Source organism: Arvicola amphibius, chromosome 5 (genome assembly GCF_903992535.2).
Source record: "Arvicola amphibius chromosome 5, mArvAmp1.2, whole genome shotgun sequence".
NCBI classification, from domain to species: domain Eukaryota; kingdom Metazoa; phylum Chordata; class Mammalia; order Rodentia; family Cricetidae; genus Arvicola; species Arvicola amphibius.
Genome location: NC_052051.1, coordinates 105343784 through 105415872, shown reverse-complemented (window position 1 = coordinate 105415872; position 72089 = coordinate 105343784).

Genomic DNA, 72089 nt, shown 5'->3' with positions numbered 1-72089 from the left:
TCTTTAAACAGACCTCTGTAATAAAATCCCCAAACAAATGTAAATATTTTGATTTGGACATAGTTACTTATGAGTTTAGGCCATGGGCACATTCATTTCAAGAAACAGATTATAAAACATTTGGTTTGATTTTTGTGGGACAGAACAATTTAGAGGTTTATCCATAAATTTAAATGCAATTCAATTCAATTTCTAAAAAGGGTTCAATTCCATAAGACAGCATTGAAACTTGAGAAAGGAAATAATATTTTTTCCAACTGGAAAAAAAAAGCCAGAGAAAGGTTGATAATGCATAACCATATCCTGTTTTTGACAGTTAAAGAAAGCTCTGATAGCCAAGAGGTCCATTAAAACGTATGATATGTAGCCTTTTGTTATTTGAATTCATATCACTGCCATATTATCCATTCACTGAATGCCCATTTTCTCAGCTACTGTTTCTCATACATTTTGGTAGATGCTTTATCATGTTCCATTTATATTACTTAAGCTGGCCATGATGATATATTACAGTCAGCTAAAGTGTAGAACATTCTTAGATTTATTTTGACACCTAAAGCAACTTTTCATTAGGCTGGTAACAAGCCATTTAGATGGCAGTGTCTTCAAAAAGACATCATTAGGATGTCGAAAAAGTGCTGACATAAATGTGGACATTTTCAACACTGTGTTTAAGAAGCCCATGGGTTGGAAGCTCTTAATTTTCCCAGGTAACAGGAGGAGCGACATCTATATGCAAATGGCAAAACAATAGTGCCCATTTTTCCTTACTGGAAAACTTCTCATTATACATGACTAAGAGCTCCTCCCTTCCTGACTGTTTATGAAATTACAGAACACACTAAGGCATTGTTTGAGCAATATCATGTACCTCCACCAGCTGCTGTGTTGGACTCAGACTAGTGAGAAAATTTCACAGGACAAATAAAAGTCCAAAGATGAGACAAAGGAATTCACTGAAATGCATTTTTAAGGTAATGAAACAAAGAAAGAAGACAAGGCCATACAATGTATGCAAACTCGTGTGCACTTTTTTTTCATAATTTGGGGGAAAAGAAAAAAAAGGTAGGTATAATCCTCTCTGGAACACAACTCTCTGTCACCTGTGGAGCACCTGAATACAAATCTACCATTTCTAGGAGAATTTTTTGAGATTTGAACCAGAAAGGATTTCTAGTCTACCAAAAGTACTTCTTTAACAAAATGTGCTTTTCTTATGAATCAAGTTTGATTAGTATAGATACATAAGTAAAAATCTGCCAAAGTAATAAGGTAAATGAAAGTAAGACACATCATGCCTCTTTATTTTTTTCTATGCCAATATTGCAGGTATGGACAGTATCATATCCCAAAACAGCACATCTGCATCCAGCTTGTAACAGATATCAATTCTCCTTATTCTCAAGGAATTTGGACTTTCTTCAATATTACTATTTTTCATATTTTGACAATTTTAGATCACTTTCCTTTCCATAATTTCTGAGATTTTTATAAAAGATAGACTCAACAGTTTGATAAATCTATTTTTTCGAAAGTTCAATATATTTTGCGGTGTAATACACCATTTTACTAGAAGTATTCTTCAAATTTCTGTTCAGTTGTGTGCTAAATGTTGTATAGATTATTTAATGGAAAAAGCTGAACTCTTTCTCTAGCTGACATTTGAAAAATGCTGACTCACACCTGTCATGAATATCAGTCATGGCAGTCAGCTTGCAGTGTTAGTGCTTGTGAAACACTCCGAGTCTTTCTAAAAGTATTATTCATACATGTAAAAAGCAGAGTGCTATCTGCCAACCACTGACTTCCAGCATTTAAACACCAAGATTTTTGCTGTCAGGATGACAGGCCTGATTAATTATATCATCTATGAAACTATATCATAACTGCATAACTTGATACAATTGACTCCAATAACTTTAAATTCCTTGTGAAATTGCATTTGTGAAGTTGATTTAATGTACTGTATGAACATTCATTCATTCATCCCTTTCTTCTTTCATTCCAGGTAATTTATCAGAGAATTAAGAGAAGTGCTTAGCGCCACAGACCAAGTTAAGCAGGAGTGGGTTCTGAGGAGCCTTACTCACAAGGAATAAGAAAGATGGGAATGACATTGGAAAGGCCCTCTTTATGCAGCTTTCTTTCCAACATCTGGAATATATCTCTGAATTTAAGATCATGTGAGTATCCTTCCTCCTATTTGCATCTGGATTTTATTGTGAATATTTGCTCTACTTGAAATTACAATCATCTCTGTGTATATTTTACTCTATTATAAATTCCAAAGGTAACAGAAGACTCATACAGAGTTTTGAAAAGTTTATTAAATGTTAAAAATTCATTTCACAATTTAACAAACCTCCTGTATCTCTAATATATAGATTTGATGTAGCTGATTTTATAGGGAATTGGTATTTCAAAAAAGTACACAAATATTCTACTTAAAGAAGATACTGACTGTAGACCAAATGACTCTCTTGGAAATTGTAGGTCACTATCACACCTCCATCTTTAATTCATCATTTAAAGGACTTGGGAGATCAAGTTTAATGCCCCAGAATTTCAGCACAATGAATCAAACTTCAGCACAATGAATATAGCTCTGTAATATGGAAGACATAACTCTCTTCTTTTAAAAAATGTACTCGTTTATAATTTTCTATACACTGATCAGATCTCTTTCATCCTCCCTTCTCCTCATACCATCCCACCCACTTCTTTTCAGTTGTGCCCTTCCTTCCCTCCCATGTATTAATTTTAGTTCCTAAGTAGTTTGTATCAAACTATTATAAGAAGTTGAAGTCTGCTTCTAACTGACTCTTTTCTTAACTTGTTACTTCAAAATTAGATTATTTTCAGAGGACTGGTTTACTTATTCATATGCCTTCTTTTTTCAAAATGACAAAATATACTAACACTAATTTCAATGAAAATATCAGTGTTAACAAATGGACATATGTCTCTCTTATGATTTTTTTAAAAAATTGTATCATCTCTAAATACTTTTTAATTTGTAATCATGTTTATTTTCTTTTCCCAAAATTAAATGATTTTTTTAAAAATCTTATTTTTATAAAGGCCAGTTTAGACAATGGTGTGATTTTGGATAACAAAACCTAAGAACCATTTGAAAACAGACAAAAATACACTTTACAAATATAAATATAAATATCATTTTCAGGTATTATGAAGCTAAACCCTCAATGGATAAATGTGAACCTGTCTATTAGAAGAGAGGCCTCTAATGCTTATATTCTGTTAATCATAATTATTTTCACCAAGGTTACTTTATAACTCCTGGGCCAACTCTGTCTCACTCAGGTCTTTTAAGATTCTCTCTCAGTCTTACTTAATATGCTTGTATAACTGTGAACATCTGTGAATTTCTCCTTCCTGGAAATGTCTGAGTTTCTTGAATGTATATGTAAATATTTTTCTGAAAATATTATTTAACTTTTATCTATCTAGAGTCTCCTTTCTCCTTCTCTCTCATTCTAGGTTCCACGTAATAAATTATGCTGATATATTTCATCATTTCTCAGGAATCATGAACTCAGATATCTGATAATTACTCTTTTCTCACTTTGTATTTCTCATGCTGAGTCATTTCAGTTGATTCTCTTCATGCTCATAGATTCTTATGCCATATAAAATCTGGTAGTCAATCTTCTGCTGAGATGTTTATTTCAGTTATTCTAGTATTCACCATAAGAATTTTTATTTAGTTTTATTTAATAGTTTCTAAAACTCAATGTTCTCTGTCAATTTTGCTGTACGCGTCTTATCTTACTCTTTATTACTGATCGCCAGGCAAAAATTGGGAACTTGAGGGTGGGGCGAGACGTGGCCAAGGGAAGATGCGGAGAGAAAAGCGTGAAGGGGAGAATGGGGGGAGCTCGGAGGAATGGGATGCTTGGGATACAGGAAGGGTGGATATGGGAGCAGGGAAGCATATATCTTAATTTAGGGAGCCATCTGAGGGTTGTCAAGAGACTTGACCCTGGAGCGGTTCCCAGGTTTCTAGGGAGACGCCACCAGTTACTTCCTTGGGCAGCTGAGGAGAGGGAGCCTGAAAAGGCCAGTTCCTATAGCCATACTGTTGAATTTCTTGCATATCACCATAGAACCTACACCTGACGATAGATGAAGAAAATGACAGTGCCCCACATTGGAGCACCGGACTGAGCTCCCAAGGTCCTGATAAGGAGCAGAAGGAGAGAGAACATGAGAAAGAAAGTCAGGACCGTGAGGGGTGCGTTCACTCATGGAGATGGTGGGACAGAACTAATGGGAGATCACCAACTCCAGTTGGAATGGGACTGATGGATCATGCGACCAAACCCGTCTCTCTGAATGTGGCCCACAGTGAAGGCTGACTGAGAAGCAAAGGACAATGGCGCTGGGCTCTGATTCTTCTGCATGGATGGGCTCTGTGGGAGCCTTCTCAGCTTGGCCGATCACCTTCCTGGACCTGGGGGGAGTTGGGAGGACCTGGGTCTTAACATAGAGTAGGGAACCCTGATGGCTCCTTGGCCTGGAGAAGGAGGGAGGGGAGGTATGGGTGGAGGGGAGGGGAGGGAAAGGGGAGGAGGAGGGGAGGGAAGGGGGAGGAGGAGGGGAGGAGATGGAAATTTTTAAATATAAAAAAATAAACCATGAAAAAAATGTTTTCCTTAATTCTCAACACATAGTTTGTAATAAATTCTGAGCAATGTTTACAATAAGGAATTTAAAATGTTTATCGGTGAAGTCCAACATCTAGACCTCCTCAGGGGTGTTTTTTTAACCTGTATTTATTTTTCTACATACAGCTCATATTTTCTTGTTTCTTTATATGTTTCGAAAATTTCTGTTGAAAATCAGATGTGTAATAACAATGTAACAAACCAATACAATAAAATAGGGCCTCTTTAGAAACATATTCTCCTCTGATTTCAGGTCTGATGATGTTCCTTATGAAGACAAAGAACCTTATTATGGATTGTAACCTCTGGAACCATCATGATGAACTCTGGACAGCACACACTATTTCCCAGGAAGCACCACTGACGTCAATCGGTTTATTTAGATACCATCGACTTTTTGACTATAAATAGGTGCATCCAATAATTTTCTCAGTCCTTGCTGAGTGTTTTGTTCACAGTTTAAAACTAGCTTAGCATTTGTTCCTCCTTGAGTACAGGCTCGTGTCCCTGAGAGGTGAAAACTTGGAATTTGTTAAGGGTCATGAGCTCATGCCTGTGCACAGGTAATAATATTGAGCTATGCACATGTTGGTTGTCTAAAATCCTAGTGACAGCTTGGTCCTTTAGAAGGACACTCTGTACTTTACATATTTCAGGTTTTTCTGTGAACTCTTGTGTTTTCTAAAGCTAATCTACCCCTCAGATAACTGTGTTGTCCAATTTTTTTCTCCTAATTATTTTTGTTTACATTCTTTGGGAAAGTCATTTCGACTAGCTGCAGCCAGTCTTGAAGGGGAGACACAGATAATGAGTGAATTTTCCCATAAAAGCACGATGGAGCATATAAAATTAACATTTGAGGACTGGGCTTTTGTGGGTCTCCAAGTCCTATTAAGTGCCTGCTTAAGCAGGAACTTTGTAAATAGCTCTAGGAATAAACAAGAGATGTGAATGAAGCAAATTTAGATAGTACAGAGTGAACTTATTACCAGGATCCACAGTTCTCATAGTAAGTTATATGAGGCCTTTGTAGAGCCTCAACTAATTTTTAGAGTTCTGAGTAGATTTGTTTGAAGGTGCTTTTCCAGGGTTACTTTTATCTCATTAGCTTATTTTGAGGAACAGCCATTTTTGAAGCTGGTAGTCATAAAGGGTCTTCATTGTCCAAAGTAATGAACATTATTCCTACTGATGAAATATTAGGTTTTCTTTTCATCAGTAACCAATTCAAGGCTTAGTATTGCTGCAAATATTTGACATTATTATTGGAAGTTGTATTTTATTCATAACAAAATTATAGCAATATAGATGGATATATATGCTGATAGAAAGGAGCAGGGGAGTGGGAGTGGAAGAGGGAGGGAGGAGGAAAAGAGAGAGGGAGAGAGAATCAATGAGAAAACAAGAGAAGAGGATAGGATCTTCATCAAAATCACCATGAATGCTAAGTTAGAAAATTCTGAGTCATTGCTGTCTGCATGCAATGGCATAGCAACTGTGGATGACTTTGAAATGTGGAGCACACTTGACTTCTACAGAAGAACAGTAGTTATTCCTCCTCCTCCCCATCCCACAAGCTATCAAGCTTTGATGATCTGGAGATTTTTGAAAGGCACGTCATGTTTTAGTTTATTTTTTCCTTTACTTTAAACAGTAGTGAAAAGATTCTACAAAATATTTATTGCCCCTCCAAAAGTTACTCTTTCTTCAGTACTTTTGTAATCTCATTTACTCGTGTTTTGAGTGAGTTAAACACCTTTGCATTCACAAAATTCAAATTTATTTTCATCTATTAAATTTACACATAAATAATTCTATGTAAATAATTCACAGTTTAAATACAAATACTTTCTTGAAAATATATGTGGTAGGTAAATGTTTTCCCATGTGCAGCTTGCATTTTCACTTTATTGAAGCTGTCACTTATTAAAGAGAAGTTCTAAACTTTAATATACTCCATTAATCATTTGTCCACATATTAAAAAGTTACTTCATGTCCTATGGTAGCATCTCTTCATAAATCAGGTGTGAATATAAACCTGAACTCTATCCTGATCAATTGGCTTAATCTCTGACTCTAAGCTTATATTAGGCCATCTTCGGTAATTATAGCAGCCTTTTAACAAGCCATTATCTTGTAGTTATAATCACTTCACTTCAGATTCCATTTTACTAAATCTTGATTCCTTAAAAAAAAAACAATCTTTCACCACACAATTTTAAAATTTTGTATTGTGGCCGCTTATTACATTGGATTTATATATTAATTAAGAGAAACAACTTTCTGAAACAATGGACTTGCCTAGCTCACTCGTATAATATTTATATTTTCTAAGTTGTTTATGAAACTCATTAGATTTCTTTATTGGTGTTGTATATATGTTCTTAAAATATTTTACACTTTTCTGATAGTGTCATTTGGAGAAAGAACTTTCCAGATCATTGATTTAGGCATCATTTTCCCTTAAGTGGAAAATGAAATATTTTTAGTGAGATAGTTCAACAGATAAAAGAACATAACCTTCCCGGGCCCGGGCTTGAGCAAGAGAAGTCAGAGTGGTACCCTGAAGTTCAGGCTGGAACTGAGAAGGAATGTGAGCAGGATTTTGTTGGAATGCTGGAGAATTTTAGCAACCGATGGAGCAACAAGTGGGCTCTGCTGCAGGCAGCTGCAGCTGCCTTTGGATCAGGAACAACTGTGCAGCCAGGACTTCTGGCCTTAGGCAGGACCCAGTAGGGTGTACCACAGACACAGGCGACTTCTGTGTCTTCACCCAGCATGTTGCATTGGAGGAGCCATCGATGCCGACAGAACGCAAGCCCCAGCTGGACCGCTGCCCTCCTTCGAGAAACTCAGAGAAGAAAAGTCAGAGAGAATGGTTGCGTTACATCTGTTGGTAAATGTGACCGTGGCTCCTGGCACATCAATAATCCCTGTTATCAGAATCTTTTAAAAAATCTTTGAGGAGCAGTTCAGTGTGGTGGTGGCTGCTCTGGCAGGACCACAGATTGGCTCAACAGTGTGTTCTTGGTCCCCTCCACTTGAGCCAAAGGACCCAGCCCACACCATGGAGCCATTACTGCTACAGAACTGTCTGCAGGCCACAGACGTAAACATCAAACTGAATGAGCCAGCAGGATGACTTTCGCTAAGGGCAGCGATATGCACAGTCTCCTAGAACTCTAGTGCTTCTTGTCCCTAGATGCCCTAGATGTCCCTAGATAACCCCAACTCTGGGCAACAACAGGATATGGGGAACAAGTCTCAGGAATAGTCCAGTGTTTCTGGTGCGTCGGAAACCCAAGACCTTGAACCAGACCACTGATTCCGTTGCAATAAGTATTCGTATTCGCATATAAAGCTGCTTAGACAAATACACACACACACACACACATATGTATATATATATATACATATATGTATATATATATATACATACATACATACGATGTGGCACACTGCAGTTGCAATGACACTTAGCTGAACAAAGGTGCGATGAAAAGGTAGGAAGAAGGGTGGAACTGAGCAGCGGAGAGAGACCAAACACATAAGCAGTGACAGGTGAAGGAGGGCAGTTGGGATGCACAGGGGAGCATGTCATTGAGAAATATGGGCAGAGAGTGGAGAGCAGAAGCCTGGAGTTCGCATAGGTTCTGCCCGCATTGGGGCGGCCCCATGATCGCCACACTAAACATGAAAGCTCACGAAACATATTCCGTTCAAAGAACTCTCAGTGGCAAAGTTATACAGTTTCTTATACTTACTTGGGTAAGAAACCTGACAGCGTATGTGTGCAGTTGTTGTGCAATATTTGTAATCATAGGAGACAAATCCTTCCAGTTCGTTGGAGGCTGAACTGAAGGAGGGGAAAAGTGTTTCCAGGTAAGCAGATATGCCCACTCTTCTCTCCCCACTGTAACTGGAGCATGAAACACCAAGTCTTAGACTCACTATTAGGAAATAATGAAAAGGGACTCTTGTGTGCTAGTTTGAACAGTTATGCTCCCATTAGACTCATTTATTTGAATGCTTGGCTCATAAAGTATGGCACTATTAGTAAGTATGGCCTTGTCGGTGTGGGTGTTGTTGGAAGAAGTGTTTCATTGTGGAAGTGGGCTTTGCCATATCATATAGGCTCAAGCCATATCCAGTGTACCAGTTTATTTCTTGCTGCCTGTAAATCAAGATGTAGAACTCTCAGAAACCTTTACATAACCATGCCTGCTTGCGTGGTGCCTTGCTTCCCACTGTGCTGATAATGGACTAAACCTCTGAAACTGTAAGCCAGTTCCAACTACATGTTGTCCTTGATAAGAACTGCCCGTCATGATTTCTCTTCACAGCGATAGAAACTCAAAATAAGATACCTTGCCTTGTTAGTAATCTCTACTGCACTCAAAAACATTACCAAGAAAAAAATAACACCCAAAGAGGGATATTAATAGTTACTTCCACACCCACCAGATTATTGAGTAAATGAATTTGTCAATGTTAATTCCCAAATGAAAAAATTAAAAGAAGCTCATATTTTCAGTTAGTATATTTTAAAAAAATACTAGTTTTTAATTGAAAGAATCTATCACCCCAAAATACCAGCTATCACACTTACCCAGAGTTATGAATTAATCTCACAAAATCAAACAAAAAATGTGAGATAACTCTCAACTTCATGGCAAAACAGTGTTCCAATAAGATTATTTGAGTCTCAATAGTATAAATGGAGACAAAAACAGATTTTCATATATAAATCAATATGTTCCTCTCATATATAAATCAATATGTTCCTCTAATGTAAGTTAGTTAACTCAATGGACAACTAGTGCCAGCTCCACTTGCTTTCTTCATAATAGATTTAATGTTATAAATTATGATATACAAATGTATTCCTTTCTGTCTGTGTGTCACTCTGTCTCTGTCTCGCTCTGTATATGTGTGAATAATGGAGATACAGAGATCAAGAAGAATACAGAGAAAGCCAATGAGAGAAAAGAGGATGAGAGACATTAAATGTATAAAAAGAGACAGAGACGAAGCAAGACAAAGAAACAGAGAAAGAGAGAAGAGCTAAAAAACATAAAGAGAAAAAGAGTGAGAGGGAAGGGGAGACAGAAAAAAAATAGAAGCAGAGAGATAAACTGAGTTTATGTGTGGGATTCTTAGAGATGTTTTCCCAAAAAGTACATTATGTCAAAGAACTTCTATAAGACAGATTCAACAAATCACTTTTAGAAGTTTGGCCAGTAAAATAATGTTGTGGTTTTTAAATCTAACAATATTATGATATTTGAAGTATGATAATATGAATTACATATTCAGATTTAGAGGTCATATTGTCTACTGTGTTTTCCATTGGCATAAGAAAAAAATAATAAAATTTAGGATTTAGAGACACTAAGGTATGACCATTAACCTCTCTACATGCATATTCATAAACACATCAATGTTCATTCATACAACATATAAACATGGTTGTTGCATTTTCTTTTACTCTAGCCCCATGTTAGACACCAAATATATACAGAGGCTTTTTTGTCCCACATGGTCCTGCAGTTGCTTTTAAATTAATCACTCAGAGGCTTAATATTAATTCCAAACTGTTTGGCCTATTGCTCAGGCTTATTACTAACTAGCTCTTGCAACTTAAATTAACCCATTTCTATTTATCTATATTTTGCTCTGTGGCTTCGTGGCATTGCCTGTTCTCTAGAATGTCCTGCTCATCCAGTGACTGGCTGGTGTTTTCTCCCTGTATTCTGTATGTCTTTCTTATCTAGCTACAGTCCACCTCTCTATAGGTCAAAGCAGCTTTTATTATCGAACAATAAGAGCAACATATATCATGGTTTTCAGAAGGGTTATTCCACAACACATGGTACACATTTTATATGTTAATAAAATTCTTTCTTTGATAAATTGTCTTGCTTACTATTTCTTTTATTTTTGAGATTATAGTATAACGACATCATTTCCATCATCTGCTTCCTCCTTCCAAACCTTTTGATATTCTTCTCCTTGACCACTTTCAAATTCTGGGTCTCATTTTTCTTTAATTGTTGTTACATATATACATGAATATATATATATATATATACACACACACACACATATATATATGTATATATATATATATATATATATATATATATATATTCCTAGTCAGTCTGTATGTTACTTGCTTCTATATATGTTTTCAGGACTAACCATTTAGTATTGCATAACCAACTAATGTGTTCCTATTTAGAGAAGACAATTTCTACTAGTTTTAGCATGCTCTAGTTGACTGTAGTTCTTCCTGTTGGATTGAGGCCTCCTCCAATTTAAAGTATCCATTGTTATTCTGATTCAACTCATATTTAGCCAGTGGTATTAATGAGACTATGAAATTTTCCTTTCTTTGAACCATATTCAAATGTGAAAATATTAAGAGATAAATATTAAGCTTATAATGGTCTACTAGCACTTATAGAATAGAACATTTTCCTTTAATTTTCAAGGAATGAACTTGATTAAATCACCTTGTAGAGACCATGTCAAAGTTTAAAATAACTCAGGGGCAGTTGGAGGTACTCCTGAGATGAAGACAGGTCATGTTCTCAGAGGTTCAAGGCTGAGCAGCCACTGGATCTTTCCATGTGCAGAACTAGTGACTTCACTCTGAGCTGTGGTCTTAGAGTCCTGTTCTTGTTCTCTGTCTCCTTCCTCATTGAATATGTTCCTTCCACCCAATTGCACGCATCTGTTACCAATTATTTTTTCTTTCCTATGCTTAAAATGTAAATGCTAGACTCATCTTTCTCCATGTAATTGACTCCTAAGGGATCAAAACTGCTGCATTCACAAAAGAATCCCTTTCTGGCTGCACATGTAGGTTTAGTCTTCAAGATACTGTCAAGAGTTTTAAGCATGTACTAAAATATCAGCATACAATATTCTATCCATCTGTCTATAATTTATCTATCTATAAGTCTGTTTGTCTATCTACTTAATATTTATCATCTGTCTACCATCTATATAATTTCTGTGTATGCAAATTATATTAGTGTGTGCCACATTTATAAGTTGTGTGTGCTCATGAATATGTATGTAGCTGCCAATGATCATTGTTTTGTATCTCTCTAAATTCTTGACTTCATCTTCCTTATATTTTGAGACAGTCTCTCACTAATGACACCTCTTATTGATAAGCTATACTTTTTGGTATGAGCCAAGGACCTCTGCTTATCTTCAGTCTCCCAAAAACTCTGAGGTTACAAATAAATGTTACCACCTCTGCCTTTTTGACTTTGGTACTGGGGATCAGAACTCAGGCCCTTAATGTGTTACACCAGAAACTTTCTTCACTGGTCCATTTCCATTCCTTCCCTCCAATTTTAACTAACTTTTTAAAACTGAATTTTATTGAGCTCTACACCTTTCTCTGCTCCCTTCCCTGCCTCCTTCCTCCCCTTCAACCCTCTCCCAAGGTCCCCATGTTCCCAAGTTACTCAGGATATCTTGTCTTTTTTTTTTCTCATTTTTTTATTCAAGATTTCCATCTCCTCCCCCTTCCCTCCCCTCCCCTCTATCCATACCCCCACTCCACCCCTCTCCAAAGACAAAGAGCCATCAGGGTTCCCTTCACTATGTTAAGTCCAAGGTCCTCCCAGCTCCCCCTAAGTCCAGGAAGGTGAGAAACCAAACTGACAAGGCTCACAGTGAGCCCGTCCATGCTGTAGGGTTCATGTTCATTGCCATTGTCCTTGGTTTCTCAGTCCTCCTCCACCATCAGCCACATTCAGAGAGTCCAGTTTGGTCCCCTGTTCCATCAGTCCCATTCCGACTGGACTTGGTGGTCTCCCGTTAGATCTGTTCCACCGTCTCAATGGGTAAAAGCACTCCTCGCGGTCCTGGCTTCCTTGCTCATGATCTCCCTCCTTTTGCTCCTCATCAGGACCTTGAGAGCTCAGTCTGGTGCTCCTATGTGGGGCTCTGTCATTTTCTCCATCTAATGCCAGGTGAAGGTTCTATGGTGATATGCAAGATATTCATGAGTATGACAATAGGATCTGCACATTTCTGGCACCCTCTCCTCAGCTGCCCTAGGAACTAACTGCGGTCGTCTTCCTGGACACCTGGGAACCCCTCTAGAGTCAAGTCTCTGCCAACCCTAGAATGGCTCCCTTAACTAAGATATATAGTTCCTTATTCCCGTATCCACCCTTCCTATACGCCAACCATCCTATTCCCCCAAGCTCTTCCCATCCTCCACTTCACCCTTTTCTCTCCCCATCCCCCATCCCACCCCACCCCCATGTTCCCATTTTTTGTCCGGCAATCTTGTCTACTTCCAATAACCAGGAGGATAACTATATGTTTTTCTTTGGGTTCACCTTCTTATATAGGTTTCTAGCCATAAATAAAGGACATCGAGCCTATAATTCTTGTCTTTTTTTTTACTACCCATATAGATAAGATCTATGTATGTCTCTCTTAGAATTCTCATGATGTCTAGGTTCTCTGGGATTGTGATTTGTCAGCTAGTTTTCTTTGCTTTATGTTTAAAAAGCACTTATGAGTGAGTACATGTGATAATTGTCTTTCTGGGTCTGGGTTACCTCACTCAAAATGATGTTTTTTAGCTTCATCCATTTGTCCATAAAATTCAAGATGTTGTTATTTTTTCTGCTGTGTAAAACTCCATTGCGTAATTGTACTACATTTTCCGTAACCACTCCTTGGTCGATGGGCATTTATGTTGTTTTCTTAAATCGTATCTTAATAAATGTCTACAAATGCAAAAGTGTTTTACTTCTGATGATCCCATAAAATAGGTTATTTAAATGCTGCTTATTGTTGCCTCTTTATTTTTTTTATTTTGAATTATCCAGTATTACTTATTTATTCATTTAGATAGACATTCATTTGCATTTCTTCTTTGTTTCTGAGATAGTCTTACTCTATAGACCTGCCTGGCCTCGAATGTACAACATAGACCAGGCTGGAGGCTGCTTTGTTGCAATTCTTCTGCATCTCTCTCTTGACTGCTGGATTCTAGGCAGATGCGACACACCTATTTGAGCTTCAACTTCTGTTTTGCTGTGTTAAATGATTAACATTTCCATGTGTCCCCTGCCACCTCCTCTGAGTTATAACAGACAGTTGATATCCAGTGGCCATGAATTCCCTTGAGGAAGAAATCCTAGATTGCATCCTCGAACACATTGGCCCCTCTGTGATGACTCTCAGACACTGAAATTCCTCAATGGCAAAAGCAAACTCGTTCTTGCCACTAGATTCTTTTCCTCTTCCCGAACCAGGCAGACTCAGGTTCGAAGAGGTTTCAGCTGTTGAGTGGAAATGAAAATGATGGCTACTTTCTCACCACTATCAAAATTAATATCCTTTGCCACCGAAATAGTTAGCTATTTTAACTAAACTTTGAGGATAATTTCAAAGTTCAGGAGAGTCTGAGATATTCAAGACTCAACTTATTTGGCATTTTGCCAAGGCTTCAAAATCACTGCATTTGAATTAAACATCAGCTTGCCTGGCTTAGGACTCTGGGGAAGCCTGCAAATTCCACAGAACTTAAATGTATCACATTGGAAGAAAGAATGAAAAATGGCTGCATTAATATTACTATCTTAAATTACTTGAAGTAATACTATGCTTTTAGTCAACTGCCTAATCCTTTTCTGAGTCATTTTCTTACTATTATTCTGCATTTTTCTAGATCTGTGAAGCCATTCTGGTTTGTGTTCTTGGTTCTCAACTTTGGACCATGTCTTTCAGTGTTTTGAGATTCCATTTGCACACTTAATAATAATCTTTTCTTTGACACTGATCTTTGGTGTCTACTGAACAAATTTTTCAAGTTTATTATCTCCCATCTTTGAAAAACTCTGCTGATGAGATTTTCATACTAGTCCAATATGTAAATAAAAAGTTATATTTTACAAATATTTTTTTGTAATGATATATTTAAGTAATAAAAGACATCTCCCCTGAATTATCGTTACATCTACTTTTAGTTCTTGGTTGGCCAAGTGGCATAAACATTACTGCATCTGATAAATGCAGAACTAATTTCTCAGTTGAATCAAAGTTCTCTCACCTATGAACATTTCAGTTCACCTATCTAATTATAAGCATTGTTTCTACAACGTGGCAGAAGTTCTCGGGATAAATGACCAACCTTGCTTACATGAATGCATAAAAGGGAAGGAATAAACTTATGCTATGTAAACAGAATTCAGTTGAATATTTTAAAATTCTAAACCAAAATGCATGTGAGGAAGAAGAAACTCATAGTAATCAAATGTGAAAATGTAATTTCAAAAATTTATACTTCAACAAATCCATCTTCATTGGCATGGCTAATCTTGGTCAAGTTGATGAGCCTGGGAAGAGAGTATCTCAACTGAGGAATTGCCTCCACCAGATTAGATTGTGGACATATCTGTGAGGCATGTTCTTAATTTCTAAATGAGTAATGATAGCTAACCCACAGTGGGTGGTATCAGCCCTAGGGAGGTGTGCCTGAGTTGTATAAAAGAACTAGCTAAATATGAGCCTAGGAAAAGCCACTAAACAGCAGCTTTCCATGGTAATTTTTAAGCCAAATAAACCCTTTCCTCCCCAAGCTACTTTCAGCCTTATTGTTTATTATAGAAACAGAAAGTAAAATAGAAAATTACATTTTGTTGAAATAAAAGGAGTGGATGGCTGAGTTGTGAAAGCGTCTCCAACTCAGAGCCAAGAGTCCATATGTAAAGCTTGCTAGGCAGAAGTGACACGTGACAAGAAGGAAGAGAGGACGCATTCGGGATCTGCAAATCCCACCATGGGTTTGCTGTGGGGTACACACGGTGAGTTACTCTTAAAAAAACGTTATAGTTGTTAAAAGCATGCAAAGTTGGAACTCGCAAGAAAATGTTTGGGAAAACTAGGGAGAAATGTCTCAATGGGTCAGACACTTGACATGTATGCTTAAGGATTCAGGTTCAAGTTCACAGCTTCTGTTTAAATGGCAAGTGGGTACAATGGCCCACGTGTAATCACAGCATTTGGGAGACAGAGTCAGGATCTCCAGAACAAGTTGGCTAGCCAGACTAACCAACTTCGTGAGCTCTGTGTCAAACTGAGAGACCTTGTTTCAAGTAAAAACTTGGAGACCAATAGGAGCAGATACGTATGTCTCCACAGGTACATGTATATGTGGATACATGCAGCTCCACACACATGCATTTACGTACATCAAAAGACATATAAACATATGTGCACCACACACACGCACACCATTTTTCTCTTAGTGAAATAAAGAAAAAAGAGAAGAAAGAAATGTTAACACACAAGTTCCAGGCAGCTTCATACGTGATCCTTCAAACCAGTTGCAGTAAAATGTATGCCTTTCCCAGCCTGAGACTATTCTTTTCAAGACAAGCCTATTCTCTCACAGTTCCCCGGCCGATCTCTTCGGCTGATAAAGTCCGGGTTGGCTTTCCATTGAAGGAGATTCAAGCAGAGGACCTTGTAAAATTAACGTTCCTCTGTTGCTCTGAAGATAAGTGCTTCGCTGACCCCAGAAGCGCTGCGCCAACTGTAAAGTTCACCTTCTTTCCATATCCCAGTGTTGAAAAAGGCAGTGATAGTGAATAATTCATCCTGCGGAGATAGTCTATGGCCTTGTTGCTAGGCTTTGTGCTGCTATCAGTATCTGTTATCGGCACAGGAGCACATCAAGGGGTTTCACTCCCTGTCTTTTCCATTTAGGAAGTAAATAAAAACTAGCAGAGTTCAATGAAGGCGATCGATGGAGGTTGCTTTTAAATTTCTGATATTATTTCTCTTGCGCTATTGATTTTATAATGCTCCTTTTATGATTTGATTTTTCAAACAAGTCTATTTGTTCCTTTGCCTTGACTATTTTGTACACACTGTGCAGTATTATTTAGCCTTTTACTTACAGCAATCCTTCTGCCTCAGCCTCCCTGGTGCTGGGATGATAAGCATGAGGTACTAGGTCCACTCATACCAAAGTGTTTTCATAGAATGAAGAGGAACACATTCTAGGAAACTGATAGATTGCACCTTCTCTCCAGATGAATGAGGCAGATGTCTACAGGGACAACAACTTGTAAGAGTTACTGGTCCAGAGGAAGGCCAGCCATGGGAACAATCAGCAGAAAATAGTCTTAACCTGCCTTCCAATCTTTTACCAGATGTCTTGCTTTGTTCACAGACATGTGAATGCAGGTGCTGTCTTTGGAGACCACTCTCCCTTTGTTCTGCAAAAATGCCAACTCTAGCTAGTATGCCTTACCTATGGGCTCTCTGGAAATCTCATGCAGGTATTGCTGTGAGGTACACGATGTTTATCTTTGAGCCCAGGACAAAATCTTATAGGCATAAAAAGAATGCCAAGTTGAGACTCACAGGGAAATGTTGTGGACAGCCATGGAATTATGATTAAGTTTAAGGAGGGACAGTTTGAACTTTTGAAGACTATAATAACTGCCAATAACCTTTTCCTTCTTTGTGTTCCTCTGGAACCTCATCTGCACTCCGCTTAGTAAACACATTTCTGAGTATTTTTAAGAAGCCTTAAATTACAACTGTAGCTAGCTTAGCACTCTCTGTCTAGTACAGGTTGTCCTCAAAGGAGATCCTCCTGCCTCAGCCTCTTGAATGTTGAGGCTGCAGGTGTCAGCTACCTCGCATGACATAACTTTACATTTTGCAAAGTTTGGAAAGTCTTGCAATAGATTTAACAAAGCACCATGGCTGAGCCTTTCTGGTTCCTCTTGTGAACTCCCCTTGCCTTCTCCCTAACTTACAAATCCAACTCTCTCCTAGCTAGAGAGAAGTCATCTTCAAACAGTCATTACATAATTATGAGGTAAGTTTGAACTTTTTTTTTCAACTCTGTCCTCTTACCTTCTACGAATTCCTGCCACAGCTATTTGTTTCTCTTCCAGATAGGCTCAGATAGTTTTAAAGCCAAAAGGAGCAATGCTAAACTTTTCTAAGAATGCTTAGAAACATCCCAGTAACTATGATGACTAAATTTAATACTTTATAAAACTATTAGTATTTCAGTCTGACTAGAAGACCATTTAGTAAACCAAGTTTTAGGGGAAAATTTCAACTGGACTCACACATCTAAGAGGTTTTACCCTCTCACATAAAAGCCCAGCAGGCATGAGGCTTGCTAAAGAGCATGTTTGACGTGCCCACTCATAAATGTAGGAGTCTGCTTCCTAATCCCTTCTTTACTGACATGTATGTTAACACTGGAGGAAAGCCTATTGCACTGTTAGACTTCCTGTCTCCATTCTAAATTATGTGACTGAGAAACTGTGGTCCTGAACAGAGTTGAGCTGTTAGTCAGAGATGTAGATCTTTGCTTGGCCTGAGAGCTTGATTCTAGGGAGCTTTGTCTCCTAGTGGAGTCAGAGGTGTCCAGGTTGATCACAGCTTCTGTCTTTAGGTGATTCGTGATGGAGAGATAATGGTAATTATCTCCTGTTCCCAGCTATGTTTTCACTGGAAGGTCAGCTGGCCTCGTTGCAGTAATAGAATGAGGCCCGCTCTCCACTGACAGCACTTCTGTTGTCAGGTGCTAGACGTTTGTGATTGGCAGCATCATTAGCCACACTCACCTGCAGCATGGGATGAGACTGTTGCCTTCTGTTCCGCAGAGGGAGCCACCTGGAAGCACAGTAAGAAGAAATATCTGTGGAGCAGTCTCCTGACACTGGGACAATGAGGACCAATGCGCCAACAAGTAAACCTGAGGGCAGGTATTCTTGTTTAAACCATAATATAGATGCAATGCAAATTCATCTCCATACCTTTTCTCACCCATGGTAATTCATTATATAGTACCTACATGAGACTTTGCAGCAACACACACACTGCACAATTCTTCTTCTATGTTAGCTTTTGATTCATTGATCTAGGATTAATTGAAGTGTTTTAAATAAATGGAAATCAAGTAATATAATAAATTTTGAAATCCAGAAAACAGATCTGCCTACCTTTAAGACTAGTTAATCTTTTACATTCTCATACAAAATTTAGAACTAGCTTGTTGATTTACACATGAATAACCTGATAAGATGGCCATCCTCTAGCAACAACATACTTTAGTAGGTATTTTTACATATTATCTCTTGGAATGCAATATATCCCTGATATAGGTGTGTCTTCTATCTATCTGATGATTTCATTGGTTAATTAATAAAGAAACTGCTTGGCCTGATAGGTCAAAACATAGGTGGGTGGAGTAGACAGAACAGGATGCTGGGAGTGAGGTAGACGCCTCGGGCAGTCGCCATGACTCTCCTCTCTGAGACAGTCGCCATGAAGCCAGCCACCAGGTCAGACATGCTGAATCCTTTCTGGTAAGACACCATCTCATGGCGCTACGCAGATTACTAAATATGGGTTAAAGCAAGATGTGAGAATTGGCTAATAAGAGGCTGACACAGTGTTTCAATGAATAGAGTTTGTGTATTATTATTTCAGGGCATACGCTAGCTAGGCGGCTGGGATCCGGGCGGGAACGCAGCCCACAGCCCCTTACTACATATCCCTCCTTTTATTGGAGTGTTATTCTATTTCCTTAATAAGAATTTACATCCTGTTTTAACTTTCTGAGAATTTAATGATTTGGGTCTGCTAAAAGTGTGATTGCTATAAATATATTTTCCTAATAGGTTGGGTACCCAGTTTAATCTCATAGTTTAAAAGTTCAAATCTCTGGACCCCTTGGAACTGCTCTAGAGTCAAGTCTTTTGCCAACCCTAAAATGGCTCCCTTAATTAAGATATATACTTCCCTGGTCCCATATCCACTCTTCTTTTATTCTAACCATCCCATTCCCACAAGTTCTCCCCATCCTCCCCTTCACACTTTTCTCTCCCCATCTCCCCTTATCCCCATTCCACCCCACCCCCAAGTTCCCAATTTTTGCCCGGCAATCTTGTCTACTTCCAATATCCAGGAGGATAACTGTATGTTTTTCTTTGGGTTCATCTTCTTATTTAGCTTCTCTAGGATCACAAATTATAGGCTCAATGTCCTTTCTTTATGGCTAGAAACCAATTATGAGTGAGTACATCCCATGTTCATCTTTTTCGGTCTGAGTTACCTCACTCAGGCTAGTTGTTTTTTATTTCCATCCATTTGCATGCAAAATTCAAGATGTCATTGTATTTTACCACTGAGTAGTACTCTAATATGTATATGTTCCATACTTTCTTCATCCATTCTTCCATTGAAGAGCATCTAGGTTGTTTCCAGGTTCTGGCTATTACAAATAATGCTGCTATGAATGGCCTGATCCTATAGCTATACTGATGAATATCTTGAATATCACCATAGAATCTTCATCTGGCGATGGATGGGAATAGAGACAGAGCCCCACATTGGAGCACCAGACTGAGCTCCCAAGGTCCAAAGGAGGAGCAGAAGGAGGGAGAACATGAACAAGGAAGCCAGGACTGCAAGGGGAGCACCCACCCACTGAGATAGTGGGGCTGATCTAATGGGAGCTCACCAAGGCCAGCTGGACTGGGGCTGAAAAAACATGGGATAAAACCGGACTCCCTGAACATGGCAGACAATGAGGACTGCTGAGACGTCAAGGATAATGGCACGGGGTTTTGATGCTACTGCATATACTGGCTTTGGGGGTGCCTAGCCTGTGTGGATACTCACCTTCCTAGACCTGGATGGAAGGGGGAGGACCTTGGACTTCACACAGGGCAGGGAACCCTTACTGCTCTTTGGACTGGAGAACGAGGGGGAGAAGCATGGGCGGAAGGGGATGGAAATGGGAGGCGGGGAGGAGAAGGAAATATTTAATAAAAAAAGTTTAAATCTCTCTCCCCGTGTGTGTGTGTGTGTGTGTGTGTGTGTGTGTGTGTGTGTGTGTGTGTGTGTGATCTGCTTCTTGTGGCAGAGGTATGATAGAAATCTGCCTGTGTATTATGTATCTACTCTCCTTAAAGCTGTAGAACTTTCCTATGTTAATATTTTCACTTCTATTTATGCTTTCACTTAGGATGAGAATACGGAAAAGAATATCACTACTCTCATAATAATGGGAAAAACATTAACTGCATCATCACAAGGCTTGGGAATTTTCATATTATCATTATTTTTATTCTTTTATTGTTATAACTGTTATATATTGAAATGTGGTTTTGGTATGTGTATCAGGCTTGTGTAGAACTTACTTTGTAGCCCTGTCTGGCCTCAGATATGAGATCTTCCTGTCCAAGGTTCCTGAGTCCTTGGATTACATGCATAAATGACTACCTGGCTATCATGCTGAGTTTTCTTAAATCTTTTTGATTCCTGTCACCCAAGAACAAAAAACCAAAAATTCTAACAAGAATCTCTTCACACAGAGACTGGATCTTGTATTCTATGTCACAATGGTTAAGTACAGAGGAAAATTCTCTCCATGGGCTGCCTACAGGTACCTAAGACTCTAGAGTATTAGAGTTAGTGAGTGGCTGCTAGGAAGATACACACCCATCTGCAGGATACTTTACAGTTGTTTCCATCAGTGGCCCGGGAACAAATCTGAGTTAGGGGATGAGAGTTAGTTATCTCTGTGGCACAGGTGAGCATGACTAGCTTATACTTTTCTCCAATGCACAAGACATTTCGTCATTTCCTCAGAAAGTAGAGACATAACACTGTATCTCTCTAGAATGCATTATGTTTCCAGGCCGAATGTATGAATGAGCATCTTCCTTGGACTGACTCTACTCTTTCCACAGCTATTCATACTGGGAGATTAGAAGGGGTATGTCAGGGCATAACTTACAAAACCCACTGTGCTCAACATAGTTTCTTTGCTACAGAGGGATTTCAAGTGTGTTATCAGATTTCTATTGCATAAGTGATGCCCTGGGCCTTTCTCAGGCTAAGACATTGGTAAAGAGGTGGGGAAGGTCCATAGCCTGTCAGGGCTAACAGGTAGCAGTAGTGGATAACAATCAAACGTATTACACATTTGTTTAAGTAGAGATGGAAAGAATTTTCATCAAGATTCCTCTATGGGTAGTCAGACATTAAGATTTCAAGTAGGTAAATAGTTGAAAGTCATTTCATTTCCTTCTTCTATTTCTCCTCCTCTTCCTCCTACCAATGTTTCTTTTTACCCTTTTCTTCTTTCTTTTCTGTCCAGAAAATCCTGGCTATTAAGTCCTTGTTCTAAACTCCTCTACTTTGTCTAAGCCTTGTCATGTTTTAGCATTGTGGCACATGGACCTGTCTCACAACTCCGTCTTTTCTGATACTCAAAGACAGAAGTTTCACCCATTCATCTCTGAAGATCTTTCCATTGTAAGTGGCACATGTGGGTGTTATCTGTCATTCACTTATCAGCCTGGGAATGAATGAACAAATGCAGACTTAGGTACTTAGAGAAAAGTTAAAAAAACCTAGTTATAATTTTCAATGAATAATAAAACTCTCTTTTAAATGTCTGGATATTAATAGATCCCCTATTCTGGTAAGACTTTCCTTGATGTGTCTGCAGTCCTGGTTTCATATCTTTGGGTTTTTCCAAGTATATTTACTTCCCTTGTGTACGCCTAGAGGTCCTGATATGGTTCATGTGCCAATGTGAGTTTCCTACACTGTTGGTGTATGTTCTATGTTCCACATAGAAGTATGCTTCCTGTTTCCAGTCAGTGGTAAGTGGTATTGGATGATCAAAAGAAAAAAATTGAATGTTTAGAGATGGAGAAGGCAAAAGAGAATGAGAGTGAGGAATAAGAAGAGGTAATGAGATTATGAGTCACAGAGATGCAGGAATGAGATAAAGCAAAACACAGGAAAAGAGATCAGAGAGAGATGGGAGAGGTAGAGCTACTGAAAGATAAAAGCAAGAGAGTGTGCATCCTATGAGACAACTGAGTGAGAGACACATATGTGATTAGACATTCAGCTCCTTTAGATTCTGAAGTAAACACAGTGCAAGGTCTTCTCTTTATGTTGAACATTCCTATGGACACTCAGACCCATTTTCCTCTCTCAGTGAGGACTGTAGAAGTTACTGATTTCAGACTAGTAAATGGAGGATGCCAAAGGAAAGAATGAGGAGAGGAGCTTGTCTGGGAGCTTCAGGTCTACTGAGAGTTATATATTTCCATTAGGCTAGAGGAAGGACTTCTGCCCACATCAGTAGGTCCTTCAAAAGCAGCTCCAGCTCTCTGCCACTTTGATCCTCAGGCCACTTTGACACAGGTAATCATAGTATTCCCTCATATACAGCCAGGTGCACATGGTCTTTCACAGGGGAAGGGAGGACCCACTATCTCATTTTACCACAAGTAGTGGGTTTAAGTATCACGTTGACTATGCAAATGTCCAAGTTCCTCTAGCAAATTGTACCTGCACCTTATTTATAAGGTCTACACAGAGAAACAGTGTCTTGAAAAACTATGAAGAAAAAGAAAGACCATAAATGATTAAGAAATGTGGTACCTGTACATGGAAACAAAAAGGGGTTGAACATAATGCATTATTTTCAAATAGAATAACCCATTTCACAGAGGAGAGGTGACTAGAATGTTCTATGCCACTGATGGATATGTTAGGTTGATAACACCTTAAAGAAGATGAGGGATTCTAAAGTTGATGGAAAAACAAGCTAGAATATACTAGTCACTAATGCACTTTCTCACTCACTCACTCACCTCCTTAGGCAAGCCATTTATTTGGTCTTATAACTTATACCATGTGAGAAGTTATAGTAAAACACATGTTACTAGGTTCTGGTGGTTGTTTTTGTCAATTTGATTCATATCTTGGAAGAGAGAACCCTAACTGAACTGTCACCTCCATCTGATTTTCCTGGTAAATAACTTCACAGGGAACTTATTTTATTTATTTATTTATTATTAATGTTGGGTATCTGTGATGGTTTGAATGAGAATGACCCCCATAGCCTCAAAAAATTGATTACATAGTCATCAGCGAATGGAAGTATTTGCAGACTAGAAGGTATGGCCTTGTTAGCATAGGAGTGGCCTTCTTAGAGGAAAAGCAACTGGGGATGAACTTTGTGGTTCCAGAATCCCACATCAAGCCCAGTCTTTGACTCCTGCCTTAGGATCAGGATGGAAAGGTCTTTGCTAATTCTCCAGTTCCATGCCTGTCTGCTTTGCACCATGAAGATCATAGACTAACCCTCTAAAATTATAATTGATTGCCCAATTAAATGCTTTATTTTAGAAGAGTTTCTTGGTTATGGTATTTCCTCACAGCAATAAAACAGTAACTCACACAGGAGTCTAGTCCACTGTAGACAGCGCCATTCCTGAACAGGTGGTTCTTGGATGTATAAGAAAGTGGCTGTGTAAGGCATGGAGGGAAAGCCAGTAATTACCATTCTTCCATTGCTTCTGCTTCAATTCCTGACTCCAGATTCTTGCCTTGAGTTCATCCTCTGATTTTCCACAATGAATTGTGGCTGTGGATATGTAAGCTAAATAAGCCCTTTACGCCTCAGGTTTCTTTCAGTCACGGTGTTTTATCACAATAGAAAACAAACTATAGCATGAATTATATGAGAATTACAAGTACTTTAGAAAGAATGAAGAAGTTTAAAAATTAGAAGGAAGAGAAAGAGAAAAACACACCGGAGAAAGTGACCATTGATGCTCTTATTTTTTGACAAGCTTCTGTGTATAGGAGGCCCCTTGTTGGTTCCCAGCTGCCCAGAACCAAAATAACAGCACAGAAACTGTATTCACTAAATCACTGCTTAGCCTATTAGCTCTAGCTTCTTACTGGCTAGCTCTTACATCTAGAATTTAACCCATTTCTATTAATTTGTGTATCACCACATGGCTGTTACTGGCTAGCTCTTACATCTAGAATTTAACCCATTTCTATTAATTTGTGTATCACAACATGGCTGTGGCTTACAGGCAAGGTTTCAGCTGGCTGCTTGCATCTTTCCCCTCTGGCAGCTCCATGGCGTCTCACTGACTCCACCTTCTTTCTTCCAGCATTCAGTTTATTTTTTTCCCTGCCTAGCTCTATTCTGCTAAGCCACTGGCCAAAACAGGTTTTTTTTTATTCATTAATCAATAAAAGCAACACATATACATAAGGACTCCCCACATCAAGCTTCTTTTGTCTGATGGTTCATTGTGCTTCAAAGCTCTTAGCTCATTTATTCATGATAAGTATGTTTGTTTCTATGCAATGGAAGGTGAAGGATGAGAAGATGCTGTAAATTATGGACCAGAATGTGCTGGATTCCTCTACAGTTGATACACTGAGTCTCAGCTTTCCTCTTTGGCTTACTCATGTTAGACAAGGAAAGGGAAGGATACACTTTCTCCTCAATCAAAACATAGTTCTTCACATGTATTTTACAACCTGCCTTTGCAGGATACAGCAAGGCAGTTGACATGTATGAGCTGTAGTGGGAGGGGCTAAGGGGCTACAGCAAACAACATTGGGTGTCAAAAATAAGGCATGTCAGTGCACCAACTGGGGTCAAAGTCAGTTATCCCATACTCTCTTTTAACTTGTTTGCCTCCATTATGGCAGAACTCAACCTTGAGCTATTGTTGGTAAGTTATCATTAATCTCTCACTCATGTTCTCAACACACTTCCTGGATGTTTAATGGGTGCTAGCAGTCATGTGTATTTAGTTCCCTTGGTGGGCTTTTTAAGCAAAGTAAATGCAGGCTAAGACCAAGCATGAAGACTGCAAGGCCAGGATTTATATAGTAGCCCCCAGAGACATGGGAATGAAGGTAGGAACTCAGAAGGCCTTGTTTCCCAATATACCTTAGGTTACTGTCCGTGTGGTAAGAATGATGGCTCAAAGCTAGAATAAGACAGTCTCGTGGAAAATCCTTTGTCATTGTCATCATGAATGCTTTCTCCAAGAAAGGAAAGAAAAGGTTTATACCCCTATTTTCACTGAAGGAACCAATCTAGGCTCAGGTTTAATTAGCTGAGGAGAAAGCAGGCCAGAGAAAGAAAGTAAGTGAGAAAAGTGGACACCACAGTATGTGCTGTGGGGGCAGGCAGGATCCTTCTGCTCTTATATCTACCAAACCCACAGTGTTCTCTCCTCAGCTCTCCTCTCCAGGTTTTCCACTTAGCAGGCATCACTTTCTTTCCTTACCTTTCTTTTATACTATTCATATTTATCCTTTAGAAACTGAATTGTACAGCAAGAGAAAGTATCTTGCGATGACAGTTTTCTTAAGTAGAGCATGCACCCAGGCATAGAACATGCGTGCGTGTGCAAATACAGTCAGCATTCAAAGAATGGTATGAGGGTGCAGAAATGAGACCAGGGCCCGATAGCAAGTCTCCTCCCAATAAATTGATTTACCGCTTTCCTTTCCAATATCCCTCCTGAACATGCCTGATTGTTTGGTACTGACCTCCTACATCATGAAAATGCTTGCTAGCCTCCAAACTGTAGTTTATAAATTATTTGACACTGTTTGGAAGCATTTGCTGAATGAATAATATTACTCTTTCTGATGATCTCGTATTTCCCCTTTCTCTAGGTTGAATATTCCACAGTTTACAGAGTAACTTGTGGATGTAGGTAAAGAAGGTAAAGTCTGATACTAGTACAGCAGGAACATCTGGTACTCATTAGCCACACAAGTGAGTTCACCTGGCTGCACCATCTTCCCTTGGTTAATAATGGCTGCTCTTTCTTCTATTCCCGAATCAGGATGACTTGAGCATGAGCATCTGCCAATTAGAAAAGACACTGGACGTGCACAGAAGCTATGGGTGTCTCTTGAGAATAATCTTCAGAACTAGGTGACAGGTGAGGTTGAGGCAGGAATACAAGAGACAGAATGATCAGAATGAGACTCCAAAGAATAAAAGAGGGAGAGTGACTCTGGGAACCTCTTAGACTGTCCCACGGAGAACAGAAGCCATCTCTTGTTTCTAAGCATATTTGGACACAAATCACACAGAAACCAATCAGTGAAATGAGTTCAATTTTGTTTCTTCGATGATGGATTTAGTTGGTGTCTTCGTTCTATTTTATATTCAGTTTTATTTAGGCAGGAAGCCCACTGAACCGAGACAGGTGTCACCCAACTACCACACCGAGCTGAGTGTACTGTCACCTGTATAAATCGACTCCTTCGTCAGGATAATAACAATATAGATCATTCGTGTCTTCTGGGTGGCAGATCTCATGCCCATTTATAACATTCTGGACATCTAATTCAGTTCGCATGTTCATATTTAAACCCTTTTGCTTTTATAATTGTGGGGATAATAAACTAAGATGCTAGGCATAATTCATATATGAGTCATGGGCACAGAACCCCTAGTAGGGACTTTGTTTATGATTTCTTCACTGCTCATTGAATCTACTATTTGTAGGGGTTTCTGAGTGGTTGTTTCTTATCTTAACCAACTGGTATTCTTATTTATCTCGTCGAAGGGAAAAGGTCTAATTAAATTCTCAAATTCACAGTTTCTTGTGTCGTGTCTATGGGTGTGTTAATGTGACAACAGAGGAATTTCTTAAGTCTAAAAATATCTTATGTCTTTGAAGCCTCACTCGTACCCTTAGGTGGTCTAATCACTTGGATTACCTTGGAAATCACCAAGGAGCATGGCGCTTTTATGTCCCTGTGTATAAAATTGTTGTTATGTAGAATAGTTGGTATTGTTATTTGCTTTTCTTAGTAAAACATAATCCTTTTGTGAACTACTGCAATAAGTTTGAGTCAGCAAATATTCAGTGCATACATCTGTGTGTTTATGAAATCACAACAGTCTATTGAAGAAGCCTTGTGATTGATGCTTAAATATCAAACAAGCATAAAAAAAACCACTCCCTCTGTTTTACTGAACTAAAGTGTTGGTTTCTGCAATACCTAGTGCTGGCATGTTGTCATACTGAAGGTCTTACCTGACACTCTCTTGATGGCATATGTTCTAAATTTCCAGGACATTTTGTAAAAGGTCAAACTAAGAGAGGAGGATGTTGGAAGTGCTAGAGATCTCTGCATACATCAGGATATATATGTATGTATACACCGAAGGTTTTAGGAAGAAATTGCCACATTCTTACTATAATTGTCTATGTCACATATGTGAGAAGTTGATATGATTGTTTGTTGATAGCAAATTTTGGGTATGTTTAATTTTTTCTGAATGATTCTGCCCTTCCCCCATTCCTAATATTAACAAACAATGTAAATCTGGAGAACTTAAGCAGTTTTTTCATTCTTTCATCTTGAGAACTAAACCAAATATGTATTTTTCTTTCTTCGGTCAGTAAAGATAAAATTACTGGAGGCCTATCGAAGAAATTACAGTGAAGAGATATGATATGTAGGTTTCTGAGTCCGGACTAAGTGTCAGAAATTTTCATTACAATTTCCACCAGAGGGAAACAACTTTTTTCTCTTCTCCTCTGAAAAAGGCAAGTTCTGTTATATACAAAGTCATGGGCAGAGCAGCACATTACATGGCCAGGACCACCTTTCTGCACAATGCTGACAATTTATAAAGTTTCCTTTGTCATATCCTCACCAAGGACAGTAAAAAGAATGGAATCCATATTGTCTCCAGTGTTTTCCTTTTTATTGTTATTTTAAACCTTTCTGTGGGAGTACAGCAGTGTAACCACACATTGATCCAATCTGAAGTTTAGCATTCAACTGATTTTCATATTGTGAGCAATCAGAGGAAGGACACCTGTCACCATATGACACAAAGTAAGCCATACTGACTAGACGCCTGGCTCTATTTTGCAACTGACAGTGTGTGGCTATGGGAAGAAACTTTTTATACCTTGAAAATTAGAGGAAGTAAACACTAAAACACCATCTATTTATCTTTTATCTGTTAGGTTTCTATATATCATGTCTATATCTATCTATCCATTATCTACTTACCATCTTTTCCTCATCTATCACCCACCTTCTATTCTTCATCTATCACCCAATATCTACTTATATATCACCTACCTGCCTATCTATTGCCTGTCATCTATCTATCATCTATCTATCTATCTATCTATCTATCTATCTATCTATCTATCTATCTATCCATCCATCCATCCATCCATCTATCTATCTATCCATCCATCCATCCATCCATCCATCCATCCATTTGCCTACCTATCATCTATCAATGCATTTGTCCATTACTGTTATCATCTCCCAGAGTTATCTACATTTTATCTATCTATTTATCTATCTATTCATCTACCTGTACATAATGGAGGAACAAGTTAAGTGCTTTAGAAGTTGGCATGTAGGTTTATTTCTGAAGTATTGAAGGAGACAGTACCATCTTTACTTTGTGTAATCATGGTGCCTGAATTGTCTAGGAACTTAGTAGATTTTGATGGAGTAGTGTAGATTTTGCTGGTTTGTTGTTGCTGCCTGTGTGCAGTCCCCATTTCCCAATCAGGGGGAGGGGGAGAGGACGAGAAGATGTGAAGTCAATGGCACAGACTCCGGGAGATTCCAATACAGAAGTCTTTTTTTGTAAAAAGGTTGCTGGTTTTTATGGGGTTAGGGAAATTAAGCTGATACAGGAACATTTCTGGTTGTTCCTTTTGAAACTGGCAGTCACTGCTGGTGTGTTGTGATCAGCTAGGAGTGTGTGTCATTAGTTACCATGCTTTTGGTTCACTGACAGGTTGCCTTGGCCAATTTTGCTTACTCAGTGTGTATTTACATGTGCTTCATTGTGCTTGCGCTACTGCCCTGTCTCAGAGTAGTCTATTGTGAAAACATCTAGGCATTGGTTCACCTTGGTTTTCTGCTTTGCTGCCTAGAAAGGCAGAGTGACTGGATAATCTATCAGAGTATTCATTGTTATTCAATAGCCCAACAAGATATGGGAAGATTTTTCTATATTAGAAGCTGTTCTTCCTTTCCTGACTCCTAGCAGATTTTAATGTTGACTCCATATACTTTTGAAACTATTTAGTGTTATTTTTGAAAACGGTTGCCATAGAATAAACATGTATGTTGTCAGTCATTACAACTCATTATTTATTAAATACTCTAGAAACTGAGATGTGGCTCAGATACCTGGATAACTTTGGTTCTAGAAGGATGGCAGAGATATTTATCTCATGTTTCATTCTACGTACAAGAAAATGTAATGATGCATTATACTTTCAACTGATTTGCACACAACTGAGGTATATGTATTAATTCGCACAAAATAATTTGTGTACATGTTAGTTTGTATGTATTAATTTGTAAATGAAGATGTGTGTAATTATTTTATTTATGTGTATATTATAGGAACAGGTTTAGCCTTTAAGGTTCCTTGAGGACAGGAATCATAATTCATACCGTATAAGGCACTGAAAACAGACAAGAAAACTGGGCTTGGGTTGGAAATGATTTACATACAATTAATTGTCTAAGATTAAATTCTTTAACCATTTTTGGCAATGGGTAGACACCTGGTCAACATACAGAGAATAAGCTACTGTAAAATCTCAGTCTTAAATAGGTCATTTATATGATATTCCTACACCTAAGGCTAAGGAAACTTTTAGAAAGATGAGGCAGAATAATTGCAAGAGCTCAGTGCTGACATCAGGGAATCCAGACTGTCATGGTGGTGCAGGCCTTTAATCCCAGCACTGTGAAAGCAGAGACAAGGGATTTCTGTGAGTTTGAGGCCGATCTACCTGTAAGCAGAGCTACAAGGTGGGACCCTGTCTTAGAAAACAAAACAGACAAATAAAAACAGATAAAGAAAACAATAAGAGCTAAATCAAAATATCAAGGATTTTCTCCATATAGAGGCAATAGCACATGCAAACTCCCAGAGATTGTAACAGCCAGCACAGAACCTTCACAAATTCCACCATGACAAAAATTACAGTTTAGATGAAAGAAGGTGGATGTGAAATCCCACCCTAGTGGAGGTGAGGGCAGTAAGGTCTTTCTTTAATTGTTTCTTTCTGTGGAAAGTTGGCTAGATGCCAGAGAAGGCCCCCATCTCAAGACTAGCTGAACAACACCAAGGAGAATCAAAGGAAAATTTAAAAAGTGTAACACAAAAAGAATCAGAAAAAAATATCAAAGCTGGTTGTAAAGTTATACTAGGGTAGAGGGAGTGGTTATGGGGTGGGTTGAGGAAGAATATATTCAAAATACATTGTGTGAAATTCTCAAAAAAATAAAATATTGCTTAAAATCAAATTCTAGCTTGTTTTGTTTTTCTCCAGGTTGTCTGTTCTCATAATCATTAGGGTATATTTAGATAAAACGTGAAATAACTTAGCTTTCTAGGGCTCACTACAGTATCCAATCTCCTCAATAAAGACTTCCTAAATAGAATAATCAGTGATATCAGTAAAGTGCAGACCTGGGATGATTAGAAATCAATTAACAGTAAGTATACAGATAAGATACTCAAAGGGAAGGCCCAATCAGTAAAGTGATTGCCTTGGAAGAATGAGGACCTAAGATTGGTCCTCAGCACCCACATGAAGCCTCAGCCTATGCGGTATGCACTCAGATACTTAGGGCTGTGAAGACAGAGACGGGAGGATTCCTGTATCTTGATGACCACCCAGTCTAGCAAAATTCTTAAACTCCATGGCTCAATAACATTGATGTCTAAAAAGACACAATGTTGGATGACTCCCACAGCAATCAATACTCCAAAGTCTGCATAGTCCTCCCAACATATATGCATATATACACATATACATGTACACATAGGTGCACTCACGCCGATACACATCCACACATCTAGACTAAAATCATAAAATAATACACAAATGATAAACTCTGAAACAGTGTTTCTTAAATATTTGGGTATGACCAGGCAGTAAGAACAAGAGAGAGAGGTTGTCACTTCCAGGCATCCTTAGTTCTGGATCCTCTAGGTTTTGCTGTGGTATTGATCTCAAATCTCTGCTTTCTTGTTCTAGTCTAGGTAGCTAGTGAAGGAAGCCACAAGCCTAGAGGCTACAAACTTGGTTATGTATTGGACTGTGTCAGTTCCTTTGACAACTGAGCTTGGGAATGAATGGCCACAAGTCTATCCACAAGGAATCCATAGGGAATCTTCAGCCTATCTCCCCCATCAGAAGTTACAGGTTGTTTTGATCGTAACCTCTGCTGTCCTGAATGGTCACTCCTTAGGTTCTTCCCACTTCATATCCAGGAATGACACTTGGCCTCTGTGATTTGCTGCTCTTAACCTGAGTCACTCTGTAGATTAAACAAACAAACCCAAAAGCTTTCCACAAAAGCCGCGTACAGCGGTCAGTCAAACTTGTTACAACAAAGTTATCTTTCTGTTTCAACTGGCAGCCACCATCTACTCTTTCATTGTGAGTTTCTGCCTGACAATTTCCACTGAGAAGCCTGATGCATTCTTTCTAACCCCATTCCTTTCCCTTGTTCTGAGAATATGCTAAAGGGTCCTGTTCATCCAAGCCCAACTTCCAAATGAAAGAGTATCTTGGGACACAGAAATTATCAAAACATCTGGAGCTCAGAAATTTTAGGTTTTAGAACTATTACTGCTAAATATGTTAATTGTTTATATTTAAAAAACCATAACAAATTGCTATTAGTATTTTGTAATATTAAAATAATTTAGCCTGAGAAAATGAGTTTCAACTGTTGAGCACATACATGCTGGTTTTCTTTGTGGGCAGTTATTCCTGCTATCACGGGTGCCCTGATGAGGAAGAGACTTAGTCAGTCATCCTCATAAACTTAGACCATGAAACCCAATATGGACAAGTTCAAAAGAACCACTATATATGGGTTGTCAATGCATGCTTCAGCATTGACAGTGCATACATTTCATTTTACCTTCAGGTGCCCCGAGAGTCCTCTGCTCTTAACCTCATGGAAGCTTCATGACTCTTCATCAGTCTGTAGAGTTTCCTTGATCATCCCATGTGATCTTAACTCAGCAGATTGCTTCCTTTGTAGGCCATGCTATAAGACAAACCCTGCTTCACTCATCTGGTGTTTTTTTCTTCATTCCCCACCCCCACTCAAATGAAAGGCTCTATTCACCTTCAGAAGGGCCACAATGAAGTGACTGAAGACAATAATCTCTCTGACTAACAACAGCCATTCTGCTGATTACTCAACAGCAAGAAAGCTGAATGTTAGATCATGAATAGTGAAACAGGAACCACCCTGAAGTTGGGAGCTCTCCCCTCTGAAGGAAATAACTTCATAAAAATAGTTCCACTCCCTGACACACTACCTGCATTTGTGAGACAGGTAAGGCATCATCTATAACTAAGCTCACTGAGGTCCCCTAGAAGTGGGCTGTGTGTTCGATATCTGCTTCCCTCCAAATAAAAAAAGACTCCAAAGCATCTTGAGCTCAGTATGACCAGTATACAACAGCTCTAAACTCACCTCCACAACCATGCTTCCAGTAGGTTCCTTCTCTTTGTGTATATCTGTGGCCAATGCACATTTATTTCTTGACATTAGTTAGTGTGTTTCCTGACAAGTCAGCTACAGCACCAACCTGCTGCCTCCTGACATTTGAACTGATGGGCAGGCTTTCATGGCGTTCACAGAGAGCTCTGGGTCTCTGTGAAGATCGCACAGTGTGGAGCGGATAACAATGAAGCAGTCAGAGGTCAAGACAAGGATCTAAACTTTCAGAGACCCAGAGTATGCCAGAGCAGGTTTGAAGTTTCAGTCATGGAGATATTGGTATTTCATTAATGATGAAATACAGTAGAAAATCCAATGCTCGCTGGAGCCTGTTTTCCTAAACCTGGCTAATTAGACATAGGAAAATCACACCAAAGTTTCATTTCCTGTGCTAGAATTACTACCCTGAGCTTTATTACATATCAGGGAGGAAAACATCACAGGGAATTTGAAATCTTTATGATCAACACTGACAAGGTTTGTTGTTTATACCTGATTTAGTGTTGTTCTTTTTTTTCTTTTTGTATGGCGTTTAGAAATACACTTAATTAACATGGTCTCTTCCTTGTTCTTTGTAGAAATTTTATATGTGGAAGGAGACACCCTTCAGCTTGTTATTTTGTGCTACTTTGGGCACAGTAGAGAGAAAAGACACTTGGGCAATGACATCATTGAAGTTCCACCCATCCCTTTGGGGTGGGGTCTGTGTCTTATTAATATTTCAAAGCCTAAAGGAACATGGCTTAGCTTTCTTCATCTTTGTCACCCAGCCTACAGCATACAAGGGGTGCTTGAACAAATTGCTGAACAGAGTGTAAAGAGAGTTGTTCTTATAGGTGGAAGTAAACATATTTGCTACTCTGGACAAAACACTCCTGCTCAATGGTGGGATGTTTCACATACCTAGACTCTTGAAGCATGGCCCAGGCCATGAAGAATTCTGTGTGCTTCCCTTACCCAGCAATCAGCCTTCCTACAGGTTTGTAACAGCCTTTAGGGGTTTCTTTCATCAAAGTTATTCACTTGTCTCCTCGGGGCCTCCATGGGAATGTAAGTCCATGTGGCTCTCATGCAGCTCTTTCTATATTGTGTCCTGGTTTTTCCTTTTTTGGCCTCCTAAATTACCACAATCTTGTCTGCCAGATGCAGGTGACAGGTTCCATGTCAGTGAGAACTGGGGCTAAAATCACTCGGTGTTGACTGTTTCTATGAGACTACACCCACCTATCAATTCTAGAAAGAATATCTAGTTAATCTGTTTATTATAAAATCAAATGTATTTGGAATCATCTGCCCTTTTCCTTTCCATGCCATTCCTGGTTGTCAGTTCCAAAAATATCTTGAATTAATTCCACAGTGCCTGCTTTACTGTTTTCTCTAATTTTTAACTGACTCTTCACGATTTTCAAACTTTCACCAAAATTTCTACAAAACAGGTCGCAGTAATTCTCTCCTGTATAGTATGCTGGTCCAGTTACCTGGCTTGGCTCATAGCCCTCTCACTCACTTTCCCCAACCTTCCCTATGTTGTGGCCAAATGGGTTTCTGGCACTCCTTAAGAAAAGGAAAATTCTTTCCTCCTCCAAGGCCTTGGTAGACACGCATTAATGATTATGCATTTTCTATTTCTTCATCAGTCTTTCTCTTTTTGTATCAAGAAATGAGCATAAAAACTGTTTCTCTTACCACATAGTTCACATTTTTCTAGAACTGCCACATTTTCCTGAAGTTTCTCCCTGCACCTTTCTTCCTTATAATATTCCTTATGATTTTTTTCATTGTACTCATCTGTATGCTTAGGAAGGACAGACTCATTGGTTCTTCAGCCTCTTGTCATCCTCACATGATGCTTCACCAGTTGTACTCAAAGCGTTCGGTTAATGAAGCAAGGGTGACTGAATGAACACAAAATTTAGTTTTAGTTGATAAATATTGCTATGGTTTTCTCTTAATCTGTACAATTCATTCGTTAACTATTTACATTTTAAAACAAAATGTAACACCTTCTTCAGCTGATTCTCACGTCCATATACTTTGGTAATTCGTGTACAATATCTCTCTCATGAGACTTCATGATTTACAATGCTTTGTGTATGGTTTTTCAGTTCTGAGTACCTGGCTTAACTAATGGGTACATTATACTTTTGTCTATACATACTAATTAAGAAACACTAAAGCCCCCTTTCTCAGGTGACACACAGAGAAATAACTTAAAGACCAGCACAAAGAGACAATTTTCAACTTATTCTTTTTGTTTGCTGAGTAAGTACATTGATCTGGTTCTTTTCAAGAAGATGTGATGTGTGTTATAATTTATCACCATATACAAAATACATGCTGTACATTTGGCCAGTTCTCAATTATGCATTTTCTCCCAGATACATAGATGAATGTGTATCCCCAAATGTGAAGACGAGGAAAAGCAGAAGAACAAGATGAAAGAAGAGGGGGAAAGAAGAAAGAAGTTGCTTCTTCCAAATTCTCAATTTGAAAACCTGTCTTAGGGGTATTTTTCCTCAAAGCACTGCTTGGCTGTGGCATGTGGTTATCAGTCCCTACCTCCTTGCATTTTTGAATAAATCAAATGAAAATATTGAATCAACAGTGACCGATACACCTGCATGGCTGTTTTAGTGTGAGACACATCACTGCTTGATCCAACTTGGAAAATGCATTTTTGGTGACAAAACGTGAATATCACTCACACTATGAAACACTGTTGAGATTAAGCGAGGGGACTAGTTTTTTATTTCCTTCATGACCTCAGTTCCTGCTCAGTTGTTTGTATGGAGCAACAATCTAATTTGTTATCCCCAATCTCTCAGCATTTTCATTTATAGAGCCTGTTACTCACAGAAGAGATGATTTTGATAGTGCTAGTTAAACTTCTTAAGAATTTGCATCCTTAAACACACGGGTCTACCAACACTGACCACCAGTCAGTTTTGACCAGTGTGCTTACTGACTTGGAAATTCCTACTGGAGTGTTAAAGGCATGGTTTTCAAAATCAGGTGACCGTACATACAAATATGTTTGAGTGACGGCTGTAATCTGTGCTCTTAGTATCCTATGGTACTCGTTTGAACAGGAAAACACTTAAGAATGGCACTGCAGGATAAGACATGCTGTCATTCATTTACAACACTTAATTGAAAGTCCGTGTTTGTTCTTTATCTGTTATTCTTGGGCCCCAGGGACACTGGGCACTGAGAGGTTCTAAGTCACAATTCCATTCACTAAATGTGTGCTCGAGCTTGTAATGAGTTTCTTTAAAGCCTCCACACCTCTGCTTTCCATAGAAGGTTAATTTACCTTTCTGAAACAGAACAGAGCTGTTTTTAGATTTCCCTGATTTCCACAGACAAGCCACTCCTGGGAGCCTGCTGTAGAAAATGTTCGTTAAGGCACATTCTTAGCTGACTGGCTGATGGGTGAATAGGGAAAACCAGACGACGAGCTTGTGTCCTCTGTGCTTCATCCCAGCCTAGGCGTTATTAATTGTACATCATAGCATTCTTTTCCCTCTAAATACATGTCTGAGTCCTTTATTAAAACTTCATACTAATTACTTCAATCCCATCCCTCAACGGGTGATTCCATATGCAATGTATTAATTACTCTGTCTGCAAAGGCTCTCACTTAAATTCCTCTGGTACCTGTCCCTTATTGCTTCTCAAAATCATGTCCCTTCATTCCTTTATGTGGTGATAACTTATTCTCATTGATTTCCAGCCTTCTCTACCTTCCGCGGAATGCAGCAATAACATTTTTGAGAGATAACGAACAAAGTCCTATAGAAAGGGATTCTATATATTTTCAAATATCTTTTTTTTTTTTAATTTGACAGACCCTCAGGTCTGTTTGACAGTTTTGTGGATGGGCTGCTGTCTTTCCTGGCCTTTTAAAGCATGGAATGACTGATTATTCAGAACTTGGGTAAGTATAATCTAATGTCTTTTCCAGTAGTGCAAAAAGAAAGAAGACTAAGTAAGGTTTTATGTCGTTAGTAGAGGAAATCTTCCTGTTAACTAAAGTCTCCTATTTATTTATTTATTTATTTATTTGGTTGAGTGAAGAAACAGCTAAGGAAATCCATGGCAGCTCAGCAACCTCCTTTGGCAGAATCCAGGCCTCCTGACCATGGTGAGGATAGTGTGCACTGGAACAACCAGAGTTAATGAGGGCCAGATCTGTTTCAAGAGCTTTAGACAAAGGATTGTATCCATGAGGTAATTCAAGTGTTTAACACCAAAAGAAGTTTTTGATTTGGGTAAAAATGTAGAGGCAACCTTAGCTGAATGCTCACTTTGATTTATGTATCAATATTTATTTGAAAGCAGGAAGAATTAGCTGCCATTGTATCCCTTGTTGATGTCACTTAGAAATGTGTCACTGTATTTTATATTTAGAGACGTGGGACCATTCTCAAGTGTGCTCTCCTGAAGACATGACTGTTGCTTTAGCTCCTGGTAATATAGGTAGAGTTATAAATATTACACTTAGAAGTAAATAATACATGTTAAGCACACGATCAAGCAGTTCAGCAGTTAGCCTGCCAAGGTTAACATGGAGAATAGAACACACTTGTTAAAATGATATTGATTATAGATCATATAAATTATCACCACACATTGCTGAACACACCTGAAATGGAAAGAGGAATATGTAAGCCTGCTTATTGCAAACTTACTCTCTAAGCCAAAATCTACACTAATGTGTTCCTTCCCTTCAGATTTATAACCTGTGAAATGAAAATGATAAAGCAATACCTGATTCTTTACAGTGTTGTGTTGTAATTGTTTTTCAGACATACTTTAAATATATGACAATACTGTGCCTTAACCTTGCCTCACCTATCCTTTGATTACTTGGCCTCTGTTCATTGTACACAGTACCAAGTTTTCTAAAGACTCTTTCATGCAATATGCAATACACGACACTGACATCAAATATTTATCATCACAAAGATTTAACACTTGGGAAGTAAATGATTATCACTTTTGTTGGCATTGATCTAACTAGGCACCACCTACTTACAGGTTAATCTGATGCCTGTCCCCCACTTTTTTTCTTCTTTATCTTGACTGCATTGTTACAAATTGTTTAGTTCTAAAAAATCGATTCTTTGGATCCATTCTGGTTCTATTCTAATCTATTTTACTTTATATTTACTTGACAAATTAACTAATCTCATTGGGTAACTCAAGCCTATAAATTAATTCTGAGAATCCTAGAAGCGTTTTTGAAAGTGCCATGAAGCTCACATTTAATTACATGAAGGGAGCTTTTTCTAACAAACCCTCTGAAATAACTAGACATTGAAAACACTTCCCCCTAGAGCTGCCTCTCAAAACATGGGTTTGCCTTGTAGGAGCCCTTCATAAGAACTTGTGGCTAGAAATGGGATCTCCATTGCTTTATTGACATTATATGCCCAAGGCAGCCTTCCAGGGAGCTTTTCCATGTTGTATTTCACTATTATAACTCCATCATGGTCAATTAGCAAGACAGACTCTGGGCTTTTATGCTTGAAAATGAGGCTTACTGATTATTTATGTTTCTAAGATGTTATTGAGTAATTCAGCTTAGTAAAGATCTTCAATGTGTACCATCCCCGTGACTGTAAATCCAGGTGTTAATACTCTCTGATGACTCATCATCTCACTAGAGATGCCTAATAAAGCAGCCATTAACTGAAGGGATATGGTGATGTAAACTATACCGCTGGCTGAATTTCCCATTATCTGGAGTACGACCGTGGCGGTAGAGGACATTACCTTAGTAGAGGCAAACCATGATTCTAATGAAACCACGGAAACAGCAATGTTAGCGTCACATGCAGAAGAGTGAATGCAGATGACATGAGAGATGGAAGAAAGATTTCCTCCAATGCCTCACAAAAGTAACAGGATAAACTCTTCTCACACTTCAGTCAAAAAATAGGCATCAGTTGCAGCCACTTGTACAATGGTTGCTCTACAAGCCTTGAGTTATTTTCCCCATGCAAATCGAGTATCACAGAGGAGTTTGCAACACAGGGCACTTGGGATTCTGTGAGTAAAGATTCCTGGGAGGCTTTAACCTTGTAAATATTCACATCTAAAATTAACATTTGCATAGTGGCTTCTGGGGGAAGGAGGGGTATTTCCTTTGTAGTTTCCTTTATAGTACATGCACTAGTATGGTGCCACACCCCTATAAATAACTCCTCACTCGTTCTCCCTTAACAATTCTAGTACAATTCCCTGGGTCATTGTAGGGGAAAGGACATGAGGGTGTTTGAACATCTAGCAGGGAAGAAGAATGTCACCAGTGGAACAAGAAAGGACAATGGGTTGAATGCGACCCAAATTCTATACAAACATATAAACATCATAATAATAATATTTGTTATGTAGACTCAATATACTCTAATAAAAATAAAGCAGAAACACCGTTATTTGGTTTTCTGTTTTTCAGGTAGAGAAGAGCAACAAACCACAAGAGCCCTGTTATCTCAAACACATTAGCATGTGGGATGTTGGGATGGGAACAAAGTTGAGCCTCTGGCCCTGGACCCCAATTTCGCTTCTTTTTTGCACCAGCTCTGTGACTAGTCTCTTCACTCTGGATCTCAGTCTCCTCTCAGTTAAGGAAGGATATCAATCCAAGTGGAAGTAGACAAAGCTGCTGCTGCCTTATTCTACACTAGAGCAGTCATTATCAATCAACTCCTTTTCAAAATGGATCTCAGAGGTGTATCTTAGTACTCCTGCCATACTTCATGGGAGGACCTGCATCAAGCTATGGGAGTGGAATCAGGGAAAGTGAGGAGCTCATTGAGTTATGATAGAACTATGTGACTGCGTCTTATCTGTAAACTGCTTGGCTAATAGAATTTGTTGTTAACAAATTCAATATAGCACTCTACGTAAGGAATCAGAGCACTTTTCAATAGTGTTAAATCTGTGACCTAAAGACCCATCATCCTCTAGCCAATACCCGTCCCTTACTCTTCTTTTCCCTCTCAACCTTCCTTTTCTTTAAAATATTTTCTCAATGGCATTATAGAAAGCTTCTAATATATATGACCCAGATAAAATACTTTATTTTAATTTACCCTAGAGAAGAATTTGGTATTATATTGAAGAGTCTAAAATATTTGAATATGCCTTGTTACTAGGTAGCTTTTATGATCTTCTAAGCATCAAATCATATGCACTAGAACTGGGATAAACCATGTGGGAAATGGAGTCGGCTGGAAGCATGGACTATGCCTTATGGGATTTTATATTCAGACAGAGGATTGAAAATTATATCCAAAACACCCCCAAGGCAAGATAAAGTACTATAACAATACATAGTCTTTCAAGTAGCATCCACACTGTGCACTGAGAGTTTAATCTTCCACAAGCATAGCTTTTATCATCTTTCTGCCTCTAGACAACTTTCTCAGCCACATTTCTACTCACATTAAGTCCAAATTCTTCTGCCGCTTTACAGGAGGCCTTGCCTAGGGTATCACCTGGTTTATCCAAATTCATGAGCTTCTTTTTCTTCACCACACATGAATTTCTCTGTACCTGTGGTCCTGTTGGCTTTCCCAGCTCATTTGTTAAGAAGCAGAGTTCTTGTACAAATCCACCTGAGGAATACTACCCACAACTCAGTATGTATTTGTGAGGTTGTATCTGTCTTTGTCCTGGAAGCCAAAATGTGATGGTGCAGACCCTATTGTTCTTTAACCTACCTGAATACCAGGATGGTGTCTATATCTTTTAAATATGTAGTTTTGAAATGTGAAAATTTTCCCTCATCATCTGAGGGAATTGTCTTCTTCCTAGTTCTGGTGATTTATTCAGTAACATTGTGAGGTCTTATACAGCTACTGTGATGGCTGGCCGCAGCACACTTAAAAGACCAAGCACAGCGTTATGCTTGTTGCTTTTGCAAACATCACCTTGAGCTCCTATATGCAGGAGTATAACAGTAGGAATGTCCAAAATCTTCACACATTAATTCCATCAACAAGTTAATATGTACTATAGACTTAGGAGAGAGATACATATTTAAATGTGCACACATATATGTGTGTATGAATATCAGAATGCATTTATTTTTATGTTCAGTTGATATTCTGTCAGTTGTTTTTATTAGTTCATTGAGAATTTTGTACATTATATTTTGACTGTATTGATACTTAAAGTTTGGTAGTTGTTTGAAGTTCCAGTTTTCAGGTTTAAGTTTGGGTGGTACATTAGTGCACAGGAGGCTCTGCTCTACAGTGAGCTTCTTCATTTCAGGATCAAGTCCTTCTTCTTACCTCTCTCGAGATCTTTGTTACTTCCTCAATACTCTTGAGTATCTCCATCTATAAGATAGTAAACAAGAGTACCTATCCTGACTGTGATGTAAAAGTTCTAAACATTTATTATTTCTAGTCCTTAATATATTGATTGTTTTCCACCATTCTCTTGGTGATCATATTTTTCCTAACATCTTTTATTATACTTCTCATAATAAATGATACATTTAGAGATGGTTAGGAATACAGAAAATTATAGATTATTTAACGTGGAATGCTTTTAAAGCCAATGTTTATTTCAGTATAGGTTTGAATGCACTGATCCAGAACAGAACGAGTTTTCCTCTAAAACCTAAGAGTTACTTGTTCAATAAAACCAGAGATAAAAATATTACAGCAAGTTCTCTGCAAAGGGTGTGTTGGACTTGTTTCTGTTTTCCCATTCTTTTGGGGGTAAGTATCCATTCATATTTTGCTTTTATTGTATAGAGGACAGACAGAATCCTGTTTGATTCAACTCGAAGTGTCAGGGTGCTCATGAGTAAAAGTTGCTAGCCACGTGAAAGATATAGCTTCTTTGGTTGCAAGGTTGCCTACAAGGCAGAAAACCTTGGGTTCAATCCCCCTCATTGCATAAACCAGCCATGATGATAGACACCTGTTATTCCAGTATTCAGGAAATGGATGCAGAAGGATGCATAACTCAGCATAATCCTCTCAAGTAAAGTGAGTCTGAAGCAAGTCTGCATATAAATATTTTAAAACAACAACAACAATAATAGAAACTGCCAATTGCCCTCAAAATGAGGCTTTTTGCTATGGCCAATGTGCAGACTCTCTCTGTCTTCTCTCTGCCTCTCTCTTTGTTAGCCTTCTTCCCTCTCCCTCCTATTACTACATTTCTGCAAACAAACACTTTTCTCTCCTCCTTTAATTATTTATTTATTATAATTCTGATCATTCATTCTTTTCTCCGGAAGATTAACTGTTTGTAGCTGATATGTTCATTCTTCTCTTTGTCATGCATTTACCCTTTCTTATTATCATTTGATGAAATGGTAGAACTGAGTACCAGGCACCAAGAAATGCTCATGTAGTTTGCTGAACAGGGCACTGAATGCTGCTATGATCTCTTGACTTTCATCTCCTAGACATTAGCATAGACTTTTCTCCAGTATGGCTGGTGCACCAACTCTTAATGAGAGACTGGGTCCGGGATGGGCTCAAGCATTAGAAGATTTGATTTAGGAAGAAGATCACATAATTCCTGAACATTGCACACTGATTAGACATTCAACATACAATGTATTTAACTTCAGTGGTTATCTCATTATAAGAAAGCCACAGATTTTAATAAAGCATTTACTGATTACTTTTGTGTCACTCTGACCAAATATAAAACAGAAACAATTTCACAAAAGAATATATTTTGGCTTACAGTTTTAGAGAGTTGAGTTCAAAGTTTTTTTTTTAGCCCCAGGCATTGGAACAAATTATCACAGAGGCTGTCATTCATGTCTCAGGGACAAAAACAAAGAAATAAAAGAACATTCTATGGTTCTAGAACCTATGTATTTGAGCAGTAATCAGAGAACTAAGAATAGCTTGTCAGAGATAAAAGTGGATTTACTTATGTTCTTCCACCATGTTTCTACAATTCAAAGAAGAAATTCAAAACTACTATCAAAAATATAAGGAAGAGTCACATACTGTGAAGGATATAAAACACTTCATTTATTATTTGACAATTAGATTTTATTTTCACAGTATGATAGTAGGGCACTGCTAATTAGAGTAGGCATTAACAATGTATTAATTTCCTAAGAAAATAAGAAGTATGTATTAAATCACATACATACAAACACACACAGATGCATACATATAACGTTTTGTTTCAGTGTGAAAATATTTGAGTCAGCTGGACTAAAATGTATTCAAATGTGGAGAAATATACAGTCACATGACCTGGCTACTGGATTTGGAAGACAACCAAGCAGGATTTCTCATATTTAGGTCAATTACTTTACTTTTAGAAATAACTTACAGGAACAATCTGAAAACTCATCTAGTTCTTAAAGAACTCATCAGTTCATAAATAAGCTTTTTCAAGCTAGAAAGTATCAGGAAATTCAAAGTATATGGAAGGATCTAGAAACTACTTAGCAAAACTACTTTCATGTTTTACACTAATTCATAGGAATCCCTATAGAGAAATGAAGAAAAAGTGCAAGTTACTTTATAGTTCATACCAATCACATCTTCCTGGTAAAACACAGAGATGATATAATAAATGTGGCCTCTGGCCATATTTCACATAGGCAATATAATATGGCTTTTGCCGCCTGGTGTCCAACTCAAAATCTTCCTAACACTCATGAGAAATTATAAATTCTATCAGCTTTCTATGATGAAATGACTTCCAGACAAATAGGGACAGTTCAAACAACCCTCGCCATGTCGCAGACTGTGCAAAAACAGTGAGAAACAGTACATACCATTATCAGTAGTGATGGAAGAACAACACACATTCCTCTGTCCTTCCCAGTTGGGTTAGTGATCAGAAATATGTGAAGGGGCAGCATTGACTCTACATTCCTTTATTGAACTCAGTTATTGAAAACTACTCCCAAGTTACTATTGCACTCATTTCTTCTCTCTGCTGGTAGAATGGTGCATTATGGGCATACCCTCATAAAACTGAAGACAAATAACATGAAAAAAAGGAACTTTGCCCTGGATTAAGTGCCTTGTTTACAGAAACTTAACCCACAGTCACAGACTGTGCCCTGTTACTGCCCCCTTTGAATGTCCTAAAGAATGTCTGCTTTCTATCCATGCTATGTCTTATGCTAAGAAAAAAAGCATTAAAAAATGGAAATACAGTCCTTTGTTGGAGCACACAATGAGAGCCAAATACACACTATGCCTAGTAGTTCAGTAGGAAACTATAGACCTGTACTATCTGATTCAGCTTTTATGGGTTCAATAACTTTGGGGTCCGTTAATGAATCTACTATAAAAAATAAAATTCATTTATAGTTATTGATTCAAAGTCTATTATGTTAGGATTATCTACAGATTAAAAATGAAAATGTATTAAAATAACATTAAAAGGTTAGATGTAGATCTCTGTTTGGCACAAATCATCTTCAGACTGCAGGGCAGCAGGAGCTGAAGTGAAGGCATTATTTTAATTGAGAAAGTAAAATAGCAAATTTTCTTAGCATCATGGTTATATATCCATCCAAGTAGGGTCTTCTGATTGTATTTTTTTTTCTTTTCTGATCAGGTTTAGATATTTGTCTTTGTAGAGCATCCCAGTACCAGAGTCATGGTCATAATCAAGGACAAAGTCTCATATGTTCCTCTGATTGGATGGAGCTTGTTAACAGATATACATAGCATTTGTAAAGAATGGATGTCCATGAATTTGAAATTCAGTCACTATTTACTGAACCTTTGACTACTGATCTTTTGTAATCTAATGCTCTGTGCTTATAGTTAGTTAGATATGCCAATCTTGAGTCTGTGAGAGAAGTTACAGGTTCTGGGTACCAATGACTGGCTCCTTTTTTCTTTTCCTCATTTTTTTTATTAAAAATTTCCATCTCCTCCCCTACTCCTCCCCCTTCCCTCCCCTCCCTTCCACCAATACCCCTACTCCCTCCCTCTCCAGGCCAAAGAGCCATCAGGGTTCCCTTCACTATGTTAAGTCCAAGGTCCTCCCAACTCCCCCTAAGTCCAGGAAGGTGAGCAACCAAACTGACAAGGCTCACAGTGAGCCCATCCATGCTGTAGAGTCCAAGCCCATCGCCGTTGTCCTTGGTTTCTCAGTCCTCCTCCACCGTCAGCCACATTCAGAGAGTTCGGTTTGGTCCCCTGTTCCATCAGTCCCATTCCAACTGGACTTGGTGGTCTCCCGTTAGTTCTGTCCCACCGTCTCAATGGGTGAACGCACCCCTCATGGTCCTGACTTCCTTGCTCATGATCTCCCTCCTTTTGCTCCTCATCAGGACCTTGGGAGCTCAGTCCGGTGTTCCTATGTGGGGCTCTGAGGATGGGGAGAGCTTGGGGGAATAGGATGGTTGGGATATAGGAAGGGTGGATATGGGAACAAGGAATTATATATCTTAATTAAGGGAGCCATTCTAGGGTTGGCAGAGACTTGACTCTAGAGGGGTTCCCAGTGTACAGGAAGACGCTCCCAGCTAGTTCCTTGGGCAGCTGAGGAGAGGGAGCCAGAAATGTCCAGATGCTATTGCCATACTCATGAATATCTTGCATATCACCATAGAACCTTCACCTGGCATTGGATGTAGAAAATGACAGAGCCCCAATGACTGGATCTTATAAAGCATCTTAAGATTTTAAAGAAAATGCCAGGAGATGATGGTTCATACCTTTAATTCCAGCACTCGGGAGGCAGAGGCAGGTGGATGTCTGTGAGTTCGAGGTCAATCTGGTCTACCAGATCTAGTTCCAGGACAGGCTCCAAAGCTACACAGAGAAACCCTGTCTCAAAAAACAAACAAAAAATTAAAGGAAAGTTAGCAGGTGTCATTCTGAGGATCCCACATTGTTTCCCTGAAGCATGTAAGGCTGTTTTTCACCCATGTTGTGGAATCCTGCTAATAGACATAGAGCAGAAAGGTGGAAAAGACATGCTCTTCCAACACGATTTTCACATGATGTACCTTCCTCTGGCCATATCACTGCATTTCTCTCAAAAGCATATTGAAAGGTCTGTTCTTTATCTGAGAACCTAAGGAAAATGTGTTCCTTAAAATCTCAAACTTTATCAACAAATATCATGAAACCAAGTTAATATTATCATGGTAACAACTGACGTTATCAGGTGGAGAGGATTCTCTAAGTCACAAGAGAATAGTCCTTGAAAATCTGTGTACGTGTTTAAGCAAATTCTTGTAAAGGAAATTAATTAGCAGAATCATGCATAATTTATTTTGGGATTGTGTATGTGTCACGAGAAAAAAGGATTGTGATAATGTACTACAAACACACAAGGGAATTTGACTTAACTGAAAATAAAAACAAGGACATGAAACTGGCAGAAAAATATATGATCTGAAAAGTGTTATATTAACTGAAGCAAATTAATATCACATGTTCTTTCTCATATCGGATCCAAGATTCCAAGTTTTGTATGTATTCATTTGCATGTGAATAAGGGAAGAGATCAAGAAGCTAAAAAGGGGTCCATGAGAGGGAAAGAGATGGAAGGCTTTAAGGAAAAGGGAAGATGGAGAGGAGGAAAGAACACATCCAGTACGGTAGTAAAAAGGGGACTCCTGGAGGCAAAGGAAGTGAAGAGGCAGGAAGTTGGAAGGCTATGTGAGTGAGATAACCAGCCAAACTGGCGTGGGAAAATTTCCCAGTGAGACCTGCTACAGTGTATTCTAACCAAAACCTTTGTAATGAAATTTTCAATGTTAAAAAGGTAAAGGAAGAGAGTGAGAAGAAAAGGAGAGAAAGTGGGCACCTAGAAGAAAGAGCTGGAGATGGGGGCAGATGGGCTGTTCCTCAGGAATCTGCCCCCCTGGGCTTCCCAAGTGGGAGAGGAACCTGGTCTCTGCCTCTGAAAGCAGTTGTCCAAGTGGACCCACAGTGAGCTCCAAGAGTTTAATTTAAACATTGCTCAAAATTCACAAGTTCAGAGCAAAGTAACACCCTCCCCTCACGGACGATATTCACTCTAGGTTGCCTAAGGCAAAATGCTACTTTTTATATTAGGTTAGAGGGGAAAAGATTTTTCAAAGTATGACTGAAGAATGCCCATGAGCTCTTGAATATCAAATAGTTCCATTAAACAACATGGCTGATTGAAGTGTAAATGAATAAAAACATGTTATTTTCTTTTTCTTTACATTAAATTTCATTTTTGAAAAAGCTAAGAACGTCTTATATGTCTGAAAAATATTCTGAAATATTTGATGAACTAAGTCAAAATATGCTCCTCTATGCAGAGAAAATGTATGTGCTTGCATCAAAGGACATCGGTGCCGGCATAGAGACAGAACTGGGTTCTATCTACTTAATAGCCTAGGAGGGGCGGATAGTAAAATAATTTCTGACAAATATTGATAGAATGGGAGCGATTTTCTCTGCTGCCTGCTTCAGCTGTGAAAAACAACAGATAATTTTCATTTTTGTTGTTGTAGATAGTGTTGGTCAGGCTAACAATTTTAGGTATCATCAGCATTACAACTGCTAGCCTCCATTTGACCACTCAACATCTGTCTTGCTAAAGACCAGAGTGGACACAACACAATACCGGACTGAGTTTTTCTCTCAGAAGACTGAAGCTCTGTCCACAAGATTTGTAGACTAAATGTGCTAGAATGTAAATGTGCACATCTCCACATGTCCACACATTTTAAGGTACAGAAACAATAATGGTAAACCCAGTGTCCTTCTGGGATACAGAGCTTTACAAAGAACTTCTGAACTTCTAGTAACTTCTGGAATTAAAGATGAGACATCATTTTTTAGTACCTTTAAATTGTTTTCTATTAGTATTATTCTTTATAGTTAGGTTTCTTTATAATTATACCCTTGAAGTGTATTAGAGAGAAGAAAACTCTGGACAGTCTTAACTCATTGGATTTTCAAATTTAGATTTTGACTTAGTTTTCAATAATTTCTTGATTACCACTTCAAAGATTGATAGATACAATAGTCTTGGCCCTCTATTTTTTTCTACAAAATAAATTAAGATTTAACAAGTTTGTTTCTATCAGAACCACCATGGAGGCATTTCAACAGTGTGTGTGGATATTGTGGTCCTTACAACAAAGGGATTGAATGGCATTCATTATGTGTGGCCAGGTATACTGTCGGTTACTGTTTGCAAGAAAGAATTTGTGTTTATATTTCAAAATATACTATTTTCAAAAGTCTTACCTAATACTCATGTAGATTTTATTTTAAGTTTTTATTTTAAAGATTGTTTTTACTCCATATGTGTATGTGTGTGTGTGTATAATTTTTAATGTTTTAATAGTTGCAGGCTAATTTACCTATGACTTTTTCTAAGGTTTAAAGAGGGAAGATAAAATATGATTATAAAAAGAGGTCATTGAGTCTGATTAGAATTAGTGGAGCATTTTTAATAACCACAGCTGTAACCAAGAATGAGAATTTCCCAGTTGCACTCCTACATTATTCCAGGATTCTCTCTCATCTTCTCATCTCTAAGCTTTGCCAAGAACAAGGGTCAAGGGCCAAAACAAGTCCCTGTTCTTTTTTTTTTTTTCTGAATAATTCTACAACCCATGTTATCAATTTAAATTGCTTTTTCTTTCAGCCAGTTGTTGCAGCTCACAAACCCATGGGATCTTACTCGTCTTTCTTGGACTTGAATGTCACTGTAGTTCTCGCTCATTCATTTGTTTCTCTTGCACTGAAGCCTAGCCTCAACTGGACAACTCCTGACACCATGTCCACTAGGTTTGGTAGTCCCTGTTCTTCAGTGGTCTCAAATCTAATTTAGGTTGGATAACGGTGGTCAAAGTCATACAAGTCATTCTCTCGACACAAACCCACCAACCACCACTTTCATTGTCTCCCTTGAGATTATTCCTCATTTCCTTTCTTTTTGTACACTTTTCTTTAAAATAAATTCCATATTCATTCTCCCAATCCTCTTAATTATATTTAATTTATGTAAATAAATTTCTAAACTTTTTCAGGTGTATGTGAATGTCTATGGAGGATAACAAGAGCCTCTGGAGCTGGTGTAATGGGCAGATAGACACCACCCAACATAATTGTTGAGACAGAAACTGGGGACCTCTGCAACAGCAGTAAACCCTCTTCACTTCTGAGCTGTCTCTCCAGATTCATCTTCTCTTTGTCCTCATTTTTCCTTAGTCTTTGGAGTGACTAGCATCATAGGTGTGTTCACCATGGTTCATTTGACAGCTATCTTTATCTACTTTTGCTTTAATTTTCTAGTAATCTTATGTTCACCGGGCATGCGGCCATGTATTATCCTTACTTGTATAGTGAGAATAGTGAAAACACATTTAAAATAAAGTTAAGGAGAACAAAACAACAGACAGGTCCCAGTACAGAAAATCATAACCTATCAAAATGCAGATACTTGGAGTGAACTCCCAATGGATGCAATACTCTCACATCTAAGGCTCGGGGAACATGTTGAAGAAGTGGCAGAAGAATTGCAAAAGCCAGAGGATTAGGGGGTTTTCCTCTAAAATTGTGTTTCTTGTAAGATCAGAAGCTACACCAGCGAGCTCTCCTCAATATGATCATCCAGAAGTGACCTGGAAAAAGATGAAATAAATAGACATGCAAAACTGGTGGGGGGAAATACCATGAGGCCTCAGCCTTACACAAAGCACTAAGGTAACTAAGGAAACTTCTTAGCAGTAGAGGTGCTCTTTCTCAAGGATATGGACTGAACATGCAACATTTTGGAGTGTGTGTGTGTGTGTGTGTGTGTGTGTGTGTGTGTGTGACAGAGAGGGGGGAGACAGAGAGAGACTAACTAGGGACACCTAACCAAACAATTCTATCTAAAACATTATAGGAAGTTTAAGTCATGTACGGAGATGTTGAAGATATCTGCCTTCCATGTCTTAATGCGATCTCCTCCAAAATCCATTCCTGTCTTTTGCTACAATAATCCTCAACCAAGAACACAGAAGCAGACCCCCTTAACGAAGATGCAATAAAAGATAAGGTGCTTTTCTGCTACTCTAGGCTGTACAGTCTACGATCTAAAGCATCACCAATTCCTTTTTATGAATTACTTTTGTTTCTGTCTCTCTAAGCATAACATTATAGTACATTACAGCACAATTTAGACATAAAGTGGTACATTACATGATTCTTCACATATCTTATATAATATATACTATATAAAATGATATAATCTTTATAGTTGTATTGCTATATGAAAAAATGAAGTATCTGTATACAGAGGCACAATGAAAATTTTGGGATGATAGGAGGAAATGGGGTTAGTCAAACCAAAGAGCATGAATGAAGGCAGACATCTCAAATTAGAGTCTTTAAGAAGAAAGATTCCAAGGACAATGGCAATGAACATGAACTCTACAGCATGGATGGGCTCACTGTGAGCCTTGTCAATTTGGTTGCTCACCTTCCTGGACTTAGGGGGAGCTGGGAGGACCTTGGACTTAACATAGTGAAGGGAACCCTGATGGCTCTTTGTCTTTGGAGAGGGGTGGAGTGGGAGTATGGGTGGAAGGGAGGGGAGGGAAGAGGGAGGAGGAGGGGAGGAGATGGAAATCTTGAATAAAAAAATGAGAAAAAGAAAAAAAAAGAAGAAAGATTCCAAGAAAACAACTACATCTACCTAGGCTATTAGGTAGGAAGTTTAGACAATTAGTATAAAATCAAGCTTGAAATATTTGTGCAAGAAAGGTGCTTTACTTCAAGAGTCAAGTAGCTGATGACAATGAGCTCAGTCAGTAAGAGAAATCATAATAAACTGAGAAAAGAATGTTGCATATTGTTCAATTTAAGGCAAACATTAGACTTTGTACTTTTTAAAAGGTTTACTCAAGGCAACAGAAGCAGGATCTATGTCTGTGTGTTATGAAACCAAGAATCCCATTAATACATTGAGTTGTTGGTAGAAACATAGTCAATCCACATGGGTGTCCCTTCCATACATGCTGAAGGGAAAAACACATTTCCCAATAGGATTATCAATATTGTTTTGTGATAACATAGGACCGAGCTTTTAAGATACCAATTTGAAGACAAGAATAGATGGCCAGGGCAAGTAATAGCTTCAGAGTTCATGAAAATAATACAGGATTAATATTAAAGTTTGACTTGAGTCAGAATTATCCAGAACCAATCCCAAGAAAATGTCTGAGAAAGTAGGAATTTAGAATGAGCAGAAATGTAAAGGGATAGAACACAGAGGAAAAAGGATTCAAGTTTTTCAGGTAGAGAATGGGGTATATACACATTCATCTAAAACATTGATCTGAATCCAGAGCCATAACGATCATGACTTGAAGATAGGGAAAAGCCTGAATGGTCAGGAAAAAAGTAGCCAGACTGCTAACGCATGGACCCCAGGCTTTGTCTCTCCGACTGAGATGCCCCTAGCTTAGACAGGTGCATAAAAGCTCTTGGAGTAAACTCATGCACTGTCATTAGGAATCTGAACTGCTTCCCTGGGGATGCTTTGTGATATACAGTGTCTGAGCTTCTCCACTATCCTTATGAGATAAGGTGCCTTATAAATGTTATTAGCTGCAGTTTTTATGGCAAATTTTATGCCATTTTGATTATGATGCTGCTGGATGACAGCTAGTTTACGTTGCTTAAATATCCTCTGTATCTAATGCTGGAAGGAAGCTAATTAGCTATAACCATGAAAATGGCTGTCATGTGAAAAGAAAGCTATGTGGAGTAAATTTCTTTACGCTGGGATTGAGAACATGGCACGATGATTACCTTCCATTTTAAAACCTTTATACAAGCTAAAACTCATAGAAAGGAAATTCAAAAATGAAAATGAATAAACCGTTGTTTTTGAAATCCATTTTTATAGGGGGCATTCACAACCCAAATTCTTTAATAGTTTACAGCCCAATGAATCAGATTTTCTTGGTGACCAACTCTGTGTGTTTATATCTTTATTAATGTTTCCTGATGGATCATCATTCCATATTTCTTGGGAACATCCTAGATAACATGTTCCCAACATTATTTAAGACTCATTATTCACTGAAATAAAGCATGCAGAAGCACAAGTTGGGTAGTGGGGATATTTTATTAGTGTGTGATGTATTCTAAGTCCCTAATCAGCATAAAACACTCTAAAGAGTCTATAAATCTCATTAAGGGTATTAGAATAAGAAAAATTGCTGCTTATTCAGTTAGTCTAGGCAAGCCTTCCAGAAGCAAAATTCTAACTCACGTCATAAATGGCTCCTGGAAAACCTTTATTACTTTTTAACACTGAATTGACCTGGATCTGCTTATTACCTAACAAGCAGGAAGAAATGGTCAACACTTCTTTCTTAGGGTATCTGTATTTTTATCTAAAAGAAATCAACATCCGGAGATCAGGGACTTTAATTTAGGGATTTCCTTGCATCAGTTAAGAGAACACTCCTCTGTTCTCAGGCAAGGAAACAGAACCTATGGTATGGGAGGGACCGGACAGAGAAGGCATGGAAAGGGAGGAGCTAGACGATGTTATAAGAAGTACAACAAGCAGAAGAGAGTCCAGGCTTGAAGAAAGAACCTATCGTGTGACAGATTAGTCTGGGAATAAGAGCTGGCACATTCATTCTTTCCAGATGCTTATGGTTCACAGACACAGTTTACTGATACTTTTAAGTTAATATTTGAAATGGGATATTTCATATTAAATCCCTCTGGCTTCTTTTGGAGTTTTAGAAGCATAGCACCTGTTGTCTCTAGGTAAGGTCTCCTACTATCCCCTGTCCTCATCCCCAGCAGGCTTGAGACTTAGGTTCAAGAACTCTCTGATCTTGAAGTAACTTTTCCCACTAGAAAGGAGATATTCTGAGAACAGCATCAGATAGTTGTAAGGGAAGAGTCACAGACATCGTATGAACAGAGAGTATTGTTTTCTAGTGACTCTCTGCCTTCTCGCACATAGGGAGCATCCGAAAATGTCTTTCAAAAGAGAAATGTTCTGAATAGCAGTGTCCAGTCTGTCACAGACGTCATCCCTTCCTTATTGAGTTCTTTGTCAGGATCAGACCAGCAAGTACAATCAGCAAAAATCTCCATGCTTCCTCAGGCCCTAGACACAATGACTTGTTTACGGGTGGCTGAAATAGAAGCCACTTAAATCCAGTCGTTTTCATTCATTTTAGAGATGTGCGCCTTAAATGTCTTTACATAACATACTGGAATATGAGATTACACACAGAGGAATGAATTCCCTTAGGTCAATACTCCATCATGGTTAAAAGTAACATTCTAAGAACAAAGGTGTTTTTTTTTTTCTTGCCAATTCATTCTGGTATATCCTTCTTGAAGAGAGAAAGTATGAGTTTGGAAAGTGTTGCCTGGGTGGGGGGGAAGGAATAACTAGGAGAAATCTCTCTGAGAGGATATTAAGTGTTATGAACAACCGTGAGTTGACTTGAAGCCTCCTTTCCCCTAGTTGGCAAGGTCATTAACATGTAGTTGTAACTAATTACCGTCATATCCCTCACCCACTAGGATCTCAGTTAGATTGATGTAGATGCATCCACAAGTTGGCTCATGGAAGACATTTATACCAACTTATCCTCACAGAGCAAATTATATTAAAGAACATTATGCACCTTGCATTGAGATTTATCTCTGCCAGAAAAAGAGACAAATAACTCATTTAGTTAACACCTTTGCTGAAAAGTATCAATAATAAAAACTCAACCACATTTTATTGCTCGGTTTCACTGATTCTATGTACTTATTGATACATCTTGATTCATCGATTGCAAAAATAAATAAGATTAAAGAAGTGGGAAAAAACAATTGTTTTCGAGCTTTGCTTTATTTTCATCTATGTGTGGGAGTATTCAGTTGTGAATACAGACAACTGCAGAAGCCAAACAGAGCATCAAATCCCCTGGAACATGAGTTACAGCTGTCTGTGACCTGCCTAATACGAGCTGAACACCATACTTGGGATCTCTGCAAGAGCAAGAAGCATTCATTAACTGCTGAGTCTCCAGTCTCTCCAATTTCTATTTTTGTGCAATATCTAGAGAACTAGTAATAAGCAAAACCAATCAACTTACTTGTTTATTTTGGAATTTGGCTGCCAATTGTGGTTAGTTCCTCAACAGAGCAGTTGTTTGTTGTGGAATCATGCACAAATATATCTTGATTTTTCTTTCATTTACTTATTCTGTGAAGCATGTATTGATAAGCACAGAGGGGCATTCAGAAATGACTGGAACAAAGTGCCTGCCATCAAGGAACACAATGCATATTGCTGAAAATAAACCCTTGAGCTAGCTGTAGAAGCAAGGTAAACATATGCAAAATTTTCAATGCTTCATTCAGATATTAAGTTAGAATATTATGTGGGAAAAGAGAGTGCACTATAGGTCTGACCCAACAGAATTACTACAAATATGTGTTGGACAAATGAATGCGTGAATGAATGAAACAAAGTTGTTTTAAAATTGCTTAATCGGGTTACATAATATGGAGTGGGTGAAACGGCATCTATAAACTCAGAAAGAATAAATGAGAAGATATTCTACAGACAAGGGAAGGGAGAAAAGTATGAAAAACTATTTAAGAGTTTCCATAATATTTTGTCAAGAGTGAATTAGATAAATTTATTAAAACAAAAAAACTTGGAGAAATATTTGTCTGGTTAAGGGAGATAAGTTGAACTTTTTTGGATAAAATAATTGCATTACTTCAAAGAAAGTCACATACAATTAAATTTGAAGCATTCAGCTTAATATCAAATATGTACTAAACAATTTGATGGCAGCATGCAAAGACAGACATATAAATATGCTATGAGATTTTAAAAAGTGTTTCTCTTGGGCTATGCAAATGACAGAGACAGGGTTCAGATCTGCAACACCACATAAAATTCTTGATGGAAGATAAACTTGGGTGTCTCTTAGCTGATTAATGGAGGTCTGAAAACAGGAGTCCTCAGGTTATTGGCATATTTGGGGGTTCCAAGAAGGGCTGTCTCAAACAAGGCAGGGGCTGTCAAAGCAGAAACCTAGATTTCTTCCTCTGCCCTCCACACATGTACAGGCATGCACAGCTGCACACAAACATGTGCAAACACCATATTAAACAAACAAACACATACACATGTTCGCATACACATAAGATAAAACAAAATACAAATACAACTCTTTCCATAGACACCGTATTGCTGAGCTCCATACAAGACAGAGGCATGTTGGAGAGGCCTATGAATAGACTGTTTCTGCTGTTGTATGTAATACACTCCATTTACTACTGCATTTACTTTTTAGAAATGTTAAATTAGGGTTTCAGGTTTTTTTTTTTGTCTGCTCTGTCATATCCCCAGCTTGTCCAAAATAATAAAAATGAAATTGGTCAGAGGATACTGTGATATGATAAATTTACTTATGTGGAATCTACTGAACCAATTAGAATATAACGATCATTGATGTTTACTTTACAATAATCCTTGAATTATATTTTAAAATGTTTTTCTTATGTGCTGATTTTATTATCAAACTTAAAAGTAATTAAAAATTAACCTTTCAAAGGGTTAGCTACATGAATTTGCCTTTTAAGGGTAGAAAATCTACTGTCAGAGTAATAAATATAGAGGGGGGTTAACCAGAGCAAGCAACTTCATATTTTATATGTCATTTATGAACTCTCTAAAGATCTTGTTTTGTAGTTAGAAAGTTGAAGAGCACATTCCCAAGAACACCCATCTCTGAACACTATGGAGAAATATCTCTTTTGTCATGGTGAGGTTTATAATCTTCTGGGAGATGGGTTGTCAGCTTCTATGTGCAGGCTCTTCAGCAGAGCATTTAATGGTTTCCATTTTTAGGCCCCTGGTGAGAAATGATTCCCTAGACCTGCTCTTGCAAATGATCAGACATCTTCAGGGTTCTGGCCGTTTGCTCTCTAGTCAGACAGAGTAAACACCATGTTCATGAGTGCTACAACCCTGTGAAGGAAATACTCACTTGATTCCTCTTGGGCACCGTGAAGGGGTTGTAACTTAATAAAGGCATATGTGCCTAAGTTCTTACAACAGCAGAATATCATTCTCTAGTTTATATTACCAGCTTCTGCATATAGATTTACCTCCCTTGCATTTATTAAATTATTTTATTCTCTTTAGAGATTTTTTTCAAGTAAAATTGGTAACAATTGAAATGAAGGATTTGATGTCGGAAACTATAAATGTACACATATGTATCTCTTTCCATTACTCCACTTCCCTTTAGATTTAATTATTTTAGATGGACGTCATGTTTTAAATGAATCCCAGAATTCACCCTTTGAGGGATATCATTCTCCAAAAGGTGAACAAGAGACTTGATTGTAATATGTCCATTAAAATGTCCCCACAAACCTCTCCAGTCTAAATTATCTCAGGCTGCTGTGCCTTTCCAGCCTTATTGATTTGAAAAATAACAAACAAGTATAAATGACATTTACAGCTCTTAATTGGTGTCATTAGCAGTTCTTATTATTCCGCAGGACAAGCACTAACCCTTTATTGAGAATTCAGTGAGGCAGGTCTGCGCGGGACTCATCAGCCTTAAAGACCAGTAATAAAACAGTCCAGTGACTGACTTAGAGCCCTGTTCATCAACAAAGGCCACAGGCAGCTAGGCCCTATTTTCCCTTGATTTGTTTTATGCTATTTTCTAGACCTTAGGACTCAAACAGAACGAAACAGCCTTGGACTGTGCAATGGTTGGAGATGGTTTCTTCTGCTACCATTGCAAGAGGCACTCAGGGTTTCTGTTACATTGTGTCTTTGTTTGCTTAATAATGCTGCCCATAGTACACAGGTAAGCCAGAGGCAAGGCCTCTCCCTGCCATTTCTTGCCTTCCTTACTTGCAGTCACCTCAAGCATCCACTATCTATTGACAAGGAGTAGATATTTTTGCAGATGTTTTGCCTTTATCACAACTCAAGACCTAACCTTGAGTTTTCCTTATCTAGCACCTAAGAATGCAATGGGAGACAAGCAGCTTTCCCGGATCTTGGGATGGATGACTAGCTTTCAGCTGATTTAATAGTTGATGCCGCTTACAAGATTAGTTTTGTGTTGTCTTCTTTAAAAAAATATTTATTTCATTTTTTAAGATTATGATATTATATCTTTTTTCCTTTTTATTTTATCCCTCCAAACACTCCTTCCTCTTTTTCAAATGCATAGCCTATTTTTAACATATATATTTCTAAATACATAAAGATAGTCTAATTAGTGTGTGTTATGTTACTTGTAGAGGATTAGGAGTTTTCTGTGAGAATTTATCTCCTAATAATATAAGAAGTTATACCCATAAACTCTCACCAACATAACTACCCAAACTTGACCTGAACAATGACAATAGACAAGCTAATATGGATGAGAGGAAAGCCCAGTAGAGCTCAACTCTGTAGAAAACTACAGACAACTAAATTCTGGGAGGTTATAACTTTTGGTTTAGTAATTTAGAGGGTGGGAGACATTTATATCCTTCCCCAGTGAAGAACACACCAATTAGCTATCTAATGTCAATGTTCAGTTCCATTCTGTCTTTTTAGGCATGTGTAGTAAATGAATGGAGGTGTTTCCTTAGTTTTCAAGACAGCCTTGTTACCTTGCTTGGTTTTCAAGACAGCTTTGCTACCTTCCAGGGGTCACTGGCCAGTTCAGCCATTGCTCCTACATCTTTTCCTCTTATGACTGATTGTCTTTGTTATTGTCTAATTCAGTTTCATCTATTGTTCAAGTAATCAGTTATATTCTACTTGGATATCAATCACAGAGCTATTTTAAAAATATTTCATATTAACTGCAATGTGTTTATACACTGATTTCTGGGTTTTGTTGTGTTAAAAAAACAACTAAGGTTAAAGCAAGCATTCACCCTTCAATGTTGAAAGCCTATATCTGTGACATTGACTAAATCCTTGAACACAAGTAGCTGGGCATGCAAATTCAATCATCTATAACTTTGTTTCCTTATAAATGAAATTCAAAATCCACATGTGGGAGGTTATCGCTTTTAATTTAGTAATTTATTTGCTGATGGGAAGCTCATTGGAAACACAGTATCTGATTCTCAGCCCCAACTGCCGCAATGCATAAGCTCGATGCGTGAACCAGACAATAGGTCAAGGAGTGCACACTGAGCAGTTGGCTGTACTAAAGGTTAGCCGCTGCTTCTCCGTGTTCTTCCTCAACACCTTTCCTACCAGGGCAACCTGTACCGCGGAGCAGCTCAGCTTTGCATTCTGTTTCCATTGTGGCCATTCGCAGTCCACTCACAGTGTCACATTCAAACAAATACCTAGGGAATTATGAAAATACGTAACACCATGAAATTAGTTTGTAGGATATAAATTGAGACAAAAGTATACATAGAGAAAGCAAAGTAAATAAAATTAGTTGATTCTCCATGCCATTTAAAAATTGAGTAAAATATGTCTGCGTTTGGAATTAGTAACATATTACATTGGCTTTCTTGCAAACATTACAGTCTGGTGTACGTTCTATTTGTCAATGAGGTATTCTCAATCCAAATAGAAATGTGGATGCCTCTGTTTAGTTTTTTCTTTTTAATTTTCCTGGAGAAAACAACCGCATAGTTCTGTGTTCCATGGTGGAGTCAATGCTGTGACCTGTCTCTTCAGTAGGCTGTAGGTGATGCTTACAAACTGATCCATACTTCTTATTGAGAATCAGTGAGCAACCAAGAAGTGGTAACCCTGCTGTTTGGCTCATTCAAACAAGGACAGGGACAGCCTCTCTCATTCAGGAAGCTTTGGTGGCCAAAGTCTTTCCTCTTCCTCTCTCACTTGCATTTGGCATGGGTCAAAGAAATAACAGTTAGGAAGAGAGGATAACAAGTGTAGCATGTGATATCCCAAGTTGGTGTTTCACAAATACCAGAAAATGGGAAAACATGGGTAGCCCTGTAAGCTGAAGGAGGGATGAGATGAAAAGAATATTTCAAATTGTGGAATGGAATTTTTATTTTTATTTTGAGATACTGGTGGCCAACTACTAGTACAATTCCTGAAAAATAAATACAGTGTTTTCAATGACTAGTGATTCATGGTAGTTTATTCTATTTTTATCATTTGCAGTGAAACTGTACCATTGATTAGCTGACAAACTTTGCATTTGAACACTATCCTTGAATCTAGAAAAGCTCATAAACTTGTATTACTGCCAAAGCTGATACATAACTCCAGACCTCTACAGCATATTCCTTTCCCTAGTTACCCATCTCTATGGATAGAGATTCTCAAGGAGGTTGTCTTCTTCTGTCAGATAAAGCTGCGCTTTTTCAAAACCTGAGATACTTAAAATCTATTCAGCTTTAATGATAACTGGCCTGAAAGTCCTCAGGAACAAAGGAGAGACATCCTTTGTTCAGGGGTTGTTTGCATAGTCAAGGTTGACATATTCCAATTAGTCAGTATTTATCCATAAATGGCATGGGTTACTTGGTTAAACTTATATATAGATTCCATCTGAAAGGTAAGGCTCAGTGTGAGATGGCTATGATTTTCTACAGAGGAACCAGACCACAGTCTTCTCTCTGTTCACCCAGAAAACATGGGGAATCTCAGGAGCAATAGCACATTTGTAAAATTATCTAGATGGTTTTTAGACCAAACTCATGAGTAGAGTTAAAAAAAAGATAGCCAAAAAATAATATTTAAAATTTGTCTCTTGGGTCAAGAAAATCATGACCTCAGAATAAAGTATCATTTATCCAATGATATTTTATTCAATGATTTTGTAGAAAGATTATTCAATTGGGATTCATAAAAACCTGGATTTTTAAACTCATATTTCTTCAGACTCACTATGTGACCTTAAGCAATTTACTTCATATTTCAAAACTCCTGTTTTCTCATCATAAATGAAAGAAGCAAACCAAATGATTTCTAGTATTTTTTCCTGCACTAGCATTTTGAAAATTTATTCTTTGGCAATAAGAATCCTCAAATGAGCTTCCGCTTGAGGGTGCAATTGGTTTTGCTAGCAGATGTACATTCTGTGAACTATGCAGAATCCAATACAGCACCTAAAGAAAGTGAGACCTTGTTTCAGACACCACAGGCTAAGAACATGAGCCCAGAGAGACTTAGTGGGTATCTGAACTTTGCTGCAAAAATTGTGGAAATTGTGCCTCAGTGGGCAGAGTTGGCAAACTGGGATCTTTATTCTATAATGTAAAACTCTTTATATCACTGGATTAACTAAAAAGCATTTCACCACACAAGCATTAATTTATACCCCAGATGTGTAGATACATATAGAACAAACACTTTGCCTATTAGTTGATAGAAGCCAAGACTTCATTCTTAATTTCACATGATTTCTAAGCAAGAAACAAAATGTAAGGAAACTAGACATGTCACCAGGGGTATATTTACTAAATTTCCATAGCCAACGTAACAGAGAACAAAAACTCTGAAACTAAGAAGTGCCTAGATTGTGCCATGATATTGTGAACTTCATAATGGCTAATCATGCACTTTCAAAGTATCTATTGGTTAACACAAGTTATGGTCTAGAAGACATAGCTGATCCTTCTTTTATGTGTTGTCTGCTCTTCTCATGAATGAAAGGCATTATGAAGAGGGCTGAGGATAGAGATCAGCTCTTGCAAAAGCTACTCACAGCACAAATCACTTCTTATATTCTCAAACATATTCTTCCCATCAGTTAGGGACCTGGACTGAAAGAATTTAAGGTTCATTTCATCTTTGAAATTCCAAGATTTCAGTAGATAAATATAGATGATATATATATGATAATATGTATATGATGAATGGTAAATATTTAGAAAGGTGACACATAGGAAAGAAGGGAGATAGAAAATAGATAGACAAACACATATTTAATAGACTGCCCCCCCCCCGCCCAGAGGTTGTTGAGAGGGTACAAGTAAAAAGTTAAATTGAGCGATGGCCCCAAGTTCTCAGTTTAAGAGATTTCTCTTTTTTTCCTTGTCTGCTGTAGGAACAGATTAAATGAGAAAATTTCAAGTTATAAATATTTAAACTTCTTTTTTTTCAACTTGGAGCTTGGATGCAGAGGCATTAAGCACTTTAAGACATAGATTGAAAAGAAATGTCATTATCTTGATTTTCTGAATTGATTTGCTTAATAACAACACTTAGCATTTATATAGTGTTCTGTATTTCCAAATTGCTTTATAATCATTAATCAGTTAATTCATACAACCTCTCTGCGAGGTCAAGATTATTATCCCAATTTTACACACAAAGAAATTGAGATGTGTAGAAATTAAATGACTTACCCAAGGTCGTAGAGGAAATGAGTGACAGGCTGTGGGTTAAAACCTGGGGACCAAGTCCACAGCGGTGAAATGAATTGTATAGCTGGCACAATCACCTGAATAATTAAAGGGGAAACCACTATTTCCTTTCAAATAGAAAATATACAGGATATCAGTCCCTAACCAAGCTTGGATTCTTAGAAAGCTGTCTCTCTCAGCTATTAATTTACATTTCTCACAAAGAACTCAACCAGACACACTTGTAAACAAAGCCCAATTTGTAATATTTTGTTCTTAGTAGGTGGCTACATTCTTTATAATATATAGGTTTTATGGAATGTTTTTCCTTCTAATTTTTTTTTGAGAACTTTTCAAACCCGGATTGTGATATATTGTTGATTTTAAATTTTCTCCAGCTCCTCCTGTTCCATTTCAGGGGAGAAAACTGGTACACAGATAGATAAAAATAAAGAATATTTGACTTTAAATCCGAGGTTCTCTGTATTAGACACCAAACCCAATAGAGTGATGGCTTACTTAGGCATGATTTTGTAGGTCAGATACCTTTTCAACTAGTCTTTCAAAAATGAAAGTGAAATAAGACAGGACAGATTTTCAAAAGCTGTTGCTGTTGATGTTTTTCTGTCTAGGGGAAAGAGGATTAAAGGGAGAAGAAGCAACAAGAAAGGGGGGGAGGGCAGCAGGACATGGAGGGAAAGAAGCTCTACATAAAATACATGTTTGAAGAAAACCTTTTTCAAAATCAGTTAAAAATGTTCTCCTTTTATTTTAGTTTTTTTAAGAGGAAGAACAAAAGTATGTTGATATTCCATCAAGCAGAGGGGAAAGCCTGGATTAGGTAAGGTGACAAAGGAATAAAGACTGTGTAGGAAACTGGTTGGCTTCAAATCTTTCCCCAAAAGTTAGAGGGCAGGAATTCATGACTAAAAGAACCAAAACCATTAATAAAAGGGCCAGAACCATCAGCATGTCCTAAGCTTGACTCTGAACAACAGAGGAAGCTTTGGTTTAGATAGAGAAAACCATGTAGAGACAATTGGTTTCCATGGCTGCCATTGTTTCTCTCCTCTGTGTTAAGACCATACCATGAAAATGAGCATGGAAGAGACACCAAAAACATGCCAAGTTTTGCCTTGATCTCTCTTAGCTTTGGAACCCTCGCAAGTTTATCCAGTCTATGAACTCAGTTTGCTTACTAATCCTGATGTAGTAGAGTCTCTGACAGGATAGGTGAGCATCAGCTTAATCCTATTAGCAGTCCTTGTTCTGTTACCCAGCCTTCTACCTCTGCCTTAGGAGCTGGGACAGAAAGAGTTTTCAGTTTTGGCTGAGGAGGCAGATTTTTTTTTATTAAAAATTTCTGACTCCTCCCCGCCTCCCATTTCCCTCCCTCCCCCCCCCACTCTCCTCTCCCTCCCTCTCCAGCCAGAAGAACAGTCAGGGTTCACTGCCCTACAAGAAGTCCATGGTCCTCCCCCACTCCATCCAGGTCTAAGAAGGTGAGCATCCACACAGGCTAGGCCCCTCCAAACCAGTACATGCAGTAGCATCAAAACCCAGTGCCATTATCCTTGGCTTCTCAGCAGTCCTCATTGTCTGCCATGTTCAGGGAGTCTGGTTTTATCCCATGCTTTTTCAGTCCCAGTCCAGCTGACCTTCGTGGACTCCCATTAGATCAGCCCCACCATCTCAGTGGGTAAACGCACTCCTCGCGGTCCTGACTTCCTTGCTCATGTTCTCCCTCCTTCTGCTCCTCCTTTGGACCTTGGGAGCTCAGTCTGGTGCTCCAATGTGGGGCTCTGTCTCTATCTCCATCCATCGCCAGATGAAGGTTCTATGGTGATATGCAAGATATTCATCAGTATGGCTATAGGATCTGGCCATTTCAGACTCCCTCTCCTCAGCTGCCCAAGGACTTAGCTGGGGATATCTCCCTGGATGTCTGGGAACCCCTCTAGAGTCAAGACTCTTGCAAACCCTAAAATGGCTCCCTTAATTAAGATATATACTTCCTTGCTCCCATGTCCACCCTTCCTTTATCCCAACCATCCCATTCCCCCAAGCTCTCCCCATCCTCCCCTTCACATTTTTCTCTCCCCATCTCCCCTAAGCCCCATCTCACCCCACCCCCAAGTTCCCCGGTGTTTGCCCGGCAATCTTGTCTCCTTCCAATATCGAGGAGGATAACTATTTGTTTTTATTTGGGTTCACCTTCTTATTTAGCTTCTCTAGGGTCACGAATAATGGGCTCAAAGCCCTTTAGTTATGACTAGAAACCAATTATGAGTACATCCCATGTTCATCCTTTTGGGTCTGGGTTGCCTAACTCAGAATAGTGTTTTCTATTTCCATCCATTTGCATGCAAAATTCAAGATGTCATTGTTTTTTTTTTTTGTTTGTTTTTTTTTTTAACGCAGAGTAGTACTCTAATATGTATATGTTCCACACTTTCTTCATCCATTCTTCAATTGAAGGGCATCTAGGTTGATTCAGTTTCTGGCTATTACAAATAATGCTGCTATGAACATAGTTGAGCAAATGCTTTTGAAATATGATAGGGCATCTCTTGGATATATTCCCAAAAGTGGTATTGCTGGGTCCTGGGGTAGGTTGATCCAAAATTTCCTGAGAAACCGCCACATTGCTTTCCAAAGTGGTTGCACAAGTTTTCATTCCCACCAGCAATGGATGAGTGTACCCCTTACTCCACAACCTCTCCAGCAAAGGCTATCATTGGTGTTTTTGATTTTAGCCAATCTGACAGGTGTAAGATGGTATCTCAAAGCTGTTTTGATTTGCATCTCCCTGATCGCTAATGTGGTTCAGTATGACCTTAAATGTCTTTTGGACATTTGAACTTCTTCTGTTGAGAATTCTCTGTTCAGTTCAGTACCCCATTTTTCAATTGGGTTAATTAGCATTTTAAAGTCTAGTTTCTTGAGTTCTTTATATATTTTGGAGATCAGACTTTTGTCTGTTGCGGGATTGGTGAAGATCTTCTCCCAGTCAGTACGTTGCCTTTTTGTCTTACTGGCAGATTTTTAAAGATATCAAAGAGGTACCAGGACTAACACATTGAAATTACAGCCTAAGTTTGTATGTTATTTTGATAATTACATCCAGAATAAGAAAGAAAAAAATATAAATTTAAGATAACAGAAAATAATTAAGATTTAAGGAAATAAACAGGTCCCAGTCATTGTCAACTGACAAAGTCAACAAGTAGCAAGAAAGCAAAAATTGTTGCTCCACTTTTCTGAATTGCTAGCAAGGAATGTTACCTAGATGCTGGGAGGCACTGGGGAAACCTGTCCTGTGCTTTGCTACTGGAGATCAAATCAAATAGTAGATCCACCAAATGACAGAGAATCTAGCCGAACTCTACAAGAAAAGTAACAAAGACTGGCTCCTATTTGTAAAGTTTATATGAGATAATCAAATTTCCCACTTAAGTGTATGATCAACTGAAACTTCCTGAGGCTTTAAAAATAAACTATTCTCCTCCTTTGGAGTACTGTCCTCTTCCTGTGAAGTTACATATTCATCTCAAGTTTGTTTTTGTATCTTCTGTATTTTCTATACTCTTCTGATGCAGAGATCTGACTGGAATCACCCCAAGCTTTGATTATGCAGGAGATAACTACCTGTGCATTTCTAATTTTTGAACTCTGCTTTAGCCCTGCTTATGAGGGTCGAAAGGCAAGGGCTTCAAGTTTAGCTATATTGCGGCTTTCATCTTAGCACTACCAACTAATATTATAAAAATTCAGTCTCACCCATTGTCTATCTATTTGTGAAGATGAAAGCAGAAATATTTAAATCATGACACAGTTGAAGGAAGTGAAACAAACGTCCCTCTTCCCTCACCTGCCTTGTTCTACTCGCCACAGCACTCACTCCCTGTGCACTGGATTTTCTTTCTTTTTCTTTTTTCTTTCTTCTTCCCTCACACATCATGTTTTTTTTTCACTGCCTCCATTTCTCCAAGTCTTCAAGTTTTGAACTGTTTGAACTGTTTGCTTCACCTGTTCAATAGTTTGGTGGGGGAAGTTCTTTGAGAAATTTATTGATTTCTTTCAATTTTTTTTTTGTTTCTTTTCCTCCATTTCTTTAAGGGAATTTTTCATTTCCTCTTTAAAGGTCTCCATCATCCTCATAAAGTTGTGTTTAAAATCATTTTCTTCTGCTTCTTCTGAGTTAGATATATCTCTCATCTTCTTTTCCATTCCCATGATTTTCTGTATTAAACTGTATATTTCCATGCCAGCTTCTTTCAAGATATTTGAGATTAAACTGCTTCTACTCTTCTTATTCCTATTTAAATCTATTTGTCTTTATAAGCAGTGTTCATTATACCCCTGGCAGATGACATGGACCTGGGCTCACTCTCGGATCAGTTCTCACACCCACAGCTTTGTTCGTTGAGGGTCCTCTGCATTAGAAATATTGAACAAGCAACTGTTAAAGTGTTTTAGGCCTAGAATCTTCTAAGTGCAGGACTTCATTTCCATCTCAGTATTGACCAGCAGATTCTGAAAGGTAAGAGACTTATTTCTCAACTTGTACCCTCTGAAAGATAACCATTTAAAAATGTGCTTACAATATTGAAGTATTCATTGGTTCGAAAGAGGAAGAGAAAATAAAGGAATTCTGCTAAAGAGAGTAGTTGGCCTAAGAGTGGACTTCAAGGAATACTGTATGTGCATATGTCCTTATTTTGTGAATTCTCCAGGGCATTTGAAGATCTCCCCAAGTTCTCTCCTCCAGAGCTGTTTTATGTTCCCCTTCTCTTCCTCCTGATGTTTTCTTTATCTTGCCTCTCTCTCCCTTTTTAACTCTGTCCCTTTTCTCTGTTGTTTGTTGACATATGCTTTGGGAATGTACATTATTACTCTAACATTAGACCAAAGCAAAATATAATTAGAAAGAGAGATCAAAGATGCACCCTCTAATACATCTCAAGGCCAACTATATGATTGATTCCTGAATGATTTGCTGTTTTATTAAATCACTGCACGTGGATAATCAAGAACTATGCTACCATATCTAATCTCGCATTAGCCCATGCATTTTCAGATGGCTAGAGTAAACCCCCCAAGTTACTATGAAATTTATCTTATTGCAAATGTATTCTTAGTTAGGAGCCTGGACAAAATAGAGATTCTTTAAAAGACCCAAGGAAATAAATATTGAAACTGAATAAGACAAAAGCAGTGAGCAAGATTCCTAGCTCTCAGGATGTTTCTGGAATCTCTTTGGTCTGTGGGGAGATGTGAGTTTGTATCACAAGAGCAGGAAGAGGGGGTCATTTCTCTGATGCTCTGCTTGCTCTGGCATTCCTACTTTGTTGATAAATGTTTGCTTAAAGTGTGATAACAATTGAAGGTAAACTCAGCCCTCCACAGCCTCTTATTCTCTGCACCTCTACCGGCTGTGGGTCTCTGTGATAGCTGCTGTTTATTACAAAAAGAAGCTTCTGAGGATGTTTGAAAAAAAATACATTAATACTACTCTCCAGGCTCAAAGATCATTGTGGTAGAGGGGGTAGAATGATTGAAAGAGCCAGAGGCAGGAGAAAAAGCAAAAGAAACCTGGGTTTTCTAAAGACAGCAGGGCAGTTGTTCATATGAACTCACAGTGGTGTGACACCATCCACAAAATATATGAAAATCAGAAAACACCTACACAGAATGAGGAGGAATTGTGCACAAAGTTCCATCAGCTTCTGGGAGAAGAAGAGTCAGTTCTCTTTAAAGGTATAGCTACTAGTAGGCACAACTAGCTGCTGGTTGGCCACATCTTAAAGATAATATGGTTAACATTAAAAGGACTTAATGTATACAAAAGAATAACAAATGAGAAGAGGAAGACAAACATAGGGGAACATTGAATGAAGGCTGGTTCTAAAAGATGATGGGGGAGGGGAATAAGTATGTTCAAAATATAGTGTATGAGACTTACAAATACATTAGATATAGGGGGTTATTTTTTGAATGTGTTTGTGTGTATATAAGCATTTTCCTCCAAGAGAAAACAGAATAAAGTAGCATATCTATTTAAATAATGATACATATGAAAATAGGAAGACATATTGTATGACCTTTTAATATGAGATAAATAAAAGCAAACAAACAACAGAAATAACCAGATAAAACTCAATGAACTCTACCACATATTTTTAAGATGAAGTGATGATGCTCCATTGGAGTGGAGTGGTTAGATCAGGGTAAACTCATGTTTTGCGTTGTCAGAAACACTGTGAAACTGATTTTCATGAACTTTGAGGCATTCTCTCACCATTTTAAAAACAAAACACATATAGAAGTACTGGAGATTATACAAAGTATTTTAAGAAATATAAACTTTTTTTTCAGAAACGTTTTCTGAAGTGTAAGTATACCTACGTGGACTGGCTCAATTGTCAGGATTATCCAAGGAAGCAAAGCTGATTGGTTGCCTTCTAGTCTACCCTTTTGCTCTGATGCATTTCTGGTGTGGAAGGTCCTTCTGTCTCTGTGTTGCTTTCATTGGTTAATAAATAAAAAACAGCTTTGAGCCTATAGCAAGGCAGAACTTAGGTAGGCAGGGAAAGCTAGGCTGTATGCTGGGAAAAAGATAGGTGGAGTCAGAGAAAAGCAATGCAGCCACCACCGCATGCTGAAATTTGGCCAGTAAGCCACTGTCATGCGTCAATACACAGATTAATGGAGATGGGTTAAATTAAGATGTAAGAGTAAGCCAATAAGAATTTAGAGCTAATGGGCCAGCAGAGTAAAGCCATGACTTATTGTTTGTGCCTTTAAAAAGTCTAGTTTAGTTTATATTATTATCAAAAATTTTACACTGGCTAAACATGTCTTCTGAGTGTTTATGACCACTTAATTGACCAAAATTATCCATTTATTTTTTTGGCCTCAATTAGTTTAGGGTTCAGTCTTCAGAGGTTACTTATCAATTGAGTGTCTGTCATTCCTGGCTTCTGTAGACATTTGTTAGTTAAATTATTCCATCTGTGAGATTTGTCAGTCAATCTGATGTTTGCTTTGCTTGGAAGTCTGGGAATTATTTTCATTTGTGCTGACTATTTTTACAAAAAATACCTGTTAGGGTCCAAAGGCAGGCTCTGAGTTTCTGTTGTCTTTCTCATCAAGAGGACAGGTAACTTACTTCAGTTATAAGATTCTTTAATATGCCCTATGGTCCCCTGGAACCTAGCTCAGGAACTAGGAACTTGGAACTGGGGCTAAGGAACAAAACTTGCTTCCCTGGACCCCCTGTTCACATTTGCATAGCCCCTCCAAATACAGTTGTTCTATACCCAGGAGGTCAGTTGAACCAATCTGAAAGAAAAGGTTATATATAAGACACATTTGATTGCTTTTGCTTTTTATAAAACAAATATGTTTGAGGTTGGTATTGAAGTTTATATATATTGGAAAAAATGTGGTAAGGTTAATGCTTTTTTTATTTTAAGACTTAGAATTTTCTATAATGAAGAATGTGTCTCAGAGGTGAATCAATATGAATAAAAAGGGAAAAGGTTATGGGAAGGTCCAGAATGCCTTAATCAGTAGAGACTATAATCTTTTCGATTCCTGAGGTCAGGATCCACCCACTGTCGGGGCAATTATGAGCAGCGTGCACCATTGCGTTCCAGAGTCACTTTAATTGGTAAGAAGCAAGGCCAAGGCTATCTGGGGTTGAAGTGTCTTGCTCTGCCTGACTCTGAAGATCCATCATGCAGCAAACATTCAGACTTCTGACTAGCAAAGGCTAGAGTCCACAAGTTTCCTTTATAGGCAAGGATACACATTGTTTGTCTTTAAAGCAAATATAAAATTATGCCACCAGGTTCCTTTTGTGAGTACAGGAGTACTAGGAATAATCATGAAGAAACACAATAAGAACAACTCACTCTTTCTGGCATAATGACTTAGAGGCATGTTACCAGGAGAAAAATCTAAAGTTCTCTTCAGAATGCCGTTGATACATTACATAGACAGTGTTTCAAATCCAAAATGTTCCTGAAGGAGGTTTGGTATTAATGATACAGGAAACACTTTGACTTTATCACATAGCAACAGAGACACCCAGAGAGCTCTGAACACCTCATTATTTTAAAAAGGCACATGAGTTTTAATGACATGGAGATAGACAGAGGTATAGATAGAGACAGAGATAAACAGAGGTTGGGGCAAGAGCTAGGTTTAAAAGGAAGACTCTTCTCCATCTACTCCAGTCCTACTTGACTGGTTTCCCTCTACCTACTTAAGTCTCCACAGCCACTTATGAAATAACCACTCTGAGGCTTATTATTAGTTACAGGTGTTTGGAGAATGGCTTAGACTTCTTATTGGCTAGCTCTCTCTTATATAAATTAATCCATTTCTACTGATCAGTGTATCACCACATAGCTGTGCTTTTGCTTCTGTTCTGGCATCTTTCTCTTTAGGTTTCCATTGTCATCTCTTTTCTTGGGTGGCTACATGGTGTCTACTCGACTATGCCTACTCTAGCTCTGTATCTTTATTTGGACTTCCAGCCTAGCTTTACTCTGCTAAGCCATTGGCTGAAACAGCTTTATTTGTCAACCAATAAAAACAGCTCATATACAGAATGGCATCCCACATCAGCTAGGGACTTGTACCATATTGTCTGAAAGTAGGTCTGGTAGCCAGGCAGAGAAGTATTTTCTCTGAAAAGAGTTGTTTGCAGAAAGAAGGAATCAAGATCAAGGCCTCTTTCCAAGGGAGTAGATTCATGCTTTTGTCACAAAGAAGACAGGAAATCCCATAAGAGGGCAGAGACATAAGATATATCACCGGGAACTTCTTTTAATCTTTTGTTGGTTCTTAGGTCTGCTGAAACAGTAGCCAACTGAAGAAATGAGAAGAATGAAGAATTGTGCGCAACAAACTTAAGTATTGTTGCCTTGTGAACACATAGGTAAACTGCAAAGGAGAAAGTCTTACACAGTCTCAACTTGTCTTGGGATTCTTCGTGAGGAGGGCATAGGCAGAGGTCTACCAGACATTCTGTGCCCCTCTCCATCTTGTTTCATAGTCAACCAAGTTCCTTATCAATAAAGCTGTTAATTATGTCTGAATATGCTTGGATCTAACCTCTGCATCTATTGAAGATGAGGAACATGACCAGAGATAGACACTTGCAGCTTCCAAGGCTCTGCTTTAATATGATTTTCACAAAACCACTAGGATCCTTTCCAAGACAGTTCTTTACACGTAATCCAGAATAAACATGATTCTTTTTTTCTATATTGTCTAATATTAATTTTGTACATACAGTATACTAAGAAATGTAACAGAGATAATTTAGTCTTATTCATCATATGAGTCCTGGAGTGATAATCAAGGTCTGGTAGTGCCTGTGTTTCTCAGTTTGTAAGGCTGGTACAAGTGAAAGAAGTCCAGAATGTGGAGATGGCTCAGTGGTGAAGAGTACTTTCTGTTCTTGCAGAGGACCCTGTTTTTGTTCCTAGTACCTACATGGTGGCTTACAGCCATCCTTACCTTCAGTTCCAGGAGATATGACACCCTCTCTGGCCTCCACAGGTACAAGGCACACATGCAGTGCACATGTACTTAGAAATAGACATGCCTGCCCTGAACTCATATACCTTTTGCACATGTATGGTACGCTTTCTGATATATATAATACATATATATATGTATATATATATATATGTATATGTATATACGCAGGCAAACCATTCATACAAATAAAAAATTAATTAAAAGTCTAAAAATTGAAGTCCATATGCAGAAAAGAGAAGAGATTTATGGGGAGAACCCTAGAGGTCTGTGGGCCCTAAGTTCAGATTGTTCCATCCCATATTTAGGTAGTGGAACATCTCAGAGTCCTTCCAGTAAATTCTTTTGTCACTTTTGACTAAGAAGCTCAAATAAAATATAACTGATTCAACCTCAGTGCTATTGGGGGAATAGGCATTGACTCTACTGAGAAAAATCTTGAAAAATGAAACAACCATGAAAAAAGCAAACACTGCTCACTATGGAGCATCACGTCGAGCAGATGTAATGTGTTGGATTCTCAGTAAGTACACTGCCAGTGTTTTCTCCATCCAAAACCCCCTGTTCTCTTCTATTGGTGGATAGAACTGAACTATACCTGAAGTTGCAATTCCCTATGGCCTAGGTGGGACTCCCCTTGGAATTCCCTTCTTAGTCTTTTTTTTTTCTCATTTTTTTATTCAAGATTTGAAACCAAGGACAATGGCAATGAACATGAACTCTACAGCATGGACGGGCTCACTGTGAGCCTTGTCAGTTTGGTTGCTCACCTTCCTGGACTTAGGGGGAGCTGGGAGGACCTTGGACTTAACATAGTGAAGGGAACCCTGATGGCTCTTTGTCTTTGGAGAGGGGTGGAGTGGGGGTATGGGTGGAAGGGAGGGGAGGGAAGGGGGAGTAGATGGAAATCTTGAATAAACATGATTCTTAACAATGAACAGCAAAGATAATAATTCACTTCAAAATTTATCAGAAAGAGAAGCATGAACATGTATGATCAGCAAAAAAAATTGACATGGTTTAGACTTTTAAGTTTTTAGGTGAAACTATTGCTGGTTCCTAAAAGGCTCCTTAGTATTTATATTCAGAAACATGAGTGAAGACATCAACCAAGGACTG